The 71,464-nt window shown below is 39.0% G+C and overlaps 3 protein-coding genes and 1 pseudogene across 16 annotated transcripts; 1 reads left to right on the forward strand and 3 right to left on the reverse strand.

Moving 5' to 3' along the window:
• Positions 1-227: 227 nt before the first annotated feature.
• On the reverse strand, positions 228-10,024 carry QNG1 (Q-nucleotide N-glycosylase 1). Its single transcript, XM_090275885.1, has 4 exons — positions 9,688-10,024; positions 8,960-9,219; positions 2,901-3,096; positions 228-777 (listed from the first exon to the last, which is right to left on the reverse strand). Exons 1-4 carry the CDS (start codon positions 10,022-10,024, stop codon positions 545-547), a joined length of 1,026 nt encoding a protein of 341 aa, XP_090132011.1. The 3' UTR covers positions 228-544.
• A 7,828-nt stretch (positions 10,025-17,852) lies between these two features.
• LOC150013246 (phosphoserine aminotransferase-like) lies at positions 17,853-18,860 on the reverse strand (annotated as a pseudogene).
• Positions 18,861-26,092: 7,232 nt separating this feature from the next.
• HNRNPK (heterogeneous nuclear ribonucleoprotein K) lies at positions 26,093-38,366 on the reverse strand. Of its 12 annotated transcripts, none has more exons than XM_090274220.1 (17): positions 38,231-38,366; positions 36,186-36,261; positions 35,994-36,077; positions 35,464-35,561; positions 34,750-34,806; positions 33,243-33,286; positions 32,291-32,363; positions 31,685-31,756; positions 31,074-31,187; positions 30,605-30,733; positions 29,699-30,006; positions 29,535-29,589; positions 29,131-29,226; positions 28,856-28,871; positions 28,697-28,779; positions 28,150-28,319; positions 26,093-27,374 (listed from the first exon to the last, which is right to left on the reverse strand). In XM_090274220.1, exons 3-17 carry the CDS (start codon positions 36,049-36,051, stop codon positions 27,344-27,346), a joined length of 1,404 nt encoding a protein of 467 aa, XP_090130346.1. In that variant the 5' UTR covers positions 36,052-36,077; positions 36,186-36,261; positions 38,231-38,366; the 3' UTR covers positions 26,093-27,343. The 12 variants fall into 12 exon arrangements, with proteins under 12 accessions (XP_090130346.1, XP_090130350.1, XP_090130349.1 ...); XM_090274224.1 differs by having other exon boundaries at positions 26,093-27,434; positions 28,697-28,764; positions 29,143-29,226; positions 38,231-38,365; XM_090274223.1 differs by having other exon boundaries at positions 29,143-29,226; positions 38,231-38,365.
• A 114-nt stretch (positions 38,367-38,480) lies between these two features.
• Positions 38,481-56,638, forward strand: RMI1 (RecQ mediated genome instability 1). 3 transcript variants are annotated; one of them, XM_090275886.1, is made up of 4 exons: positions 38,481-38,586; positions 44,493-44,552; positions 53,626-53,722; positions 54,576-56,638. In XM_090275886.1, the coding sequence occupies exon 4, from the start codon at positions 54,605-54,607 to the stop codon at positions 56,486-56,488; it is 1,884 nt and encodes a 627-aa protein (XP_090132012.1). In that variant the 5' UTR covers positions 38,481-38,586; positions 44,493-44,552; positions 53,626-53,722; positions 54,576-54,604; the 3' UTR covers positions 56,489-56,638. The 3 variants fall into 3 exon arrangements, with proteins under 3 accessions (XP_090132012.1, XP_090132013.1, XP_090132014.1); XM_090275887.1 differs by lacking the exon at positions 38,481-38,586 and adding an exon at positions 38,593-38,715; XM_090275888.1 differs by lacking the exons at positions 38,481-38,586; positions 44,493-44,552 and adding an exon at positions 52,958-53,260.
• Positions 56,639-71,464: the final 14,826 nt, after the last annotated feature.

Here is a 71,464-nt window from a genome sequence, read left to right on the forward strand (position 1 = left end):
GATCCAAGGGAAAGACGGAGTCAATACAGCTTGGCTTCAGGTGCGCCGCAGGAGTTGCCGGTGTTGACTACAACATCAAACCGCCTTAGGGACTCCGGCTCCGGATTTTCTGTCGGGGTTTACTCCCTTAGCCTTTCCCCTGAAGAGGTATGCCGCAAGGCAGCGGAGGTTTTTTGGAGTCAGAGTTTTCCTTCTCTGATGTGCCCTGACTGGAAGCAATGATTAAGGTACACCTTGAGAAAAGATACCAATTGAATAGATGAAATATTGTCACTGAAGGTTAATCACATTATGACATGATTAACTTTAAGAAATCTGAGATTTAAAGAAAGCATTAAAGTTCCATCACTATTTGTCATGTGTCCACAAAAAGGAAAAACAGAGTTAAAACTAAACAAGCAGATAAAGGATAAATTTGGGAATACTCAGTGATGTATCAGGAGAAATTAACCCCACCATCTTCTCTTAATATCAGAGTGAAATTGTATCAATGATTATGTGATATAAAAATGCAAGTTTTCTTTGGATCAGTTTACATTTTGGGTCAATAATATATACAACGTGTTCGATGAAATGGAATTCCTTTCATATCCTCCCTGTGATCACGGGCATAGTCCCATAAGAAATAATCCAGAAGAATGGAATTGATCTCTCCACTAGTTTTTTCACCCTTTTTTTCAATAAGTTCCAGAAGACAATCTCGGATCAACTCAACGCACCAAAGTGAGCACCCTCTGATTTCCACCTCTTGCCTGTTCCCATTCGAGAGCATTTGTCCTGCAAGGGGAAGAAACAAAGCAAGAAGAGCTAGTAGTCAATGATACAAAATCTATTCAGAGCTTTACTGTAGAACAAAACACAACTGAACACTATAAATCTCAGACTTTATTTTTAGTAATTTAAACATTTCTAAATTCAGGCATTAATTCAAAATTGCAAGTTAAGTTCCACAAGGACAGGGTTGACATCTGGCTTGTCTCAATATTCCTGGGACCTAGCATAGCACCTTGCACTTACTAGCTTCCCAATAAATATTTACTAAGTAAATATAAGGTAACCATAAATTTAAAAATATGGCAGCAAGATTATTAAATTACTGGAAAAAAAGAAGGATTTAAAATTAGGTTTAATGCCATGGGGAAAAATACTGCAAAATTTAGAGGACTTCTAAGGGGCCAAATAAATATCACCTCCCATCTCCACTCGAGAACTGGTATATTGGTGAAGAAATGGGTTAAAGATAAAACGAACAGAAATCTATATAGGCCTTCCAAGTGCTGTCCTGGAGATATCCAGAAAAGGAGAGAGTAAGAGAATGTAAGTGTATCACATCCTCACATTTGAAAGAAGTATCATTAGAGGTTAGGGAAGGAAAGTTCTACTTCATCTAGTCAAGCCACCTGGTTTTAGATTTCACTTATGATAGTTTTTTTTTTTTTTAATCAATGTATACACCTTTACATTCATAATTTCTGTTTCTCCTCTAGTTAGCTTTAATAAAGTACTTTTTGAAAATATGTAATTTTGTTTAAATAAACTAGGGGGCAAAGAAGTTTGTTCACGCTATGTCAGACTAGTCAGGGACAGCAGAGTCTCCTTTTAAAAGCTGGACAAAGTGGAGGCAGTAACAGCTACAGATGGACATCTGGAGAAGAGTTTTGAGATGAAATGGATGGTAGAAGAAAATTCAGACAACTCTGTACAACTATGCTGGTTGGATCCCTTTTCACCAGGGTTTTTCTCACAGTAGCAGACACAATTGGGTGCTATAAAAACTCAAGAGAGGGAGAAGGACAAATTGTAAAAAGTCAGGAAAAGCTATGTAGAAGAGGTAGAATTGGAGCTAAGCCTTTGTTGATATGTAGGACTTTAATTGAAAAAAAAGAAAATGTGGTGAAGGAAACCAGGCAAGAGGATGTTTAGCAATAGGAATGAGCAGCATACACATTGGCCAAAAAAAACAAAAGATCAGCTGACTATGTCTGTATGTAAAAAGATCCCTGACTGTTAACAGTTGTCCCTTTTTAAGGTATCCAACAATTAATGACCCAGGACACAGCATTACGACATAAAATGACTTGTTATTTTTCAAATGAGGAAACAGAAAAACAAAGTGGGTTGCCCAGGACAGCATAAGAGCCTGGCAGAAGCAACTGCGGGAACAATGGTACCTTTATATTCTGTATTATTCTTATTTTGGATGATTGAAATCTATTTCACAAGAGAAAATGATGTAATCATAAAAACTACTTTTTTTAAAAATAAAGAAATTTATTTTTAACATTAACATTAAAAGAGAAATTAACATTAAAATTATACAATATAAAGAAATATTTAAAAAACAAAAAGCTAATTCTCACACAAACATAATTATTTGTACTCATATACTATAATAAGGCTTCTACTCTTGAGAATCAATAATCAAATCCAATAATGGTAAATAAATAAGCCTAAAAAAGTGAGTGACTTGTGCAAGATAACGCAGTGGAAGACCTTGGAGCCTCCTGACTCAAAATCCAGTACATACTACCTCTCAGCCCCACCTTTAATTTCATGCCATAGTGTGCTCTTTGGCTTAATTAACATTCTTCAAATACTACACCTGACATGCTTAGTGTTGCCCACCATTAAACATAAATTTCGACTTCATCTTATTGTGATGCTCTGAAATTATGATATTTAAATAGCACAATTTCCCAATTATACATATTCCACAGTATAAACAACAAAAAGCAATTTTTTTTTCCATATTTCAACTGCCCTTCTGTTTTTCTTTACATGTTTTTAACCATAAATAGTGCTTTTATCTAAGGAAAGGAAACCTTCTGTAAAAGAAACTAGATAGAGACTCAACAATAGTTCATAATATAACAAAGAATGTCTTAATTAAGTTGACAAACCTTTGAGAAGTTTCTCCAGTAGTTCATCAGAGTATCTCAGGGCTCCCAGGTGAACAAGAACCTGAGGTAATCGATAGTCAGCAAACATAGTAATACTGGAGATGTCCTTAAAGCAGCCATCTCCTTCTCCCTCTAACACACTCCACGTATCTGCCACAAGGATTTGGGCCCGTTTGTAAAAAGAAATTCTTTTTCCCTGGTGATTGAAGAGAATATAAACGTTATTTGGGTATCTGAAAGCTTTATGAAATGCTATAAAAAAAAATGACCCACACTAAAAATATTTTTCATGGGGACAGTAATCTTACTCTGTTGATAAGAATTTAGATCTCTTACACACAAAAAAAGGGGGGGTCTAATAAATATTAAATTAGCTCTATCACTCCAAATTTACTTACTATATATTTTTTAAGATTTTATTTATTTTATTTATTTATAGAGGGAAGGGAGGGAGGAAGAGAGGTAGAGACATATCAATGTGTGGTTGCCTCTCACACCTCACCAACTGGGGACCTGGCATGTGTCCTGACTAGGAATCGAACCTGCGACCCTTTGGTTCACAAGCCAGCACTCAGTCCACTGAGCCACACCAGCCAGGGCTACTTCCTGTATTTTTTAAGGAACATAAAATACAATATATGTAATCATGGTACTATTTAGTGTTCTTTTTCAATGGCATTACTTCATGTACATATTTCTGTGTCACTATAATCCACTTACTTATTAATTTTAATAGTTCGATAGTATTTCTTTACAGTTTTTTAAATTTAAATGTTTTTCTAATTGCAACATAATTTACATTAACTGTATAAAATACAGAAAAGTATAAAGAAGAAAATAATTGTCCCTAAGCTCACCTCTGAAGAGATTCACAACATTCATTTTTTTACCTGTTTCCTTTCAGATAATACGATCTACAGTCAGAATTTGTTCAGTCTACCATTTTTGGAAATAGTCAAAGTCAATAATATAACAAAAATAAACTACAAACTATGTTTATGCATGGAAGAAACAAATTTAACCAGGTATTATAAGATAGCGGGTTATAATTTAACTCAAAAATTCTCTACAAAACTACAAGAGCAGATCAGTATAGACTATGGAAAAACATGGAAAGGTAATTATGATCTACTCCTAGTCCTAATACCAAAGGTAATAATCCCAATCATCTTTTATAACTGCTTATCTGATAGACATGAATAATCAATATCACTAGCTCCCAAAATATATCCTGACCAACTTTAAGACTATTTTCATATGTAAATGATATAAATAAATAAAAAGTAAAATTCTTCAAGGAAAGGCTCCATATAAAAATTCCTTCAGATGACTATATAAATTCCTTTATTTACTAACAAAAACTCCAGTGATACTGTGTCCTAATGAGATATAACCTAATATTGCTTAAGCATAAAGTACACCTACAGCAATCAATCCAGACCAACTTTTACTAAGTTAAACTTTCTAAGGCCAACATTAAGAAATTCAGTATTTTGTTTTCCAGGGTTAATACACTTGCTCATTTTCTGACAAGCTGTAAAGTCTGCAAATTAAATTGCATGTCATGGGAAACAAATCACCATTAATAAGTATATAAACTATATCCCCAAATCTATCAAAATATGATGTCCTGGCAATTGTTCCTTTATATAAACTGGACTTATATATGGTAATTAGGTTTCTAATTCAAGTCTAGTTTATTAAACTGCAAGACACAAAACTTAATTTACAAAATAAAATTGTGTATCAAACACAATTATTATTATATCATAATGTTTACTATGATGGATAGAAACTATTCTATATTTAACAAGATTCATAGAGCAAACTGGGAAAATTATGTACCTGCCCTGGCTGGTGTGGCTCAGTGGACTGAGCTCCAGACTGCAAACCAAAGGGTCACCTGTTCAATTCCCAGTCAGGGCACGTGCCTGGGTTGCAGCCCAGGTCCCCAGTTGGGGGCACACGAGAGGCAACTGCTCTGGTTCTCTTGCACATTGATTTTTCTCTCCCTCTTTCTTCCTCCCTTTCCCTCTCTCTAAAAATAAATACAACTTTTAAAAAAAATCTACGAACCAGATTTATATAACAAAATGAGTGCTAGCACCTAACAAAACATAAATTGTCACATCAGGGCCACTGTTTGGGGTATCCAACTACTATATCATGAAGATTAGATTATAATACCCTTAAAATAAATATACCCATATGATTCAAGTGAGGACTGAAAAAATAAATTTAAGTCACCTATAAAACATTTTCTTAAAATATGATAGTTTTAGTTATCAGATGATCTTAGTAATCAAATTCTACATCTCTAAAATATTAACTGATATCACTGAAAATACCAGCAAATACCAAAATAACAGTTCCCTATATGTTCCATAATATTGCTTTGTAAATAAAATATTTTCAAAATAGTACCTTTAAAAAGTAGTTGTCAATGAAAAACGCTATGACCATGAGTTGATTTTCTTTAATAAGTTTATCACAAATTAGAAAGATCAAGAATTATAAATGTTTATGAGTAGCATATAATGTTACTTATTAAAATATAAAAAAGCTCATATTTTTCATGCATATTTAACAGTACATCAGAGTAAACATGACAGCCTAAGGAAGCCAATTTATTAATTAGGACTCTTATATAGTTATGCATACTCTAAATCATAGTCACTTTAAGAGCTTAAAAAAAAAAGCTCTTTCCATTGACTAGAATCTTTGAGGGTGGTGTACTGGAAATAAATCTGAATTTTAAAGCTTCTTAACCGATTCTAGGGCACAGCCAGCCTGAGAAATCACTGATCTAAGCTTGTCTGAATTAAAATTTTCTACTTTCATTAATCTGTTTATACCTAAATATGATAATAATCTCAGTAAATCAGTATGCATTAAAAATAATCATGACTATTTTTATGTAACTTGTTAACAATTTTAAAACATAGCAACAAATACCATAACCATGTTCTGAAGAAGGGAAGGGCACTCTCACATGCTGCTATTGATCATCTTTGTTATCATCTTTCTAAGGAACATTTAGCATTTTTATATATTACAAGCTGGAAAAAACTGGCCATGTTCTGACTCAGCATTTCCACTACTAGGAATCCATTCTAAGAAAATAATTATGGATGTTCAACTGTTATGCAATATTGCTTATTATCACATAAAACTGAAAATAATAAGACATAAAATCCAGTTTAAAAAATAAACTGTGTATCAAACACAATTATTGTGGTAAAATAGTTTGGACAAATAATTATGGGATTGTACATCCATACACCAAAATACTGTGAAGCCATTAAAATTGGTACTAAAAAAAATTGCACTGTGAAAGAATTTTTATTGATGTAGAAAGATGTTCATAATGTTAATTTTTAAAGCTTATATAGCATGATACTAACTCTTCCCTGCCTGTGCACATACACATTCACACACACACAGAGAAAAAGACCAAATTATAATCAGTGGTTACCTCTTAGTACAATAGAGACTGTTTCTCTGCTTACTTCACAAATTCTGTAATTAATACGTTTTACTTTTGCAATTAGAAAATTTTAAAATATGAATAAAAAGGTATATTTGATTTTAAAACTTCCTGAATTTCAAAGCAGTCCCAAAATTGCTCATTAGAATTCTTCCAGGGTGCAAGGGAACAAAAGGGGGAAAATTGGGACATTATGATAAATATATATTTTTTAAAAATAATTCTTCCAGATTTGGAATTACACAAAGTGCTTTAATTATGTGTATCTTTTATATGAATATACAAAGATAACTGTAAATTGACTAATGAAAGCATTAAGTCAGCACTCACTATGTGCTCAGTGTTATGTAGGAACCAGGGGTTACAGAAATACAGTGTTTTGGCTAACACTAAAAATACTTTTATTGGAAAAAATGAAAAAAGACAATATTCCTTGAAGAAAGTATTGAAATTTTGTATTTCTTATCGTTATCTGAAGACGTGCTTATTGATTTTAGAGAGAGGGCGAGGGAGGGAGAGAAAGATGAAGAGAAACATTTATCAGTGCATTCTGACTGGGGACCAAACCCACAACTCAGGTATGTGCCCTGACCAGGAATGGAACTTGTGACCTTTTGGATTATAGGATGATGTTCCAAACAACTCAGCCATCCCGGCCACGAGAAGAATTCATCCATTCAACCTGAAGTCATGTTAAATTTAATTTTAGCCTATTTCCTACTACAACTATGTGAACTCTGGAATACATGGATTCTTAGCCACGTGAATGACAGTTTGATTTCTTCTACACAGTTTAATACAGGATGGGTAAATGTAGGTTTACAGTTGTTCGCATGGAAAATAATACAATAATTAATAACTAATAATACAAGAATAAAATCTGTTTCACAGATTCACACTATAAACCTACTTTTGCCCAATCCTATATATTCAGATGGTCTGAATGATGGACTGAGGAACTGAATCCATAATTTCCTGAAAAACAAGGCTGAAATGACATACTTTGAAGACAAAGATAAATCTCAAAGTAACGTTTGCATTAGCAAAATGGTTAGTCAAAACAGAATGAAGTTCAACAGTAAATTGACCTATGGCCTCTTTTCCAGGAACTGCCGCTGCCTCATCCACAAAGCCCTGAAAGCCACACTTATTGGTCATAATCCCTGCCCAGTTCAATCAGTCCTTGCCCAGGAGTTTTATAACTAGACCTGAGAACATGTCCCTCTCACGCTCTCTCTCTGGTGCTATAAAGCAATAAGATGCAAAGTTCACGAAGCTTTTTTACTTTGTGGAGAATGCTGATCTACAGTAAGAGAAAAATGGAGCCCACAGAAGTTAAGAGAAGAGACTGAATTCTGATGGCATTGAGTCCTTGATCCTGGATGTGCCTATCACCAATAACCATCCAAATATTCTTCCATCTGATTAAGTTTTTTTCTAGTTTTGTATTATTTGCTTTTATGTTGCAATTAAAAGAATCTTAACGTACATAAACAGGCCATCTCTCACTTTATAGTAAAATTGAAAAGCTAGCTATTGACTGAATGACCTAAGATAAACTAGTTTAACTTTCTTTTTCAACTGGTTCTGGCTGCAAAGGAGACAATATGTTCCTTGTCCTAAGGCCCCAAAGAGCCATTTTATGGATCAAATGAGAGTGTATGTGCAAACACCCTATGAATCATAAAGAACGATTTAAGCAATATTACTGGCAATTTTAGTGGTTGTTGAATTGTGACTTTAAAAGGGTAGCTTTAACATTTAAATCTGACATAACATGGACTTAGTCAGTAAGTCAATATATTTATATTATGTGATTCTGCTGAAGTTACCTTCCATTCTTGTCACAGTTAAAATACACAGTGATAACAGATCTTAAAATTTTACAGAAACAAAATCCAGGTGTACACTGGGAGGGTATACAAAATGTTCACCATTTTAAATGTAAATCTGTTTTAAAAATTTTGCACCATAAAGCAAGTAGTACTGTCAAAGTATCCTGTGCATGAAAAGGAAAATGCATGGTATACATACATTAGAACTATGCAAGAAATAAAGAATTTAGTATACGTTCTGATTTTCATTCAATGAAGTAAATTTTTTAAAAAGATTTTATTTACTTATTTTTAGAGAGGGAAAGGGAGGGAGAAAGAAAGAGAGAGAAACATCCATGTGCAAAAGAAACTTCGCTTGCTTGCCTCTTGCATGCCCCAAATCAGGGACCTGGCCCGCAAAAATGTTTTGAAGTATTAAAAGAACCTCCTTATCCCTAAGTGAAAACATCATGTTGAAGGTCCAGTGTTTTTTTTTTTTTTTTAGGTTTGAAACATTTTAAAAGGACAACGAAAAAAGGCCAAAAGAATAAAGGGAATATGCTGAAAAGAAATCATAAGAGAAGTAAAATCTTCGAAATATGGCTTAATTGTTGCTCTTCCTTGTTCACAGGAACGAACTTCAAATGTTAAGTTTTTATTCTCAAAAGGAGTTCCGGAAGTAAAAGAGTTAACAACTAAAAGAGTTGACAATGAGAAGATAAACAATAATTCTAAAATGCCCAACAGAAGAAACTCACCTCAAACTCAGTCACATCTCTGTAAGAGGGAAAGCTTTCAACTACCAGATGCAATAACTTCTGTGCACTTTTTTCACTTTTTCGGATACAATTAAGAAAAGAGCCATCAAACTTCTCAAGCAGAATTTTCCCGGTTTCATTGAGAATCCGATGTCTCTCTTCTACCAAAGGCATGGGAACATCCGTGTCAGAACGGAGTATATGCTGAACCTGATCCAGGGTCACTGTGGCATAGTACGAAGCACTAGTTATTGGTATCCCTTGGGGAGAAAAGAAAAGGCAGAGAAACAAAGCCATGATTTTATATTCCACTAGACCCTTGCTTTTACAACACAGTTAATATGAAACTAAATGAGTGTTACAGGAATTAACTAAAAGTGAATGAATAAAAAGCCAGAAGCAAATCCCTCATTTTCTATTTGTTCACCTGTACTCATTCATCCATTTCTAACTATTGTAATTTTTGACAGTGTAAAATGTTATATATTTGTCCCCTTTGTTCTTCAGATTTCATCAGACCTAGCTGCAGTAATACGTATTAGAATCAGTTCCCACTGAATAAGGATTTAATGCCAGCTTCTTATCACACTTTTATTTTAAGCTGTGGGGCTGGCAAAGAAGAACTTCAAATTCGCCTTAACACTTTATTCCATGTTCCAGCCCGTTCCTTGGGACCCTCTCAGTAGCCTCAAAGGCTACAGGGTCTGACCAGCAGAAAGGGTACCAACCTTCGTCGAGAGCTCTGTTGATCGCGGCGCACAGGGACCAGTACCCACTGTACGTTCGCCCCCTGTACCCCACCAGACATTTGTGCTCATCGTGCTCCGCCCAGAAGGAGAAGTTGAGTGTGTCTGCAACGAAAACCCAGTTGACTGCGGCTTCGTCAGCAGTCCTGGGGTTCAGCTCGTGGAGGGCCTTCCAGCCCCCCAGGCATAGCTCCGGCCCCGAGACCTTGGTGAGCAGCAGCTCTGCCACTCTTCGCACGCCTCCGCCATCAATGAACACATCCCGACTGTTTTCCGCAATGAATTTTGCGGACTCCCTGGGAGTTAGGAGACCGTCCATATTGGATCTAGGGAACGAAGCCTTCACTGGCAGGCTAGCCAAACTTCCTTCCCTCCCTTCCCTCAGCGACTATTCCTACACACCACGGGATCCAAGTCTTAACTGGGTCCCGCCCTGCGCTCTCCCACCAGGGGAGGATCTGGATCCCCTCCCAACGCAGACGCTCCGCTGGGGAACTGCGAAGACAGCGTAGCCCAGCCAAGTCCTCAGCCACAGCCGCAGGCACTTCCGGCAGAGGGGCCCCGCCTACTCTCTGGCGCGTGCCCGGGGTTCGTTTCCGGTTCCCCAGGCCTGGAAACCTCCTGCATGAGTCAGGCGCGCGCTGTGTCGGAGTTACTCCCCCAAAAGTCCTGAGGCTGCACCAATTTGTCTGTGCTCCCACTCTCCCTTCGGGCAGGTGGGAATGCGTTGTGCTTCCTTGGCCGCGGTCCCGATGACTCAGCGGATGTACTGCATTACCTTCAGATGGCTCCCGCTTCTCATTTCGCGCAGGGCGAAGTCTGAGCTTGACTCCCTCAGCAGCACCCGCATCCAGATCCTTGGGCCGCGAGCAGTATTAAGTCTTTGGGTCTCGGTGCGGAGGGCCGAGCAACCCCTAGACTGCGACAGGGACCGACGGTCCCCCTCTCCCCAATCCCAGGCACACCTTTTTTTGTTAAATTTCTGGCCCATTTGGAGGCCAAATGAATGATCAGTTGGGACGTTTGGATAAATGAATAAAGAACCAAGTGTATTAAATTGTTATATTACTTGGAATTGTGCAGAAGTACTGAATCTCATTTAGTTTTGCACGTGACAAAAGCAACAACCGATCATAATGCCCATTTGCAGGAGAAGATGAGTGGTTGAGTGGTTTAGTGGTTAGTACTGTCACCAGCATCAGTTCGTGATACAGTTTCCCATAAGTCAGCCCGACAGCTGCTCAGCTAGCTGCCTGCTGAGCAGCCCAGCACCAAGGAATAGACAAGAGTCACACACAGGAACTATGCTATTCACTCAGCTTTTATTAAATGCAGGTTCACTCAGAGTAGAACATCAACATGCATTAATATCCTACTCACATTCTAACAGTCTAAGAGTTATAACCCACACACACGCGCACAGACACACACACACACACACACAGCAATCAATGGGGGAATGATGAACCTGAGTGCCAGAGTCTCAGTACGCAGGTCTGAGAGACAGCACGGTGGGCAGAGGAGTTGTCAGCATCTTGCAAGGAAGGATCTCTGGAGCCAGATGGGCAGCAGGGCAGGTGAAGTCCTCATTCCAGCAGGGCAGAGCCTCTGGCAGCCAGTGCCAAGAGAGATCAACCTGGCACGGAGCAGCACTCTGGTGTGTGTAGCTCAGCTGTCTCAGCAGTGGTCTGGAACCTGCTTCAGTTTTACCTGAAAAGTAGTGTACTCCACCCTTCTGGATCCTTTCAATAAATCTCTGGGTACCCCTGATGCCAAGTTTGGAATTTGTCCAAACACCTATGGGTGTTACAAGGCTGTTTGGCTTGACACCCATGCTAGCAAGAGTGGAAATTCCCCAGGAGACTAGCTATGTGTGGCCCCTTTCTGCAGACATGGCGATTCTGATCACATGGGCAGATATCTTAGCTGTGTCTCCTTGACAGACATGTCTGTTCTGACCACATGAGTAGATATCTTAAGTGTATCCCCTTGCTAGAAGTGTCTTAGAGTGACTTTAGCAGTTTTTCTCTTGAACCAAAGTGTCATTTTAGTTGACACGAGTGACTTCACTTTGTTTTATATACTTTATGCTATCTTAAACAGACCAATGTCTTTTTATTGGTTCTGCTCTCCACAAGTACCTAGTCACAAGAATAGTCTGAAATTTGACTCCTTGTACACTGACCCCCCCAAGTCAGGAACAGTTCTGCAAGCCAAGCTTATCAGTATGAACTGGTATTGTCAAGTAGTGACTTTATCAATGGCCCTTCTAAGGAGACAGCAGATATAGTATTACCTTACAGCTCCAAACTGTTTAAACAACATGTTCTAATAGAATGAGGAGAAAGGTATATGAGTCAATTTAGTGATGATTCAAATTTGCCTGGTGATGAAAATTTGAAGGCATTCTTTTTCTCTCCTTCAGAGACAAATCTCCATGGAAAATATAAAACGTTCACATCTTTGAAAATTAACTATTTTAAAAAATCAGTAGTTATCTTCAGTTATTGACAGTAAAGTATCTTGGAATTTCTGGATGATTTGAAACTTTAAGTTTGACAACTGTTCCCCTAGAGGAGCAGAACATCACCCCTCTGGTTTCTTCATTTTGGTTAAAAAAAAAAAAAGGAACTTTAAGGACTTCACTATGATTTACTTTTCCAGAAAAAGTCACTAGCAGATCAGTACAGTTGTTGAATAAATGGAAATCTGTGGACTTGGAATTTTTCCTGTGTACTCCAGCAGCTCTAAGTCTTGGGAGTTAAAGAAGTTGAATGCAAAGAAAGCACCCTCTTGCTGGGGACTGGATTAAGATCATGCAAGTACCTGACTTCACTTCAATGAGTTGTAAGGAGAGGGTTTTCAGAAAATCTTTTCCAGGAAAACTTCCAGAAGTGATTCACATTCCCACCAGAAATGTTGAGCTTTAATATAAGGCTTGAATTTACTACAATGCTTTTGATGGCAACCAGAGCATATGAAGTCAACACATGGGGAAGGCCAAAAGAATAGCAGACAAATGGGACTGGGGTAATGGAATCACATCAACTCTTAAGTCCATCCTATTTTTGGGTCTCCAGTTATGTGAGTTAATAAACTTCCTTATATCTTAAAAGAGTTTTGAGTTGGGTTTTCTATCATAACACAGGTAGTAAATACAGACATGGTACCTGATATGATCTAGTGGGAAAGGCAGTTAAATGTCTGGGTAGGATTGTAATTCATGCAACAGAAAACCAGACTGGAGGGGGACTCCCACCAAACCAGAATTTATTTATTTAAAAATTGTGTATTTATTCTTACATGTTTAAACTTCAGTCATCTTCAAAGTACTCTCCATTTGATGCACTACCCCTATCAAGATGTTTTTTCCACTGCTCAAAACAGTTCTTTAACTCATCAGTTTTTATGCTTTTTAGTGCTTCTGCCATTTTTTGTTTCCCCTCTTCCGCATCAGCAAAATGTTTCCCTTTGAGGACCTTTTTCATCTGGGTGAGATGGGTGAATAAGGAGGGCAGGGAATGGGGGTCATGCTATCTCTGGTTAAAAACTGCTGAACACTCAGTGTGGTATGGGCAGGTGTGCTCATAGATTACCCATCATGAAATGGGCAAATGCATTGAGTCTTCAAAAAAAAATTCACTGAAGCCAAACTCAGCCTCTCACAACAACACCTGCAGGTACACTGATACAGATGGGTTCCTAGAACAGTCACCTAGTGGGTGAGGCCTATACTACAAGGGGCTCACCCTGCAGAAGATAATTCTATTTTATTTAGGTACCACTTGTATAGTGACTAAACAAAAGCAGACTGCTTTTCTGATTTATTAGGTCTAGAGATAGGCACCCCAGGGCTAATGAAACTATTTGAGAATGTCAGCAAGGAACTAGGCTCCTCATTTTATTTATCACTATGCCTACCTAACATGTGGCTTCTGTCTTTATGGTTGTAAGATGGCTTTACCCTTACAAACATTGTGGCCACAGAAAAAAAATGAGGAAAATAAAAGCAAAGGCCAATCCTGGGCAGTGTGGCTCAGTTGGTTGGAGTCTTGTCCCCTAACTAAAAGGTTACCTGTTCGATTCCCAGTCAGGGCACATATGTATGTTGTGGGTTCAATCCCTGGTTCATGTACATACAATCCCCACAGGAGACAACCAATTGATAAGTTTTTTTCTTATAGCAATGTTTCTCTCTCTGCCTTTCTCTCTCCCTTCCCCTTTCTATAAAAGCAATGAAAAAAAAAAAAAAAAAAAAAAACAAAAACAAAAAAAACCTCAGGTAGGGGGGAAGAAAAGGCCAAAGGAACATTCCAGCTGAATTATGTTTCTTTTGAAAACCTTTGTCAGAAGCCCTACCCCATAGACATAGGCTTTTGAAGAGAAAATGAAGATGAACTCTAAACAATCCCTAAGCTTACATTTTAAAGGTTAACAAAGTAGGTAGGCATGATCAATGATGTGTCCCTATCACTTTACCCCTGCTGAACAGCATCTAGGTCATCAAAAGAGACATCATCATTCTGAATAGCCAAGTTAAATGTCAAGCATTGGAAACATTGATACACCTGTTATTATCTGTCATGACAGACTATAGCAGATAAAAAAATAGTGGGTTAAGATGTATTCCTGAGGAAAAGTTGCAAAAGTTGACTAGAGCATAAATTTTCAACTGGTTTACTGCAAAAAAATTTAAAACATGCAATATCTAACTATTTAGTCAGGGCCACTGACCTCTTTTCCCTTAGATTGACAACAGCCAACACAACAATAGCTGTCCAGTGTGAATGAATCAAAATTACACCTATATTTTTGGTGTGCCATAGACTTTTAGTAATTAGTTTATGTGTGCTATGAGATGAAAAAGGTTGAAAATTGCTGGGCTATAGCAATGGATGGACAATAGACATTGCTAGAAAGGAGGCTGTAGTTTCTCATATATGCAGGAAAAGGAAAGCAGAGAAGTGAAATGGATTTTGTGAAGGTAGGGCATCTCAATTATTTTCATTTCCCCAGACTTTCCCAAAGTAATAAATAACCTAAAGCCTCAAGAAGGCTTAGCAGAAAAGAGATATATTTCACTACTATGTAATTTTTGTCCGTTTTTTTTTCTCCTTGATTTATCCATATATATAGCATTTAAAATTGACCATGTCCTTGAAAGTCACTCTTGGTGTCTAGAGCATTATATTATCCTAGTTTTCTCAGTACCATTGGAGGCTCTTTTTCTTTCTAGTCTCTTCTTAGTGTGTGTGGAATGTTCCATCTACAGGCTATGGCCTCTGGCCCCACTAGTTTCAAATGAATCTGCATCCTGGAGCCCACTGGAAAAGGCAAACCCTCTGGCTGCAGGGGCCTCTCCACCAAGACTAAAGCAGCCCTGAGCATGGGGCTCAGCGGGATGGTGGGACAGAATGAATTCTTTCTGCTGAAAACTCTTGACTCTTAAATACTTCTATTTCTGTTTGAAAATAGTTATAATGGAATAAATATATTGTTTTCACTGTGTTATATATTATAACCATCATTAGTACAGTTCAAAACAAATTAGAATTTTTTAAACCATACTTTGCTTTTAACTAGTGAAATTAATATTTCCTACTTAGGAGAAAGAACTAAGTATTATGAAAAACAATGCAGAGGTTCCAAGTTGGTGAATACATAGGGATTCAAGGAGAATGACATGCTCAAAAAGCATGGAAGCTTTGTGCCCTTCCCCACATACTTTGCCCTATATGTCTATTCTATCTGGCTGTTCCTAAATTATAGCCTTTTATAATAAGCCATTAATCTACAGGGCTGGGCAAAAGTAGGTTTACAATTGTTCATATGGAAAATAATACAATAATTAATAAATAATAATACAAGAATAAACTCTGTGTTTTGTATACTCACAACTGCAAACCTACTTTTGCCTAACCCTGCATTTGTTTTCCTTCCTACCTAAAACACAACAAAGTTCTGTAACAAGCCACCTAATTCTTGAGTGGTTTGCTGAGTTCCAATGATGTTCCTTTACCAGATTACGCACAAGACTTAAATGTCATGGAAGAAGTGATTTGAATGATGTTAGAGAGCATTATTCCCTGACTGACAAATTCTCTTCACCACAATACAAATTGGTGTATGCATTGCTTTACAAATGAGATCTCTTTGAACAATTCTGAAATCACTTCTCATTTCAGTATATAATGTAAAAGATTGATTTGTTAATCACTTTCTTTAGTTCAAGGTTGCTACAAGCTGGAGCTGAGCTGCCAGTGGAATGGGTCCTGGAAATCATCAAGCAAGGGTTTGTTGCACTGCCCAAAGACAGGCCGAAGAAATTTCCAGAATTGAAATTCAAATACATGGAAGAGGAGCACCAGCCCTTCTAGTTATTTTATTTCTGGGGAACAGAAATGGATAGATTGTCTGGTGTATCTTCTATTAAAAAGAATCACACAAGCATGTATGAATATCCCTCGGACACTTTGATTTGGAGAATTGGTACTATTGGGCAATAGATCAGTCAGCTTAGATTGCAGTGCAAAAGGTGGAGGGTACATAATGATAATAACTGTGAAAACCTGCTTTTAAAAAAAGTACAAAAATAAACATACAAAGGAATATTTATCATGAGCACAACCTGAGGCAGGGATTAAGCGCTGATGTTTTCTCTATGAGGTATGATCTGAGGGCATGACAGGGCAGGGAGGGAAAGAGAAGGTTCAGATGTCAAGTAATACACGCAGACATAGTATTGTGCTGGTAACTGCTTTGCGGTGAGCCTCAAAGAGACAGAGTTAGTCACTGTGTGGGAGTGTTGGCACCGTCTATACTACACTGGACAAACTGTATAGAGAAACTGCTTCAGAGAATTTTGTAGGAGGGGGAAAGAAGAGGAAATCTCTCTCTCTCTCTCTCTCTCTCTCTCTCTCTCTCTCTCTCTCTCTCTCTCAGATGTTTTAGGATTTTAATGTCCTTCATGTATTCAACATCAAATACTGACAATGGATAAACAATAGGGGAAAAGACTCTTCAGTACAGATCTTTGAGAACTCACAGTATCGCTCTGCTCAAACACTATGAAGAGAACGGTCAAGTGAAAAAAAGATAGGGGGGTTTACCAGAAAAATTTAGTTCAACGGCATAACTGAAAAATAAAGAAGCAACCAATCAACCTTCTTTCCTACTCATTGAAAGGAAAGCAAAAGTGAACTAGAGAACTTGTAAATCTTTTTTATGAAGCAGCTTAAAAAGGGGGGTGGTGGTGGGAAATGTGGCTAATGTAATGCTATATTTAATGCACAAAATCATGGATTCTAACAAATTCTAAGTCTCTACATTTATTACTGAGAATTGTACTACTAGAAATTTAAATGCATAGAGATATAAAGTATTTGGTATTAAAAATAGACTTTGCTATATGTCACTTTTATCTCTTTATGAAAATAACAGTATAAAGAAAGTTCTCCAGTTGACCTTTAGCCTACAACTCCTCCCAAACTCTCACTGCATGGTCAATGTTGAACTGAGTTAATAGCTGTGGAACCCAGGAGATCCCACTGCTGTCATTTTAGAAGGCATTGAGATTCAGTGCCTAAAGGACCCCAGCTACCCTCCATGATGTGTGCTTTTGTGTCTCCAGAAACATTAACTGCAGATTGCATAATTAAGTCCACAGACAAGTTTGAGTACTGAGATCTAGTTGGAAAAACTAGCGGCAAAGACAATATAAGCTAGAATTTGTTAGGAAAGCAAGGGAAAGATTTTTTTAAATTAATTAATTTATTTTTAGAGAGAGGGGAAGGGAGGGAGAGAAACATCAATCGGTTGCCTCTCACCACCTCCAACCAGGCCCACAACCCAGGCATGTGGTTCACAGGCCTGCATTCAGTCCATGGAGCCATACCAGCCAGGGCAGAAAAGAACAGGAAAGATTTATAAAATGCTTCCAGTTCAAGTCAGAATTAAGGTGTCTGTTCAAAGTCCTACCAGTCTGCAGAGTTGTGGATGTTTTGTTGTTGTTCTTTGGAAAAAGAAGAATGTATAATAAACATGTTCATTCAAGAAAAATAACATGTTTAAGTTTTTGTAGCCATTCCCAAGTTACTTTAAATTTTGTACACTATTCAAGGGCAGAGTATGTATTGATTAGGATGTGTTCATAGCTGATGTATCTCCAAAGAATTTTTCATGAAGGTGGACAGCTGCTGAACATCTTCAGTCCTGTCTGCATTATACAGAAAACCTTGTATGCCTCCCACAGACCCACACCTTTCAAAGAGATCATATGGAGTTCAAGAGCTTTACCAAGAAATAATTTTTTCCCCAAAGCATCATCTTTTTTGGTGTTGCCAATGCATCACGAAGTATTCACCTTTATTCTGGGGTTCATTGGATATACATAGATTTCTTAAGACTTACCAATATCATGAATCTTTTGAGATTGGATGGAGCTAATCTTCTCCAAGGCCACTGCACCACCACTGTTATTAATTCACTCCAGGCCCAAACCCACACCACTGATGCTGAAACACTGGCGTGTGTTGTACAAGCAGTAGTTACCAGCATGCACTTTGTATTCCAGGACTGAAAGGTTACTCTTTGAGGGCGACGCCCAGCAGGTCATAGCAGATGATCATCACCGTGACACCAGCGGAGCCAATGTTCTTCTGGGCACCAGAAGAGCAAAGATTACACCAAAGTTGGAGATTGCCACTGGCTTAGTTAGGAAGTTTGAGGACACGTCTGTAAATCGGCTCTGCTCCGTGCATGGTCTCCTTGGCGCAGTAATAAACAGCAGGCGTTGGGGTTGAGGTTTCACGAACTCGGATCTGGATTTTTCATATAACTCCCAAGTTTAGGATAATGAACAACAGTCACAGTCCCAAGTTCCAAAGTTCTAGGCTTCCTCTGCAACTTTAGCTCACCACATAGCACATCTTTCTGCTTTCAGTCAGACCAGGTTTAAAGAAGACAGCACTGAACTGGCCTGACCCATTTCTTTGCGCAAGAAGTACCTTGTCGTTGTCTGTAACGGCTAAGAGTTCCCTCACAAGATTTTCTGTGTTATGAATCATCTTAGCGAAAGCAAATGGGCAATGGCTCATTTCAGGAACACAAATGCCAAGTACTTTGTAGTCTAATAATTCTTTTTGTATCTCTAACATCAATAGTGCGACAGCGTGGCGGCCTTCTGCCAAAAGAAATTGACCGCCTGGCACAAGCCATCCACAACGTTTCCTTGGCAGCGCAGGCAGTGGACCGATGGCTGGATGGCTGGGAGGAACGCAGCTCTCTCCTTTCTCCTATTTCCAATTGGTCACAGTTTTCCCTAGAGAGAGTTGACTCTTCCATCATTCCCGTTGCGTCATCCAGCGCCTTTGGCTGGTCAGGAAATCAAATCTCTTGCCTGTGAGGTGTGGAATTTTTTGAAGTCTGAACAGGAAGGAAAAAGCCAGAAACTTGGGCATGTTGCTGGTTGCCTTGGATGTTCAGTGGCAGCCTTGAGATAGAGCCTGGCACTCCCCTAGAAAATGATTGATTTATGCCCCACATGGCATAATGCTGAGGGCCCAATTGACTTTGGTTGACATTAGTGGCAGCTGAGATGGAGCCAGCAACTATCATCCATACTTCGTTACTCTCCTCCCTGAAATTAGCAATGCTTCCTGTTCAAGATAAGCCTCTGGGATTGAAGGACTGCATGTAATAGCAACTGACTGATTTGAGCAAAAATACATTTTTGGAAAGTTATGAAAAAGTTATCACGATGGAAGACGGAAGGCTGGAGACTTGTAAACAGATATTAGGCAGTTAGAATACTGAGGGCAGGCTGGTGTGGCTCAGTGGATTGAGTGCTGGCCTGTGAACCGAAAGGTCACTGGTTCAATTCCCAGTCAGAGCACGTGCCTTGGTTGCAGGCCACGTCCCCAGTTGGGGACGTGTGAGAAGCAATGGACCTCTGACACAAGGATGTTTCTCTCTCTCTCTCTCTACCTCTCTTCCCTTCTCTCTAAAAATAAATATTTAAAAATATTTAAAAATATATTGAGGCAGAAACTTCCCACAGTTCTCTTCTACTAGTGCTGCTAAAAAAAACTAAACATGATCATTGTAACTTGCTTGAATCATTGCTCAAGATTCAAATTTTCAGGATTGAGCAAGCCTGGGTCACAAACTTACCCTCATGGGTGACGAGTCTCTAAGGACCAGGATGTCTATCTCATCAAGCCCATGTACAACTGGGAGAGAAAAACTCCAAAAGGAAAACTAGGTACTATTAGAAAAGAGAAACCAATGCTGTGTGAACAAAAGGTCCATTATAATTTAATATCCAAACTATTTTCTTCCTATACATATACTTTAAAAAATATTTCTACCTAATGGAATGCAGTTATTTCATAAAATAAATAATTATCACTTCAGCCCTGGCCAGGTAGCTCAGCTGGAGCATCATCCTGATACACCCAGGTTGCGGGTTCGATCTCCAGTCAGGGCACATGCAAGGGGCAAGCAATGAATGTATAAATAAGTGGAATCACAAATTGATGTCTCTCTCCCCCCTTCTCCCTCCCCCACCTCCCTAAAAATCAATAAATAAAAAAAAGAAAAGAAAAAGGAAAAAAAATCATCACTCCTTTCTCAGAAGGAGATAACTCAATGTTTCCTTACTACTGATCCTAATCCAAGTCAAGGATGTCTGGGTGATGTAAATTTCTGCTCCAGCTCCAGCTCAACTGTCTTAGATTGAGTCCCTAGAAGGAGAGCCCTAGCCAGAGATTCTTGTGCAAGTTACTCACTGGGGAAATGCTTTCAGCTGAAAGGAACCAAGGGAAGCAGGATAGGGCAGGGAATTAATTAGTGAAACTATGATTTGCTGATTAGTGTCAGCCTGATCTTAGAGTTCTGGAGTGTGAACTGTACACAGAATTGGGCCAGTTTGAGACACAAGTATGAATAAATGATCTAGGTAAAAAGATTACCTGATCTACTAAGTGAAGGCCCCCAACCCAATTAGGACCACCTCTACCTAGTACTTATGGTTTGACAGTATTAGTTTTACCTCCTCAGCTTTTATGCAGATTTCCAGAGCCTCCAAATTCCCATATGCCTTCTTTCTCATAAGTTCCTATTCCCATTGATGATAGACAAAACACATAAAATTACCAAGTCAGTCAGTTTGTCTCTTCCAGTTTTAAATGGTCTAACTTAAGGGAAATATTCAGTAAGACAAGATCCCCTTATTAAGGCTGTTAGTTTTCTCTAACCAGTCTTTCTTTCACCTCCACCTTTCCAAGACCTTCCAAGATCTGGGTAGAAAGGGAGTTCTGATAATGAGAGGAAAGAGCCTTTGTCAGCAAACTGTCCTTGACCTCTAGCTGAGGTGTAGTCTGTGTGGCATCTCAATTTTGGCCCCTGCTCTTACCAAAGTTGCTACCACTGAGTGACTAAAACTAGTAAAACTGATGGTCTAGTTTCTCCGCACTAAGCCCAGTTGGTCTTCCTTGACTAACTTATCTGACTTCAGCTTTCACTGGTATTCGTCGTCGGCAGCCGTCTGTCTCGAGAGACGATGGTGTAGCTTCTTAAGAGTCTATCTGCACCGCCGAGAATGGCTGTGCAGTCCGACTCGGGAGCGACACGGTATCTGTCTCCTCCCGTGTTGAATCGACATCTTGCGATGACGCTGGAGTGTCCTCTCCAGTAAAGCTGAAGCTACAGAGCCTGGGCAGGGTGATATGGAGGGTCTGCTGTTGCCCATGCAGCAGACCCCCCTCTCTTCGCAGCTGAAGGGTCCAAGGGAAAGACGGAGTCAATACAGCTTGGCTTCAGGTGCGCCGCAGGAGTTGCCGGTGTTGACTACAACGTCAAACCGCCTTAGGGACTCCGGCTCCGGATTTTCTGTCGGGGTTTACTCCCTTAGCCTTTCCCCTGAAGAGGTATGCCGCAAGGCAGCGGAGGTTTTTTGGAGTCAGAGTTTTCCTTCTCTGATGTGCCCTGACTGGAAGATCGAACCAGCTACACTTAGCTCGCAGGCCGACGCTCAATCCACTGAGCCAAACCAGCCAGGGGCTCACTGGTATTAATAATCCTTTTTCTGCTGCATCTCTATCTTGCCCCTGGCTGGGCTGTCTACCTTACAGCTCCTGCTATAAAGTAACCGCCCCCTTCACCATGGTGACACCACAGCAAGTCCATGAGTACTCAGCTGGCATCCCCCTTATGCCATATGGGAATCAAAGGAAATTCTGTGTAATTTCAGTCTTTCTGTGCCAAAACATGATATGCCTCGATTTCTCCTGTGCATTACCAGCCCATGAGATCAGAGACACTTTGCAGGGTTCCAAATAGAAATGAGGCTTGAGCCTTGCTTCTCTGCTTTTGGCTTCCTAGTCATACCAATGTGGAGTTGCTGCTCTAATCTTCTGCCACTTGCTGTGCACCAGACTGAGCCCTAGGGAGGTTTCTGAGGGATCAAGCTGACACTTTCTACTCCAATGTTCCTGCCAAATCTCTCCTTACTATTAAAATGACTTTCTCTCATTTGGTCTGATGAGCAGCTGTCATATGCTTTCTCCTTCCTACCCTACACTTTTTATTCTAGGTGAACTGGCCCTTCCCTTCCATAAAGCCTGTCCCTGAATGGCAGATTTCAGGAAGAAAATGGGAAAGGGGGATAGAATGACCAAGACAAAAATATTTGACAGGATTTTGAAAGGTATGAGGATTTGGTGACTCTGCCTTTTTATTTCCCTTAAAATTATAGGTCTGGAGGTTACAGGCCTACTTTGGGGAAGCAGGGAGAAAGGGGTGTGTGTGCTGTTGAATTAGAGGACAGGAAATCCTTATGGGATCTGGACAAAAAAATGAGGTGGAGGCTAAAACGGTTTCAGGTCATAGGATATCTGGTATTTCAGTTTACCCCCGCTCAACTGCTAATGCCTGTTGCTCAGTGGGCAAACCGGGGAACCCAAACCCACAAAACATTTGCATTTTTGTACATTTAACCACTCAGCTCAGCAAATTAGCTCCCCATTTTAAATATAGACAAATGTATTATAACTGCCTCAACTTTAATTTTCCAGGTATTCTCTTCCTCTCCTTTTCCTCAGGTCAGATTTCTTCCCGGATTGGAAGTGCTGAGGCCTGCGCCTTCGGCAAATGGCCCATCTGTGTACACAGGCTCTGACGTCTTTTTCATCTGCTAGGAGTTTTGGGCAGAGGTTTGGATCAACACACTGATTTTCCTAGGTTTTAACTCTTCACAACGTTGTTTCAGACATTAACATTATTGTGAATGTATATACACATCTCACAATACTACCAAGTTTTTTTTTCCTTATTATCAATGTTACAATTATTGGATTATCTCTTCAAATAGACTATTTTTGCTACCGCTGCGCCCTTAGGGCCTACAAATGTGGGGTCTGGAAATACTTGTGACTCTTACTCGTTGGCAGCCGTCCGTCTCGAGAGACGATGGTGTAGCTTCTTAAGAATCTATCTGCACCGCCGAGAATGGTTGTGCAGTCCGACTCGGGAGTGACACGGTATCTCCTCCCGTGTTGAATTGACATCTTGCGATGACGCTGGAGTGTCCTCTCCAGTGGAGCTGAAGCTACAGAGCCTGGGCAGGGTGATATGGAGGGTCTGCTGTTGCCCATGCAGCAGACCCCCCCTCTCTTCGCAGCTGAAGGATCCAAGGGAAAGACGGAGTCAATACAGCTTGGCTTCAGGTGCGCCGCAGGAGTTGCCGGTGTTGACTACAACGTCAAACCGCCTTAGGGACTCCGGCTCCGGATTTTCTGTCGGGGTTTACTCCCTTAGCCTTTCCCCTGAAGAGGTATGCCGCAAGGCAGCGGAGGTTTTTTGGAATCAGAGTTTTCCTTCTCTGATGTGCCCTGACTGGAAGATCGAACCAGCGACACTTAGCTCGCAGGCCGACGCTAAATCCACTGAGCCAAACCAGCCAGGGTTGTGACTCTTACTACATATTACATAATTGCTGACAAAGGATCTTTCCTCCCATTATCAGAAAATCTAAACAAACCTTTTGCACACAGGCCTTGAAGATCTTAGAAATGTAGAGATGATAGACCTTTCCACAATTTATAAACTATTAATTCCAGAAATTTGTTATATGTGCATTCTGTATGTCTCTCTAGAGATTGATTTGATTCACTGGAACTGAGGTGTGGCCGGAAACTTTCCTATTTAACCAGCACTATTGTTGATTTTTAATTTGGTCCTAGGAACAGTTTAAGTAAACACTGTCACCATCAAAAAATTGGGACAGTTACACTTCTAAGTTGCCAGCAAGAGGCAAACCTTGATTACAAACAGATGTAAACATAGTACTGAATTTAGCCATCAAGCCCTGGTTGGTGTGGCTCAGTGAATTGAGCACTGGCCTATGCACTGAAAGGTCACCAGTTTGATTCCCAGTCAGGGCCCTGGTTGGGGGCACGAGAGGCAACCAATCACTTTTACAAATCAGTTTTTCCTCCCTCCTCATTTATAAGGAAATAAAATCTACAAAAAAATAAAAAAATTTAACAACAAAACAATAATTTAGCCATTAAGACTGAATCTCCTGCCCTGGCTGGTATGTTTCAGTTGGAGTGTTACCCTGTAAATCAGAACATTTAAAAATGTAAATTAGCTTTATGGAGATGTTTCCATTAATCTAAAAATAAATTTTAAAATACAGGCCTCGCTCTGGCTGGTGTGGCTCAGTGGACTGAGTGCTGACCTGTGAACCGAAAGGTTGCAGGTTCCATTCTCAGTCAGGGCACGTGCCTGGGTTGCAGACCAGGTCCCTGCTTGGAGGCGCATGAGAGGAAACCACATATTGATGTTTCTTTTCCCTTTCTCCCTCCCTTCCCCTCTAAAAATAGAATCTCAAAAAAAAAAAAAAAAAACAAAACCCCACAGGCCTTTTCAGCAGCAACCTTAAGCAAAACACAGCCTGTCATGCTGGTGGAACAGTAATTCCATTTTGAGTAAAATTGCTTATTTGACAATAGCTCCCCTTCATAAGATTCAGCCTGTGTCTACGAGTGATCAAAGATTTAGGCCTAACTACTGGATCATTAAATACAAGTCTTCAGCATTCCAGTCTCACTTTTATAAAGGCAGTTAAAATTCTTCCTTCTTGTAAAACCTTTGTGCAACCTGGTTTCCCACATGGCTGTTGACACTTTGGTAATAACTTGTCAAAAAGCTAAAAACATTCTTGAAAACTTGTTTAAATTTTTAAAGCCTCTGCCCTGACCAGTATGTAGCTCGCTCACTCGGTTGGGTGTTATTCCACCAGCAAAAGGGAACTGAACTTGGTCAGGAAACATGCCCCAGTTGTGGGTTCCATCCCAGGTGGGGGCACTGAGGCAACTTGCATCTTTTTCCCTTCCCCTAAATATAAAATCTTAAAAATTTAAAGCCTCAATAAACCAGTGTGCATATTCATTATAAAATTAGTTCGATGTTGCACTAAAAGTGAATTCTAAACTTGATGCCCTAACTTTCTCAACTTCATTTCCAGTTCATGTTCAAACACCATTTACCGTTAGTGGCAATGCAAAAGGCCTCTCCCCTCAGTTGTACACCCAACCTACCAATGGCAGACATTCTCCAATTCATGTATTCATTTAGTAAGTCTGATTTGTAAAAGGCAAAGCTTAAAACTTTGAAAACCCGTGCTCTCCAGGAATGCGTTCCTATACAGTAGTAGGAATAACAACTTGACTAAATGTCATCATTGCTTATTTTTCTCTGGGGAGAGCTCAATTCAACACTAGCAAGCTGTATTACCCTAATCCCAATTTTCCTATATCTTACCCTCAAGGGAGAAGCTAAGTAACAATGATGTGGCAATTCCATCTAACTTCACTTTTGGGGAAACCTTATCACTGCTAGCAGTTTTCACTAGTTTTAAGTGACGTGACATGGGTTAACTGAAGTTCTGATTGCCTTAAAATGCACATTTGCACATATTTGTGTACTCGAGAAAAACTGCCCACTTCACATTCTTCTATTATACATGTTTCTTTCCTAAACTTAAGAAAACAGAACTACACCCATGAATCCTTTTCCATGTCATTGAGGTCTCATGCCTTCTGGACAATTAGGAGGCCAACAAGTAGTATTTTAGGAATTTTATGAGTCAGGAACCACACTCTACAGTTATTTTACTTTAATATTCTCAAACATCAAACTAGAACTATTCTACAGATAGAAAACTAAGAAACCAAAGGTTTTTCGCAGTAACATGAGAACCTAACTTGTAAAACTGCATGACTTAGCTCTTATGCTAAACTCCCCCTTACTGAAATTCTGTATTTATCATCCCTACCAGATTTCATTTAGAGATGCTATAAAAACACTTCACACAAAAGGTACATAATTTAAGATTACTGTATTTCCTTACAAGAGGAACGTTTTAACAAATTTTACAGGTGTCAATCAACCCTTGTTCAAATTGGGCACACATCAAACCTAGCATTATGGGAGTTTTATTTGGAAGTGAACTTAACTATTGTTACAAATGTCAAGATACTACACAAAACATCCACAGGAACTTTTTTCATTTTTTTTTTTTTTTTGAATTGTTCACAAACATTTCCTACATAACCCAACATACAACAAAGAAATGGTACATCCTTTTCTTTCAATTTGCATACAATGGAAAAACAATATATTTTACAAAGTTTAACTAAGACACTAGGCAGGCCGACAGTTTAAGTCTATAGGTGAGACAGTACCTAATAAAAAATAATCAGTTTATTTAGCATCAGTTACTTCCATGACCAAATCTCACTCCAATTAATAAAACTTGCTGTCATCAGGCTTCTGGTATATATACCATTACTTTTTAGTACTGCTCCATCTTGGTTCTTCACAATTACTAACATAGAAAACTGTTGCAAAGTAGGGGCAAGCATTTGCAAAAAAACAAATAAACAAAATCCCCTGCTATTATAAGCATGAATGTGTATGATGGAGTTTCTTCCCAAGCAACATATGAACTTTCAAACCATCCAGAGATCACCAGAACTGAATTTGCCAAGGTATTTTTGCCTAAATTCAAGCCCAACAGAGGAGCTGAAAATCAAACTTAGTGTTCAAGTTGAGAGTAGGTTGGGGAATTCAGCCATTTGAAAAATGACCATCTTAAAAAAAAAAAAAAAAAAAAAATGACGACCAAAAATAGGTTCACTAAATTTATTTTAAAAATCATAAAACGTTTCTTACAAAAGAGCATTACATTCTGCACACTGCTCTGAATAGATGCCAGGGACATATGGACTATTGTTACTTTTCTTCCCTGTCCCACCCCCCTCAAATGTTACAGTGACCACAAAGCAAAGTGTTCACATTAATTACATAGGGGGAATTTTCCTTTTTAACCACCAACAATGAACAAAAATTAAAATTCACTCACTCTGCTGCTGTTTCAAAATTTCAATGTTAGTTTTTGCACACCCTCCCCCCCACCCTGTTTGTAAGGAACTAAAACATTACATCTGGTGAACAGCAAAGATTTCACTACACCTCAAATGCAGAACACCTATGAAGCAGAGGAATGTTGGCTTTTTAAACAGAAGCAGATTAAAAAAAAAAGATGCAGGACTCCTTCAGTTCTTCACTAGTCTTAGAAAAACTTTCCAGAATACTGCTTCACACTATAAAAAAGAAAAAATATCTTGCATTAGAATCCTTCAACATCTGCATACTGCTTCACACTATAAAAGAAAAGAAAAAAAAAGTACGAATTAGAATTTTTGTTCGTAACATCTTAATCAACATTAAGACAATTTTCAATGCTAAATTAAAACGATAAGCATGTCCAGTATAATTAGAAATAAGAATTAAAACATTAGCAATTACAAATTAGAGCAATGTAAAATTAAAAAAAAAAATTAATAGTGAACCAGACATTAGTAGAGCAGAATTAAGAAAACGAAATCAAAAGTAGTTAATAGTTGGTAGAAAAGACAGGAAATGCCAGTAAGGTGTGAAATGCTGCATTTTACAGCACCAATCATTTGTCCTGTAGAGGCATGGCCTGTGCCATATGGCAGACTGTGATTTGTTGTCGATTTAGTTATCTAAAAACAACAAAATCACTAGTCTTCCACACAGAACTAGACCAACATCCACTGAATCTTCTATATTTTCTACAGGCTCTGTATAATTTATAAGAAGTGGTTTTGGCAGCAGTTTTCACCAGAGAAATGAGAAGTTTGCTTGGTTAAGGCTTCTTCCAGCAAGATTAGTATTGAATGTCTCCATTTTTAGTAAGCAGAAGAAAAATTAAAGCAAAGCTATTAGAATGTTTAGAAGTTAGGTCCCCAAAAGGTTGAGACACCATGGCTTCTAAAAAGAAAAATCAATTGAGGAAAGGCTTTTTAAAGTTTTAGTATACGTAAGCTAACATAAAGGTAAACTTAAACTGACCTGTTCTGCAGCAAATACTGTGCATTCTGTATCTGGTCCTGTGTTCCTGTAATGGTAATGATCCGATCTTCAGACCCTTCTAAAGGCTCATCAATTTTGATCGAAGCTCCTGATTCATGACGAATTTGTTTAATCCTCTGACCACCTTTGCCAATAATAGATCCAGCCAACTGAAAAAAATTTTAAAAAACAAGTTTATGATATACTTTAAAAGAAACCTCACTACCTGTATTTTTAATGACCTTTAGGAGTTAATTTTTAAATTTATTTTTATTTTTAATGCCCTTTAAACAGTCAAGATTTGGAGCATTAACATTTACATGTCAGCATTTCTGTAATAAATGAATCAAGGGCTCCAAGCCCTCTTACTGCTTTTGATAGTACTGGACATCACTTGACAAATCTCAAACTAGAGAATGACACTTCACTAAGCCCTTAAAAAGACAATTCTAATCCTAAAATGGAGTATTTTTGTTAAACCTTTTATTCTAAGTTAGGGAACTTAAAATGATTCAAACGTTCTTTGTAATACAGTAAAGATACTTACATCTTTGGGAATAGTTACTTGTGTAGTAATAATAGGTCCACCAAGATCACCATATGAGCCACGACCCCCTGCATAGGAATAATCTGATTTAAATAATGAGTATTAAGTTCCTTTAGAAAGCATGAAATAATGTTTGATATCACAAAGGAGAAAACTTACCATATCCAGAACCACCCTAAAAATGAAAAGAAAAACAGAAAATTACTTTGACTTCAAAACTACTCTTCAGATATTTTATTATTCCTAAAACCTCTCAGTTTAGGTAACCAAAGTCCTCCCATATCTTCCTTAGTAAGTATATATTCAAAGATAACCCCTTAGGAAAAGAAACCACTCAGGTACATAGCATTTAAAGAAACAAAAGGGGGAAAAGAAGACACTGATCGGCGAGTTCACAAACATCTTAATAATTATTGATATGAATGCAAACACACATGATACTCAACCTGTGGCTCATAAGCCATCTGCCATTCTGAAGGGCTCCACGTATCTATAGCAGAGTCCCAAGTTTCATCAGCACTGAAACCAACCTGTGTAAAGAAACAGAATAATTAACACAAACATGGCACTATATTTTTGTCACAGAGCTGTTTTTATATGCCTGATTAGTATTGTTACTGAAATATATAAATCAGCAACGATCACGTATTTCAGGAAATGATGGCTTAATAAATTCCCAATAGTCTAGCAAACAACCAAATTGACATAAGCTACCTAAAAAAACCATTTTTAAGATAAGCTTTTCAATTAACAATATTTGGGAACAAAATGTTATCTACACCTGACTTTAAGATCCCTTATGCCCTCAACTGTACAGATGATAAATAAAAGTTCTTACCATGCCATCGTAACGATCTCCAGGTCTTCCTCTTCTGTCATAGGCCATTAGATCTCTGCAATAGTACAGGTTGTAATGTCACACACATCAAATAAAACCTACTTTACCAACCCCATTAAGTGCAGCCTCCTGTATGTTAATATGTAGATGAAAAAAAAACTTACCCTCCTCTAGGTGGTGGTGGTGGAGGAAGAGGAAGATTCCGTGCTCTGCTACCACCCCGGCCACCTCGTCCAGGAGGTGGTGGAGGAGGTCCTCGCCGAGGGCTCATGTCATCATAATCTCTTCTGGATGGAGGCATTGGACGCCCACCCCGACCAGGAGGCATTCTGTCAAAGCCACCTCTTCCCCTCATGGGAAATCCCACGGGACGTCCACGGCGGTCATCAAACATCATTGTAAAGCCACCATAATCATAGGTTTCATCGTAAAAATTGGGATCATAAGGCTGTGCACGTCCTTTGATGGGAGACTAAAACAAAAACATAGCAGTATTACAAACCAAAGAAAACCATTCTTTTTACAGACAAAATACTTAGTCCTTTATTTCTCCTGGCAGATACTTCAGAAAGAATGAGAAAATAGGTGAGGATATAGTACGAAGGAAAGAATTGGGGGGAAAAGAATTTAGTATGTGGGTCTAAACAAAAAATAAACTCCACTGCTTTGGGAGAAAAATTAGCATCTTACAATTTTTATCCTAAGATGTTAAGAGACTATAAACACCTTTCACAGTGGAATCCATGAAGAAGTGACCATTCTGAGGGATTAAGGGATCACTATTCTTGGGTGAACCTATAATCCATACTGGCTTTCTCAGTTGGGAACCGGTCCAACGTAGTACTGTAGAAACTTCCTTTCAAGGACTAAAGACTATAAAAATCTCACCAGCCATCAAAACAATCATTCTCTACACGCTCCCAAATTATCTTTATGTTAATGTGATAAAGACGGGTGATAGAAAATTGCTGGGAAAAAGACAAGTAAAAGACATATGTCTAAACATTCTGAAACTACTTTTGACGTGTGTTTCATGAAGTTAAATATAAAGAAAAGTATTCTGAAGGTACCTCTGATATGAGATCAAGAATGATCTTTATGCACTCTACAACTCTATCAGGTTTTCCTCCAATTAGAACGACTCTGTCAGTGGAATGAGGACAGCATTCCTGGAAAAGCTTGATTGTTGTCTGAGTGTTCTGTATTAAGTTGAAAAAAAGACATCAATTAATCAAACAAAAATAAAAAGGTGCACTAACGAGGCTAGGAAACCTGGGAAGGTTCGAATAAACTTATATTTACCTTAAGTAAATCTGCCCCCCACCTCCCCTGTCCAAACTTTTAAGTAACTACAGGACCTTTCAATGGCTTAAAAAATTTTGGCAAAATAACATGGTCAGGCCTTACTGTGGTATGATAACTAAATATAGAAGTGATGAGGAATCTCAGGGAAGAAACTCAGAAGGGTGAGAGAAGCCCACTGAACCAAGTCTATATAAAAAACTTCCAGCAATATAACAGGAGAAAAGGTGCCTTTACCTCTCGAAGTTCTTTGATTTTAGCACCTTTGACCCCAATAATTCCTCCTGCCAGACTCTGATGAATCAACAGCCTCAATTCGCAGTCAAAGTCGCTTCCTTTATAGTGTTGGTACTGCAGAAGGAGTTAGAAAATTTTAGTTCCAAATTAAAGATCCCCCTAATAAATACACTTATCTGCTATAAGCATAACATACTGTTGCAGTGAGCAACCTGAATTTTCATTTCAATAACTTTACCAGTTATGTGCTTATTATCCTCAATAGCCAGGCCCAAAAAGGACATTCTGCACCACCTTAAAAAACTATTTTATTTTCAGGTCCTGCAACACCATACCCACACTGCAGCCATTTAGCATGTCGCTGTTACCACAGTATTATTATTAACATTCAAATAACACCATAATATAAATGACTGCAAAGCACTTTGCAAATGTAGTTAATTCCCACTGCAGCATGGAGCAGGGTCAACAGTGAGTTGTAAGACCATTCATTTATCATGTTTTTAAGCCTTTTTCTATAGAGACGGGAAAAGCACACTATGTTAAAAATAAAATCGATCCCATGGGCCAGGCTCCATACTTCAGTGGGGTTCAACGGCACTATGACATACATTTAAGCATTCCACAGCATCAGATTCGAGCGGGAGCTGGCTGGTTGCAGTGGGTGATGGCAACTGCAGGCCCTGAAAGTAGAAAAATAAGAGTAATAGGTTAAGTGTCTAGTGTGATCAGGCTATTGTCGCATATATTGGTAAAGCTACTACAACATATTTCACATCTACATCATTAAATAACAAGAAACTGCTAATCTACACTAACATACAATGCATTTCTCTATCCACTAAATAATTACAGAATCAAAATATCCCCATACTTTTCAAATAGTCCTTTCCCCACATAGTCCTATAATATTTTAGCTTAAAAACAAAACAAAAACAAAAACACCCCCCCCACCAAACCTCTCTGAAACTATAAAGCCCGTAAAATATATGCTAAACATACATGACCACAAATAGTTCATATTTATGCTAGTGGTCAGACTACATTAAAAAAAAATTACTGTGATTACAGTAACCCTGTATACTATGTAGCAGATTGTATAATGCTGCTGCTACAAACTATTCTACCCACTGTCTCTCCACCTCCCCCATTATGCCCCAATAAAACAACTTTAAAACCCCCCCTCAATTGGCAAATACATAAAAAAATGAGCCTACCTCTTCCAAGGTAGGGATGATTTTCTTCAGAATTTCTCCAATTGTTTCAATATCAGCACTGATACTCAATATGCTGTCAAACATCACAAATACCAGATAGTACAAAAAAAATGGAAAAGAAAAATGAGTTTTGTGTTTATCACCAGCATTCATACAAACTTTTACAGAGAAGTAACATACAATTATTCAATACTCCCCATTTTAAGTAGCCTATGTATAGATTTAACACATGCATTTTTGTTTTATGCCCAATACAGACATGGTAACAGTATTAGGAGACTTGCAGAGAGACAGAGAGAATGGGCTCTTGGAAGGGCTCAGATTAAGTGGGCAATAAATTGACCAGAACTGAAGCAGAGTTGAATATTTATGCTCCCCGCCACCACTAAGTTAATTAAGAATACCCTTGCCCTTACATTGGTAAAACTGGCACACCTTCTTTTAGGCAAAGTGGGGGAATATGCAAGTGGTGAACATTATATTTGGAGTAAGGTTATGGATACCAGTTAGAAATTAGATCACTAATGGGCTCTGCAAGAAAACAAATACAAATGCAAGACAAAACAAAGACAATACAAATGAGAAGTGAAGGAAAGTGAACCAGAGTTAGCATTTCATCAGAAAAAATTATGAACAGGCAATGTTGGGAAGCAAGGTGGGCCACAAAGACAGAGCGAGAGACTATTTTGGTAACAATTTGATTTACAATGCAGCAAATATGCAACACTTGAAGCTGTGCTCCTTCCATCGAAATAAAATTAGTGGATCGTTTGGGTGGGCAACTCACGGTAAAAGTTCAGTGACAAAAAGACTTAATGGGGAAAATAAGACAGAAACTTGAAAAACAATACACCGTCTAAAGGGGATACTATTTAATTATATAAAAGGCAGGTAATAAAATACATTTCTCTCTTTCTAATCAGGCAGTGAGGCATAAACTGTTGGGACATACCGCTCGGGGCCACTGCTGTCTGGGACTGAAACACTGGCATTGTACTGCATTGGTCATTGGCGTTCGTGGATGTTGGCATTGGGCATGGGCATTCAATCAGAAGTTGTCAAGTATGGTACCCGTTTGGCAACGAGCACATTTTTGGGCATAGCCAACCAGGGTTTTCACATGGGCGTTCAGGGGCGGATGGGCCAACGTCATGGTGGGCAACGCAGGGGTAAGTCGATCCAGTACATGGGCAACGGAGATATATGGCCAAAAAAACAAGGAGAGGGAAAAGGGGGAAAAGCAATAAATTTTAATTTAATACAAACTATACTCATACTCTCAATTAATGAAAACAAGTTTAAGTTGTTCTGAAGACTAACACAATAATGGACTTCTCTATATCTGACTGTGGCTTAACACTTAAGGACCTTAAATGATGGTACTAGCTATTAAAAAAAAAAAAAAAGAAAAAAGAAACAAACGATGTTTCAGTAGCAGGCTGGCTCATGAGGGTAGACACAAAACCTGTCATGACTCAGTGTACTGAACTTCTTGAGGAAATGGGGAAATTAATAACCCAGATAATTATACAGAACATCTGGATTAAGAGGAGAGAGGTTTATAAAAGACAAAACAAAAATTCCCACATCACCAAAAACCCTGAAAGACTAGTTGGTTTCCTGGAGGTTTAAAACACATCCCTAGATCCTAATAGGCAAGTTTGTAAAATTTTAAACAAATTTTCAAGTTCAGTTTACAGTAATCAAGAGGAACACACAAAGATCTGCGACCAAGAGAGAAATGAAATACTACCAAATAAGTATTTAACACAAAGTTATTATTTGCCTCAATTTTAGCAAGAAAACATTAAGAGCGTGTTCACTGTGAGAAAAAATTTAAATGGAATTTAGGTGTAGCCAAGTCCTATAAATATGTGTACATCTGGTGATACCATTTAATGTGTCTAATCACAAGAGTCAACCCACTATAAAATATGAAGACTCAAACAAATCATCAGCATTGACAAAAGGTTTCCCAATCTTAAAGGGTTAAGTGCCTATTCTCTTCTTTACCCATATTTAAATCATGCAAGTTCAACATTAATTGATTTGTGTTCCATGTGCAAGCTGTTAAAGAACAGATGGACGATTAAAAAAAGGAAACAAAAAATTGAGTTTAATCAGCCACCTGCAATGGTATTCAGTAACACTGTAATTGAGTCACACATGGGAAATGGTGCAATTAAAGATTTTTACACTGTCATTGTTATTTCTAATTAAGAAGTTATCTTGCTCGAAGTGAATAATTTGGTGTAAAGTTATCAGAAGTGAAGAGATTTAATACAGACCAACCCCAACCCAAACTTTGTTAAATCAGGAACGGCAAACCTTAAAATTATCTATGCAATCAATTATTACAAATGGCTTGTATCTAAACTATTAAATGATTTCTATGATGCATTTCTTTACATTTCTACAAACTGAAGCTGCTTGTGTAGTTTAAACTCTTTAATACTTACGTCTGTACGCAGAGCCTTAATATTCTTGCCTCCTTTTCCAATCACTGCCCCAGCATTCTGGAGAAGGCAAAAAGAAATTAATTTTGCCCTTTGCTTCTTGTGCTCTTAAGTTTTAATCAGAAACCAAAAACAAACAAAAACCTCTTTTTTGGCTACAGAGCTAGAAAATATATTTGGAGTTATCAAAACCAAGTCAAAAAACCACTAAGTAACTATGTGCTTTTTGGGTTCTAAACACCAAGACAGAGCTTTGGAATATTCAGAAGATAAGAATACACTGAACATAAAATAAAACATAAGCACTTGTTGAAAGTTTTATAGTAACCATCCGTAATACAAATAAAACTTTAAGTGTTAGAGGTACTTTCATACCGTGACCCAGTATTACCAAGTAAACTGCCAATTTGCTTTCTAATAAATTTACATTATAACCAAGATCTATTTATGCTTTAAGAATCGCCCCATACCCTACTCCTGGTTTGACCTGTTAAGCGGCTCAGTGTATTAAGGGATTTCATTTTAATTCTTAGCCAAAACCAAACCAAACCAAACCAAATCCACAAAGCCACCACATAACCTCCAAGTCAGTTTATAGGCACACAAAATATTTTATATTCTTCAACCTTCAAGGCTCCCAGGGGGCCAAACCAAAACATATCTTAACTTCTACTTGAGTAAGAGCCATTTTCAAAATTTCAAGAATAAAATGATTACCTTGCTCTGAAGCAGAATGCGTAATTCAACCATCTCATCCGTGTTTCTAGATCTTTTAAAAGCTTGTTCCTCTTCCATGTCTTCTGCAGGGCGTTTACCTACAAATTAACAGTTCAAATTTCAAAGAAAGCACCAACATCTTCAAGAAAAGACACCTTCAGTTATATTTGTTTTTTAATATAATCAACAGATTAAATTAGAGAAAACTACTGTTCTGTGTGAAGAGATTTGTTGCTAATTGCCAAGTTTGTTTTAAAAAGGCCGAAGACATTGATATTCTTGGATTTTTAAATATGGACCAAAGCATGCTCCCCCTTTCAGTAATTTTCTGAACACCAGATACTCTGACAAAATACTTCAAATGATCAGAAATTAAGAAAAATTTTTTTGTTTTGATTTTGTTAGTTTACAGTTACCCATGCAAGCAAGGGTTGCTTTTAGTTCATAAATACAAGCCAAGAATTAACTCACAGGGATGTCAGACTAAACACACATCATAAATAATAAAATTAACAGAAATGTCCTCTCACCAAATTCACCATTGGTTTCGGTGTTGGGGAAGGTTTCCTCTGGCTGTTCAGTTTCCATTTTCTTGAATTATATGGAACACCAATCTGTTTAAAAAAATAGAGGCTAGTACATTTGGCTTATTGGAAAATAAGCTGTGCATGTGGCTAAATAGTTTTAAAAAGCAAAGAAACAGCTCTGCTTCTAGAACGTACCAGTTATTATATATCCTTGCAGAGAAGAACTGAAGTGTCTGGGCGGGACCAACTGACACCCTAGTGCTGCAGTAGCCTAAAAAACCAACATAAATCAGTTTTGCCTTTGGGTTGCTGATTACTGGATGCTAATAAACACTGATCTAAACACAATGAACTAAAGAATTAGTCCTAAAACTTGCTTCTTTATTTTAGGGTCTTAAAACTTCAAATGATTGCCTTAAAACAAAAAACTATCAGACCCCCCCCCCAAAGAAAAACACTAAAGCCATTGGATTTAGTCCCACCACAAAAACTAGTTGTTTTATATAATACAGATAAGACCAAAGGCACAACAGCCCATGAACCTCAATCTTCTCCCCGAAAGTTTAATTTATACAAAATATTAAACTAGTTATATATTAAATTTTAAAATCGTTTTTGGGTTTCTTTCCATTGGGACTGGAAAGGCTGTCTTCTAAAACTTAAGTTTCCAAATATAAACGCAAATTCAAGCCATGTTCAATAATCAGGTCAATCTACTGAAGGAATAAATCTCAGCCTGATTTAAGAGCAAACCCATACTGCCAGTACTACTCGACTATTCAACAGCTAATGGAGCCCTTGAACACTAGCAAGATGTTTTACACTAGGTTAAAAAGGGTACAGCCTAACAACTACACCTTTACAAGTAGACTCGTGATAGGACTGCAAACAGCCTGTGTCTAGCCTCTCAGGACTGGCAGAAGGCAGCGACATGTGGTCCCCGCTTTAAAAAAAAAAAAAAAAAAAAGAGGGCGGGGGGGGTATCTAGGTAGCCTAGCGCCTAAAAAGACATTTATGCCTCCCATGAAGTTTGTCGATAAACCACTGCTTCAACGTCTAACTGAAACACTTTTTCTTCGAGCCCATCACTCAAATACTGAGGTGTGGCAGAATATCTGGATAAAGGAGTTTCAAGACAAACAGGAGTCTATTTGTAAGTATAAAATGTTGCCCCGGTCCTTTAATCGCCATTCCTCGGATCGCAAAAATCGCTAAGTATGCGCGCGACCAGCCGAGGCAACACGCATTCCCCTTCCCGAGCGCGATACCAGAATCGACATGAGCCGAGCAACAGGAGTTGAAAAAGCCAGAGAAGAGAGCAGAAGCGCCGCTACTCTCCTCGATCCGACAGGAAATGGCGGCCCTTGTAATGGCGCCTACGTGCTACTAGGCGGAGCCGGGAGCCGACTCCCTCCCCCACCCACCACGAGGTCCCGAGATCTCATCCCCTGCACCCTCCCCCCCACCCCTAGAGAGACAAAGCAACCGAGGCAGCCTGGACCATTCGACCTCTCCCGCTCCAGCTCCAAGCCCAGCCCGGGGAGCTGAAGTGCAGCCCGACCCACACAAAAGATGGCGTTCTCTATCGTCCTGGGGTCCCGCTCACAGGCCACCTCTCATTTCCCAAAAAGAAACCTAGTATCTAACACTAAAAACTACAGCTCATCTCACAGGCACATGCCTCGCAATGCCTCAAAGCCTTTAGCCAATATGAGGGTTGCGGATATACGCTCAGGGAAATGGCGGAGGTGGGGGGGGAGGGGAACCGGGCAACGTTCCCTCTCTGAGAATCGGCCAACCACCAAGCAGCCCCCAAACGCCTCCCTCAAGTGACAAAATTGGTCTCCGACTATCACTCTCACGCGCCATTTGCCTAGCCCCACTCCTCACCGCGCGAGGCCGCCGTCCCTATTCCGCCGCGCCGCCTCAACCGGTCAGATAGAGAACGAGCCCAGGGCCCCGCCGCTCTCCCCCGCCTCCCGCGCTATGCTACCCCGCTGCCGTGCCCGATTGGCTGCTTGGGCTTCAGCGGTGGCACCAGAGAGAAGCGATTGGTCTAAGACCGCTTCAATCAAGGCGCCGACTAAGGCGACACCCCGCCTCCCACCGGCGCCTCCCTTCAGGCTGTGAGGCCGCTAAAGGCCAGAGAAAAACCGGACTTGGAAAAAGTCTACGCAGCCTTTGGAAGGCCAATCCCCTTCTTGCGTCCACAATACCGAAGTCCCAATAACCCCAATTACCTATAGGCCGTAAACAAGTGGAACGTAAGCAAGACGTCGAGGTTGGTGCAGCCGAGAAACAGAGGATAATGGCGTCCGCAGCACTTTCGCCTGAAGCGCCCTCCTCCTCCTCTTTCGTTCGCGCACTCGCTAGCTGGGGGAGGGGAAAAGCCTCTCGCGAGAACTAAAGGCTGCCTTGCTTACTGGCACAGGGAGGGGGCGGGGAAGGGGCGTTTCGGAGCCTGGAGGAATCTTTTGGGTTTGGAGGAGGGGCGTGAGCTCGCGGCAAATCGGGCGGGAAGAGGCCAAATAAGATTAGGGCGCGCGCCGTTTCGGTTCCTGTTTTCAGAGTCGCGCGGCTGGGGAACTGCTGTTAGGTGAGGGGAAGGCGGGATTCCTAGGTCGGTGGTAGGCCTAGACGAAATCCCCGTCTCCACAGTGCACACTCGGGTATCCCTCCTTCCCAGTACCCTGCTCCCGCCCGGCCGCGGGCGAGCTGCGGGTCGGTAAGTGCGGCCCAACCACCGGCTCGGCCCTCGCCGCGGAAATCCGCTGTTTGTAACAGGCCGCAGCTCCCGTCAGGCGTGGCTCTGGCTCTGGCGAGTGGCGCAGCTGGCTGTCAGCTCGGGAGGGATCCCGAGAGACGCGGACGGGTCCACGGGGTTGTGGCGGTGAGCCACGGAGACTTGGAGAATTTGTCCCTGTGGTTCCTACTTTGGGCCAGCACGCCCGGGGAAGTCCAGGCGTCTCTTATGGCGAGACCTTTCATTCTTTTCCTCTCTTTTTCTCTTTTTTTTCTTTTTGTTAATGGGGCCTACGATGCGAGTATTTTGTAGTGTAGTCGCTGCGTTCTGTTCGTTCAACTCTTTAGAGAAAGCCTACCGCGTGTCAGGGTATTCGGCAGTGATCAAAACATCAAAAACTTTGCCCTCCAGTGTTACTGTTTTAGCGTATTCGGATTTACACTACGTGCTTTGTGTTCGGTTACTTCTAAGGCCCCTGTGCTAAGCTTGGATGATGTCTTTTGTTAAGATCGCTCCGAATCCTGACAAACCCGGGAAATCGACAGGCTTAACTGTACCCAGTGTTCACATCACGACCCTTCAACCCTCCAGCCTTCCTCCACAACCCCAAACTCACGTTGAAGGTTAAAGGTGTTGTAATTTACACATAAAGCTAAATCCACTATTAGCAGAAAACATGCATATGTGTGTATACTAGTAACGATAAATTTGTGCTGATTCATTACATTTAAACTTGATTTCCCTCTTGTATAATTTGCAAAATATATGTAATCAGCATCTGTTTTTAAATGGCTATGATTTCGTCTATCCTTTATCTTTTGCTGAATTAGAACTTTTTAGGGGGAACTGAGCATTTCATGAAGCACTATTTGCTGGCTGGGAGGATAAATACTGTTAGAGCGTAGTGTCTGGGATTGTGGAGTTTATAAAAGGTCTCTTTAAGTGGTAATACAGTTTTTCTAATAGTTTCCTCCATGAAGAGTGCATTCTAAGTCTTGTTAAGAGGTAAAACAACTCACCATTTGGTTCTATGATACATGGTTAAAATTTTTATTAAGTGTTCAACCAAGAATTGATGAGTGTATGTGGGGCCTGGAAATTTGGATTGTAGAGATTTAACCTGTCAGGATTTGCAACATTTAATTGAATCTGTCATTCACAATCTGGGACATTTCGCTAATAGGCACATATCAGGATAGTGTGCTAATGATGTTTCCTTTCAAACTATTATTTCTGTTGCAGCCATCATTTTCTGTGATGTTGTGATGACAGAAATGCAAAGTAAGCCCTATCTAGGAACTAACTTCTTCCTCCTAATTTTACTGTCTTATGACTGGACCCTAACTGGTGAAAGCTATGACCTTTTCTAGATGCCATTATTGGATTTTTTTTTTTTTCTTTCCTTTTTCCACTTGTGTTCTTCATTCCCTCTTATAATGTACTTTTTAGGCTTACTCTTTAAATACAGTATTCCCTCACTTATCCCGGGTATTACATTCTAGACCCCCCGTCCCCCGGCGACAGGTGAAAATCCACGAAGTAGGAACCTTACATTTATTTTAGTACTTATATGTATTTTAAGGCTTTATAAACCCTTCCCACACACTTATAAACCGTCCCCAGTCCCTTATTAACCTTTCCACTCCTTTATTAACCTTTTCCACACTTTTATAAACACTATTATGTTCTTAAACATATTCTACACTCTTAAACCTATGTAACTTTAACAACATACGTATACAGTACTGCAAAATCCTGCGATATAGTGAAAAATCCATCATAAATAATTAAATATAATATTTTTAAAAATCCCGTGATACAGTGAGGCTGCGATAAGTGAACCGTGATATCCAGAGGGACTACTGTACAGGAAAGTCTGTCTTTTCATCATCCTTTCATCTTTTAGTGTTTTCAGTCAAACTGTAATACGTATACCTGTGCTCACTCAAGGATTTGCCAACTTGATTGATACATTCAGTCATTCCTTTTTTGTGTAATTGTATAATCATTTTGCACTCCAAGTGAATTCAGAGCTGGTACTCAGGTTTGTGATTTACTTTAGATAAGGTTATATCATTGAGATTGCACACTGTCCAGCTGGGTGATTATTTAATACATTATAGCTAACATTTCCTGAATTTCCACCCCATGCTAGATCTTGTGCTGGCAGTTTAATGCTTATTACAGTTCTGTGGGTGTGTTTGTGGTTATCTTTGTTTTAAGGATGAAGAAAGTAAAACTAAGAAGTTAAAGAACATGTCTGAGGTGACATAGCAGAGTTGGGATTTACTCTCTTTCTGTTTTTTATCTTACATATTAGGTTATGGAAGATCCACAAATAGCCCCACCGCTTAGTTCTTTCTGATTTCAGTCATTACATTATCATTTTCCCCACTAGTTTTCAGAAAGTACCTTCTCAAAATTTTGGGATTACTTTGAAGTCATCCCAAGTGAGTTAAAACATCGATTACCTTTACTTTGTAGATAGATAGTGGAAACATGGAGTGATTATGACTCAAATATTGTTATTGCTTTTAAATTTCAGTTATTGGTTAAATGCCATATACAGTGTTCAAAAGGATGATACTTCTGCCTCTTTATTTTTTCAAAATTGATAATATGTGAGGCTGACTGAAAATTAATTTATATATTAAATATGCTTAAGTCTTAGTGGTGAATGATAGAATTTTCCCACTATCCTCTTTCTGCTCAGTTCCTGCCGTCAGGATCTAGAATGTAGATTATTGTGATCAGCCAAGTTTGCTATGCACAAAATGTCAGTCAACTTGTTAAAATTTTTTTTTCGTGATTATAAAATTAGTGGGGGTTAAGGTATATGTAGTTTTATATCTGGTCTTTTTTATGAAATAAAATATGAACATGTCATTAAATAGTCCTTAAAAATGTTTTTTAAAGATGCTTTTACCATCCATTTCATAGATTGTTTCTGTTTTGTTTTTTTTCCATACTACAAAAACAATGATAAATACTCTGGCACATACATTTTTGTCTTCATTCCTGATTGTTTTCTTAAGGTTAATTTTGGAAAGTAAAAGAAGTTGATCATATAGTATGAACATTTCTCAATGTATACTTTAAAAACCATATACTTTTGAGGATTAGGGTCTTTTTTTTGTTTGTTTATGAGCAGATGGAAGTCTGTGCTTCCCTGATTAACATATCCCCTCTGAGGTGCTTCTACCTTCAGTAAATATGGTTACTCAATTTCTTGAGAAAGGGAGGAATGAAAATTTTAAGAATTCTCTGAAGGAGAAGATGCAAGTAATAGAATTTGCTAAATTATTACCGGGCTCAGCTATTGAAAGCTAGTATAAACATAATATAGATCTCACATGATAATACTTTTTCCATTTGATTAAACATTTTAATAAATCTTTGTAACCTATAGGAAAGATCATTCTATTATACATAGAATTATTTAGGAAAAATACATTTGTTATAACATGCAGTTGTGGGGAGATCAATATAGCTTCCACTTTGCTTAAATGAAGAATTCTGTGTAACAAATGTGCATTTAGCAATTTTCCCCCAAAGTTCTTGATTTTTTGGTAAAATATTTTATGTTGTATTTGAGTGCTTGCAGTGTTAACTATTTCTTAACACATTTGTTTTTTAATGGTCTTGGTTATCTTTTGGGGTTTTAGTCACTGGAAGCTTTTTTTTTTCCTAGTTATGATAATATAAAATTATAGGATGTAGTTCTAGAAGTGGAGATTCAAACCCACTATTAATAGAATGCCACACATTAATAGAACAATTTAGTTATGGTTTAGTTGAGCAGTATTTCTCAGAATTTGTCCCGACTGTCTTTTGAAAGTTTTGTCACTTGCCATGTTCAGCAGCACAAACAAGTACATGTTTGAAATAAGTAAAAAAAAAGTGCATACATAAGCCTTAAAATATATGTGTTATATTTTTGGAAATTTAAAATTGTGTTTTTGTAGAGTTATAATGAAGGAAAAGTATTACTTAACCAGAACATTGTTGTTTTGAAGTTCTCATAAAGATAAATGCAATAGGTGATATTGAGTTTTTCTTTCACTTGATTTTATAAATGAAATAATTTGGAATGCACTAGGTGAGCTTGTTATTTAAATGAGAGCTGAGAACTCTGTTTATTTTAATAGTGTGGTGCTTTTATAGGACAGCCATTTATGAGTAAGTTTTCTATGTAAGTGGGTTTTATATGGAAAAGGACTGGCTATACTACCATACGCTCTCGACTTGAGTCAACAGGGTTTAGAACAAAGCATAGGAAAGGAGATTAGCAAAATTTATGTTCTGTTTCTAGATCTGCTACTAGGTATGATCTTCATACCTTAATCTATATGCCTCAATTTCATTCTCTCAAGTAGATGACCTACCTACCATAAGTTATTATTTTGAAATTTAGGTAATAACTGCAGATGTAAAAGTATTTTGCAAAAAGTTGAAAGTTTTACAAATAAGAGATTTTAATTTTTATTTTCGGCAAGCCCTGTCTTTAATTCTGTGTTTATACAGCTATATCTGCTGGGATTATAGGATTAATATCTGAAATTTATCCTTGTTCATTTCATTTTCTGTCTAGCCTTGACCTTTTCAATTCACAATTAGTCTTTTTTTTTCCCCCAGCTTTTCTTTATTGATTATATTGTTACAATAGTTCCAATTTTCTCCCCTTTACTCCCCTCCACCCAGCATCTCCCTCCCCCAGCAATCCCCCCCCAAGTCCATACCCATGGTTCGTAAAAAATATCTATCCCTCCCTCTCAGATATTAAGACCCTTTGTCTCAAGCTCCTCTAGCTGCTTCAAGCTGGACATGGTCGTTGTCCTACCTACCCTTGGGTCCAGAAATCCCTAATAATAGTGGGGGTGTGGAGGGGAGGGTAGCCTTCCCACATGGGGAAGGATCGTGCAGACTCCAGGTCAGTTGGCTATCTCCGGACAACGGCGTGCTTGGTTTAGCAGGCTGGCATCCTTGTTGTGTTCTGGGGGCAACAGATTTGGCGAAAAGGGTTAAAAGACATCATTCAATCCATAACTACTAGATGACAAAAGGCAGGGATTAATTTTTCAATGTTCCACATTAGGAAAAAAAAAAAAGGGCTTCTTTGGAGGAAGGTGTGCTAGGCACATCTCGCCTGTCCAAAACCCTTTTGCCCATTATATTTAGTTTGGGCTTAGTCTTTCTTTCTTACTGTTTCTTCCCTGGTCCTAGAAGTATCAACAGTATTATCTCCTAGTATTTAATAGATTCAGGTAGGAAATAGCATTTGTGTTATATGGTTGCATGTAATTTAGGGATATATACCGTACCCAGAATTATTTATAGTACAAAACATTTTGCAAACAACTCAATCGTTATGGCATTTATACTTGATACTTCACTTAAACAGTTTATAATTACTCAGTACACTTTGTCCTGATTTCAGTTCACTTACTGATTGTAATCACATTACTACACCTTTGGAAATTATACTAAGTCCATTTGCCAGTTCTGTGGTGTTTACATTTTAGTAGAGGAAATAGGTAACATACTAAATGAGCACACCTAAGAGCCTTGGATCTGGTGTAATTTTTGAGGTAAAACAAAAAACAAAAACAAATCAGATAGCACTTTGGAATCTTAGGTTATACAAGTATGTATAGATATTTCACTCTGGATGTCATTAGCTGTGGCTTCACGGAATCATGCTTGGAGGTTTTAAGATGACTTTGTTTTAATTAATTTCATATTTTGATGTTTTGTTTTAGGTCTCTTTTAAGCATACAGCTGGATTTGGTTTATTCAGTTTGAGACTTATCTTTTAACAGGTGAGTAGATCTAGTTCATTATGATTGCTAACGTATTTAGACTTCTTTCTTTCTTTTTTTTTTTTCATATATTTTTAGAGAGGGGAAGGGAGGGAGAAAGAGAGCGAAACTTCAGTCGGTTGCCTCTTGCACACCCTCAAGTAGGGACCTTTCCTACAACACAGTTATGTGCCCTGATTGGGAATTGAACATGCAATCTGACCTTTTGCTTAGCAGGCCAGTGCTCAGTCCACTGAGCCACACCAGCCAGGGCTAGACTTAGTTCTGCCATTTTATTTAGTTTCTATTTATTGTGCCTTCCTGCTCCTTTTGTGCCTTCTTTTGGATTTTCTTTATTCTGTCTTATCCCCAGCAAGTTTGAAAGGTAGTTGTGATATTTCTGTTCTTTTGGTGTTTGTCTTCAGCTTTTATAGGGCATAATTTACATTCAGTAAAATTCATGGTCTTTTTGGTGTATAGTTTTGTGAGTTTTGACAAACATATGGTCACATCACATCATCCTTATATAGTCTATGTCTGGCTTTCACTTAGCATACCACATTTGACATTGTCTTGGTCTATTTGGGTTACTATAACAAAATACCATAAACTGGGTGATATAAACAACAGAGGTTTATTTCTCTGAAGGCTGGGAACTCCAAGATCAAGGCAATAGAAGATTTGGTGGGTGTATGGTAAGGACACATTTTCTGGTTCATGGATGACCATCTTTTAACTGGAAGCTCCCTTGGTGGAAAGGGCAAGGTAGTTCTGTTGAGGAGGGGTGTTCTCTTTTCTTAGACGAGTTCATGTCTCTTTCATGAGAGCTCCACCCTCATGACCTAATCATGCCCAAAAGACCCCGCCTCTTAATACCATCACATCAGGCATTAGGATTTCAACATATGAATTTTTTGGGGGGACACAACCTATAGGAACATTCATCCATGTTAATTGTGTCTATTAGCTTATTCATTTCAGTTGTGAATAGTATTTTATTGTAATGCTTTAGTACAATTTGTTTATCCATTTACCAGACGAAAGACATGGGTTATTTCTGGGTTTGGTGATTAAGAATGAAGCTGCTATAAACATTCACATACAGGTTTTCAATGAGTTTAAGTTATTTCTCGAGTAAATACCTAGTGATATGATTATTGCATTCTATGGTATAGGTGTATATTTAACTTTCTAAGAAAATGCTAATCTGTTTTTCTTTCTAAGGAACTCCTAAATTGTTTTGCTAAATTGTTTTCCAAAGTGGCTCTGTCATTTTGCATTCCCACCAGCATACTTGAGAATTCCAGTACTTGGTATTGTCAGTTACTTTTTATTTTAGCTATGGTAATAGAGATACGTAGTTCATATTATGATTTGAATTTTGCATTTCCCTAACGTGTAATCATATTGAGCATCTTTTAATGTGTTTATTTACTATCTGCATATCTTTGGTGAAATGTCTATTCAAATCTTTTGTTTATTTTAAAATTTGTTTTTTTAAATTGAATTTTAGCATTCTTTGTATATTCTGGATACAAATCTTTTGTCCGTTATGTGTTTATCCTAGCCTGGCTTGTCTTTTGTGTGTATGTCTGCTTGTCTTTATACTCTTTAAAAAAATATTTTTATGTTTCTATGATTCTTTATTATTTTATTTTATTTTATTTTTGTTCAATTACAGTTGTCCCAATTTTTTCATGTTGTTCTCTCCTGCCCCACACATGCCCCGACTCCCGTAGTCAGTCCCCACCCTTTTGTCCATGTCCATGGGTCCTTTATATTTGTTCCTTGACTAGACCTTTCCCTTTCTTTCCCTGTTATCCTCCTCCCCCATCCCATCTGGTCGCTGTCAATTTGCTCTTTGTTTCCATGTCTCTGGTTCTATTTTGCTCGTTTGTTTGTTTTTTCCATTAGGTTCTACTTATAAGTGACATCATATGGTATTTGTCTTTCATTGCCTGGCTTATTTCACTTTGCATAATACCCTCCATTTCCATCCATGCTGTCTCCAGGGTAGGAGTTCCTTCTTTCTTTCTGTCGTGTAGTATTCCATTGTGTAAATGTGCCACAGCTTTTTGATCCATTTATTTACTGATGGGCACTTAGGCTGCTTGGCTATTGTAAATAATGCTGCTGTGAATGTTGGGGTGCACAGGTTCTTTTGAATTGATGTTTCAGGTTTCTTAGGATATAATCCCCCCAATTTTTTAATTTATGGATGAGAGAGAGAGAGAGAGAGGGAGAGGAGAGGAAGAGAAAGGGAAACTGAAACATCAATTTGTTGCTTCCTGTGTGTACCCTGACCCAGGATCTGGATGGAACCTGCATCCTTGCTGCATGGGGGACAATGCTCTACTCAATTGAACCACCCAGCCAGGATCCTAAACAGTACTTTAGCACTATGCTAGGGAGCCTTTTTAAACAGTGAAATCATCAATAAAAAAAAGCACAAAAGTGCAAAAAATGTGATACTAAATAGAGCATGAAATAAACACTTGGATCTGGCTAACTCATTTATCAGGATGTAGTTTTTTTTGTAGATTCTTTGGCATTTTCTTCATAAGCATTCATGTCATCTGCAAATAGTAATTTTATTTTATTTTTCTTTCTGTTCCCCTCTTCTTCCCTTTTAATTCCCCCACCTTTTGTTATTATAGTATAAAAACCTCATAACATAAATGCACCCTCCTAGCAGTGTTTAAGTGTATGTTATGGTTTTGTACAACAGGTCTCTGGAATTTACTTATCTTGCATGAATGAAGTTCTGTATCGGTTGAACAGTAACTTCTCTTTCCTCCTTCCCTCAGCCTCTGGCAACCACAATTCTACTTTATATTTTTATGAGTTTGAGTACTTTAGATACCTCATGTAAGTGGGATCATGCAGTATCTTTTTGTGATCATCTTATTTCACTTAGCATAATGTCTTTAAGGTTCATCCATGTTGTAGCATATGACAGGATTTTTTTTTTTTTTTTAAGGCTGAATAATCTTTTGTGTATATACCACATTTTCTTTATCCATTCTTCTGTTCATGGACATTTAGGTTGCTCCCACATCTTCTTTATTGTGAATTATGCTGTAGTGAACGTGCACTGAATCTTTGAGATTCTGTTCTCAGTTCTATTGGATATATACCCAGAAGTGGAATTGCTGGGTTATATAGTAGTTCTATTTTCATTTTTTGAGGAATCTCCATAGTGGCTACACCATTTTACAATTCCTGTCAACAGTGTGCAAGAGTTTCAATTTCTTTATGCCCTTTCTTGTTATTTTCTGTGGATTTTTATTTTTTTATTAGTGACCATCCTAAGGGGTATGAGATGATAGATAGCTCATTGTGGTTTTGATTTGCATTTCTCCTTTGATTAATGATGGTGAATATCTTTTTCTATACTTTTTGGTCATTTGTATATCTTTGTTGGAGAAATGACTGTTCTAGTCTTTTGCCTATTTTTAAATTGGGTTATTTTTGTTATTGAGTTGATGAGTTCTTTACATATTCTGGATATTTACCACATATCAGATATATAGTTTGCAAATATTTCCTCCCTTTCTGTTGGTTACTTTCACTGTTTTTCCTTTGCTGAAGAGTTTTGAAGTTTGAAACAGCCCTCCTTGTCCTCCTTGTCCGTTTTGCTTTTGTTATCTATGTTTTTGTCATGTGCTTTTTTCATATGCAAGAAACCACTGACCGTCGCAATATCATGAACTTTTCTTCTATGTTTTCTTTTAGGAGTTTTATAGTTTCAGCTCTTAACATTTAGATCTTTAATCCATTTTGAGTTAAATTATGAATATGGCATAAGATAAGGGCCCATACTTGCATATGGATATCCAATTTTTACAGCACTTTTTGTTGAAGAGACTATCCTTTCCCCATTGTATAATCTTGGCACTCTTGTTGATTTGATCTTATATGTGAAGGTTTATTTCTGGACTGTATTCTGTTCCATTGGTTTATATGTCTTTCTTAATGCTATTTTTTCTATTTTAATTTGTATACTTTTTATTTCTTTTTATGCACTGATGCAGGCCTCTAGTCGTTGGCAGCCGTCCGTCTTGAGAGACGATGGTGTAGCTTCCCAAGAGTCTATCTGCACCGCCGAGAATGGCTGTGCAGTCCGACTCGGGAGTGACATGGTATCTGTCTCCTCCCGTGTTGAATCGACATCTTGTGATGACGCTGAAGCTACAGAGCCTGGGCAGGGTAATATGGAGGGTCCGCTGTTGCCCATGCAGCAGACCCCCCCTCTCTTCGCAGCTGAAGGGTCCAAGGGAAAGACGGAGTCGATACAGCTTGGGTTCAGGTGCGCCGCAGGAGTTGCCGGTGTTGACTACAACGTCAAACCGCCTCTAGTACAACGTTGAAATGCTGAGAGTGGGCATTTTTTGCCTTATTTCTGATCTTAAGGGGAAAGAATTTTGTCTTTTATACCTTTAATTTTTAAACATAAATACTCTTGTACTGTTTTTGTTCATTGATTTTAGCAGAAATGAAAAACTCAGTAGAACACATGAAAGCTAAAGTTAAGAAAATCTCCCCCCAAAATTAAACACCAGTACAAAGAAATCAGTGGAACATAGGAAAAGATCAAAGAAAATAAAAATTATATATATATCATTTAAAGTATCAAACTTTTAAGAATAGTTTTGAAAAATAGCAACCCTCTGTTCTCATTGTTTGTTCTCTTTCCCCAGAGGCAACCACTTTCAACTTTAGTAGCTGATTCTTTATTTGTATTTATTTCTGTAACTCTGGAAGCAATACAAATATTGATACTTGATATTTCATGATTAGGCATTAAGGTATTGACTTTCACTAGAGATGAAGATTAAACTCTTTTCCCCCTATCTTTCTTACCCCTCCCACCTTCACCCTCATACATATTTGTCCATTTGTTATTTTATCTCTGTTTAGCTATGTTAAAGTTTTTGTCAGATGTTTATATAATTATGACTATGTACGTGCTATTTACACTAAGCCATGCAGTATACAAATATTACTTTTTCCTGTTAAATATTTTGTTTTTTCTTACGTTGTCTTTTCTTCCTCTTAGCTTTTAGTATTTTTTCATTAGTTCAGTTCCTAACTCCTCCTGTTAGTTAAATCTCTTGCACATTGAGATACATCAGTGCTCTAACTAACAGGTATAAACCAAGAAAGAGACAGACACGAAATCCTGGCTCTTACACAATTTCATCTTCTTAAAAAATAACTTTTGGACTTCTGGCCAAGATGGAGGCATAGGTAGACATGCTTCACCTCCTCGCACAACAACCGTAAAGATCACAACTGATCTCACAACAAAAAACAACCAGAACTGCCAGAAAATTGAACTGTGTGGAAGTCCGACAACCAAGGATTTAAAGAAGAAATATTCATCCAGAAGGGTAGAGGGGAGGAGCCAGGATGGAGGGGACGCAGTGTGGCCTTGGTGAGGTGGTGGCAAGCCAGCTGCAGCCGGTGGAACAGGTGGTCCCGCATTCATATGTGGTGGATAAAAGTCAGGAGGGACACCCGGGGAGTGATCCCAGCCCCAGGCTAGACTGCGCAACCCAGGGTTCCAGTGCCAGGAAAATAAAGCCTCATAGTTTCTGGCTGTGAAAACTAGTGGGTGTAGGGATGGTGGAAGGAACTGCCCATCTCTCAGGAGAGTCTGTTTAGAGAGCCACCAGGGTCCTAGAACGAACATAAGCCCACGCACTCTGGGAACCACCACCAGGGCAGCAGCTAGAGGGGCACCGGTCGCATGCGGGAAGTGGGTGAAGTGACTGGAAAAGGAGCAACTGCCAAGCAAGCAGCATTTTCCCCTCTCTGATCCCTCCCCCAAATATAGTGCCACAAAGCGGTGAAATGGGTTGTCCTGTGCTGATGAATACCTAAGGCTCCATCCCTTACAATGAAACAGATGTGCCCAGGCAGGGAGTCAAAGCAGCTCTACCTAATACTAGAAACAAACACAAGGAGGCTGCCAAATGGAGGAGACAAAGAAATATGGCCCAAATGAAAGAACAGATCAAAACTCCAGAAAAAGAACTAAGCAAAACGGAGATAGCCAACCTATCACATGCTGACTTCAAAATCTGGTGATGAGGATGCTTAGAGAACTCATTGAGTACAGCAACAACATAAAGAAATGAAGGTTATACTAAGTGAAATAAAAATCTACAGGGAACCAAACGTGAAGGAAAGGAAGCAGGGATTCAAATCAGCAATTTGGAACATAAAGAAGAAATTAACTTTCAACCAAAATAGAATGAAGAAACAAGAATTCATAAAAACAAGGAGAATATAAGAAGACTCTAGGACATCTCCAGATGTACTTTTTGACACCTTCAATCATTATTCTTTTTTTTTAATTGATTTTTTTGAGAGAGACAGAGACAGAGACAGAAAGAGACATATTTGTTGTTCCACTTATTCATGCATTCATTGGTTGATTCTTGTATGTGCCCTGACCCAGGATCCAACCAGCAACCTTGGCTTATTGGGACAACGCGCTGTCCAACAGAGCTACATGGCCAGGGCCCAACCAATTATCTTTTAAAAACATATTTCCTTCCCCTCGTCTAGTTTTTCCTTCTGAAAGCTGTGATTATCTTCCCTACATAGCTTTTAAAAATCTTCTTAATTTCTTAAATATTTCTTTATACTTTGTTCTAGCTAATTTCCAGTGCATAGATTTTCTCTTCATTTGTTTTTATTCTGTTATTTATCCCATCTTTAAAATTTTTAATTTTCAGAGACTGTTTACCATTTCCAAGATTTCCAGTTGATTTTTTAAATAAATGCCTATTATTGTTTAATTATGTTTTTGAAGGATATTAGTCCCACTCTTAAAGTATATTTAGTATGCTCAGAGATTTTTAAAAACCATTTGTAAGATTTTTTATTAAAAATTTTTTTTCCAGGTGTAAATTCTCCTTTTTGTTGTATGTGCTGATATGGCTCATGGTAGTAATTTTCCTTGAGTATAGTATAATTTTAGTTTGAGAGCTCATGTTGGATAGGAGTTTTTTCCATATGTTTTTCTCTTTTGTGTGGTTTTGGAGTTACTTTCAGCCTGATCCTCTGGTTGGCATAGCTCTAGGTCAGCTGTTTCATTAGAGATTTGAGCTTTTACTTGATGTGACTAGCCTACTTCTGGATCACACTATACTATACATGTTATGTAGGCCCTATTTACTGACCCACAAAGATCTTATTCTTACTTACTGAGTATAGCTATGTGTTAAAAGTTTTATTTCCTGTATATCCTTCTAAAGGTCCTTTATGTATATACAAGGAAAGAAGAATATGCTTATTTTCCTTTCTTTTATACACAAAAGTTAGGACACTTTTAGTTTCCTTACTTAGGAGTAAGTTAGGAAACACTTCCATTTAAATCAGAAAGCTAGTGTAGAGATTGTCAGTTTCTTTGTTGTAGAGACATGTAGATTTGACTCTACATGGTTTATTTTCATCATAATGGCCTGGGACTTTTCCTACCTTTGAATTTTTACATTGTTTTTCATATATAATTAAAAAAATACATATCTATACTCTTAATCATTTTCTTCAGTATAAATAAGATTCACCAGCTCAGTAATTATAATGACATTCTTCACTCCTTTAAAATGTTACTCATGCAGTTCTCACAACAACTATACTATAAATTTTAACCATGAGTTAAATTAATGTGACCACTTGTTTATAGTGACAGAGTGTGTAAGTGGAAAATAATTGATACCACAGTTGTACTCTGAACCACTAGATTATTTTCTGGCTCTCCTAGCTCTTAATTTTTTTTTTTTTTACATGATAAAGAATTTTCACTTTTAACTAATAACATGTAACAAGTTCTTAAGTTGTCATCTAGTAATTTTGCATAAGGGAAACTAAAAGCTGCCCAAACAATTATACTACTATTCATTCTTAGCCAGAAAGTATTACTTTAAGGCTTCCTGCTGCTTAATACAGTTTACAAGTAACTATTTGCTACTTATTTGTAGATAAAACCCCTGATCTTCAAGAAAGCTTTAGGGGAAAACAGATTTTAACCTCCTTTCTTCAAAAATTGCTTTTTGTTTTTTTTGTTTTTTTTTTTACTACATTTAAGAAAGGAAAAAGTCAGTGCTAAATATATATGTTGCTTGAGCTAGAAGACCTAGGAAACCAGACAATGTATATACCAATTACATTTCTAAGAAATGCGAGGTAAAATTTGAAATCCTTGGATTAGGTTTTAAGTTTCTACAAAGAAGCAACATTTGCTATTCTTCATAAAGTGAAGGGACCTACCATATACCATATACATAACTAATTTAATGTCTGTTCACAAGAAATAACTTGACCTTTGGTAATGATTCATATTCAGTGAAGGCATCTAAAATGCCAATCCATGGAACAAGTGCTTCTTTCTTCTCTTACCTATTTATGTGGTAGTTTTCATGGATTTCTGGCTGAAGTCGCAGGCAAGACCAAAGGTAGGTGTGGAGGATTGTCTTCTGTTTATCTTCCTCCACCTGAGTGCTACTACCACTGCAGTAAGATCTCAGCTTCCTTGGCTTTGACTTCTCTCTCCCTCTGCAGGCGGTACTGTTTAATTTCAGCCTGAGCTGCTTTGGCCTGCTTTAGCCTCTGGTCTCTTGTGGGCCTTGGATGCCTTCTGGGCAGCTGCTTCTCTGCCTATAGCAGCTGCTGGATTCCTTGTGACTGGCAACAGAGCTGGTGATTCTGAGGCCAAGGTGAGCGGCCTAAATGGGCTGGATTTACTCCTTGGGTCATCTGACTTAGCTGCCTAATATCTGTGTCTGGGCTGGTACCCTGCACTCTGTCTTTTCCAATCTCCTTTAATTTTCATACTAGCTCATGAAGTAAGTACTTATATAGACAAGGAAATACGCTTAGTGTGTGTAAGTTTCTCCTGGTTACTTACTTTTGTTCATATCACTCCAAACCTCATTTAAAAAATTTTGCGTTACCTATACTCTACCCTGATTGATAACAAGAGCCTGAAAAACCGTACCATTTAACTCTTGCACTGATGAAAATTGGTCAGTGATTCTTTTTTGTAGCTTTGTCTCATAACCCTTACTGCTTCTTGTCTTAGCTCCCAGGGCTGTTTCTGAGCAGTAGATGTTCCAAGTGCTCCCTTGAACAACCAGTTCCAAGTCCTGTCATCAAATCCTATGCTCCTCTTCCAAATGGTAAGTTTCTTATGGGTGTACTGTATTACAACTTTTGTAAATTCTAACTCTTAGATATCTTTATCTGTAGAAGGAAAAAATATACTTTTGTGGACACAGGGTAAATTAGTCTTTACTGTTTTGCTTCTGTTTTATCATACTGAGAAAATCAGAATTATATTTACCTGGTAGGACTGTGGAAATTACTTAGTTAAACAAATAAGATGCTTTATATCAGCTCAGAATTAATTGTTATTTGTTATAACTTTATTCTTAGACCACATATTTAAGTGCCGTATGCTCAAGTACAATGCTGTTTTAATAGTATGAATTATAGCTATGAAAATAACCTTAGTGAATATTGTTTCTTTTTTTTTGTATTACCTGAATAATTAGGAGGCTGCTTTAATTAGAGTTTAGCATATTCTTAAGACCCAAACTCAGATATTATTTCTTAACCAAATTTTAAATTATTAAAATATGGTTATTAATGTAATACTACTTATCATGTGTCTTTCATAGGTCTGACATTATGCTTTACAAATGTTAATCATGTAATCCTCACAACACCCCTGTAATATAGTTGGTGGTATTGAAATTTTATAGGTGAAAAAACTGGGTTAGAAAAGTTAGATTTGTATTAGGTCAGAGAACATACAATTTGGATGAACTAGCTTTCAAACCTTTTGCTTTTCTCATTATACCATCTGATTATTTGTGGTATTTGAAATTTGGATATGTAAAAAGTGAAAAACTTAAGATGCTGAAGCGAGAAAAATCAAAAGGATGTGATTATACTTGTTTTGTGCATTTTACAGAATTATGGAGACTTTTAAGTTTGCTGAATTATAATTCTTTTGTTTTTTGTTTTTAGGTACCATTTATAATTTTTATTTAAAAGAAATGAGTGTAACCAGTATTGCATTAAGAGTTGAAACCTGGCTTTTAGCTACGTGGCATGTAAAAGTACCTCTATTGTGGCTGGAAGCTTGTATTAACTGGATCCAAGAAGAAAATGATAACGTTAATTTGAGTCAGGCACAAATAAATAAACAAGTTTTTGAGCAATGGCTCCTTACCGATCTGAAAGATTTGGAGCATCCTCTTTTACCTGATGGCATTTTAGATGTTCCAAAAGGAGAACTGAATGGATTTTTTGCTCTGCAGATTAATTCATTGATTGATGTAAGTCAACCTGCATATTCCCAGATACAAAAGTTGAGAGGAAAGAATACCATGAATGAGCTAATTACAGCTGAAACACAAGTAACCCAAAGGCCTTGGGAAGCAAAGCCTTCACGAATGTTGATGCTACAGATAACTGATGGAATTGTACAAATGCAGGGAATGGAATATCGACCTATTCCAGCTCTTCATAGTAATCTTCCTCCAGGTACAAAAATTTTGATTTATGGAATCATTTCTTTCCGCCTTGGTGTTCTCTTACTGAAACCAGAAAATGTGAAGGTGTTGGGAGGAGAAGTAGATGCTCTTTTAGAGGAATATGCCCAAGAAAAAGTACTTGGAAGATTAATTGGGGATCCTGATCCTGTAGTTTCAGTCATACCAAATAATTCTAACCAAAGTAACCCCAGAAATATAGATGACCTAGATCTTGTGTTAGGACCTTCTGATGAAGAACTCTTGGCAAGTCTGGATGAAAATGATGAGCTTGCAGCAAATAATGCCACCTCCTTGGAAAGAAGATGTTTTAGCACAGGGAGTTCCTCAAATACTATTTCCACAAGACACTCAAGTTTTGAACCAGGACTTGTTATTTCTCCAAGACCAAAGGAGAAACCGGCAAATGAATCTGTGCGTTTTACTGATGGGGAATTAGATGACTTTTCATTGGCAGAGGCCTTGCTTTTAGAAGAAGCTGTCCAGAAAGAACAAATGGAGACTAAAGAATTGCAGCCATTGACTTTGAACAGAATCACAGATGAAAATATAGTAAGATCTTTACATGAGCCTAATACTCCAAATAGTTCTTTGATTTGCAAAAATGGAAACGATAATTGGAATGAAAACAATCTATCTGAACAAATGACTAATGAAGACAAATCTTATAGTTGTTTATCTCCTAGAGACCACAGTAGTACTGTTTTTTCAGTTTGTCATAATGAACCCCTGTACCATGATTTTACAAATAAAGATAAGAACTCAGAGACAGATAATAAAGTAAAACAAACAATCAGCAGTTCAAATATACATTCCTTAAATAATAAAATTTTAAATGAAGAACTGGTCAGTTATGTACCAAAACGGAGTTCACAAATTTTCGATAAAAATAATCACCACTTACAGAATTGTTCTTTAAGAGCATCAGAGGACAGCACTAATCTTTCTACTATCACCATGGATTTATATTCTCCCCCCTTTATCTATTTGTCTGTTCTAATGGCCAGCAAACCAAGGGAAGTTATAACAGTGAAAGTCAAAGCATTTATCGTAACCTTAACTGGAAATCTCTCAAGTTCTGGTGGCCTTTGGAGTATAACAGCGAAGATTTCTGATGGTACTGCATATCTAGAGGTAGACTTTGTAGATGAAATACTTACTAGTCTGATTGGGTTTTCTGTACCAGAGATGAAAAAGTTAAAAAAAGATCCTCTTCAGTACCAAAAGTTCCTGGAAGGTTTGCAGAAATGTCAGCGAGATCTAATAGATTTGTGCTGTCTAATGACTATTTCATTTAATCCTTCCTTGTCTAAAGCAATGGTACTGGCATTAGAAGATGTTAATGTGGAACACCTTGAGAACCTAAAGAAGCGATTGAACAAATAATTTACTAAAATAGTATTAGAAAACTGAAATATTTAGAATTAAATTTGTCTTTTATTTTTGAAACTTTTTGTAAAAGATAATTTAAGACTATCTAATCATATTTGTGTGTTTAGGTATTTTTAATAAAAATTTTTTATAGCACCTATTAAATGAGGGAGCCTGGTGACTCACTTATTGAGAAATTTGTTTTCCACTTCTTTTTTGTGATTTTAATTTTTTTGTTTTTAATTATATTTTATTGCTTATGCTATTACAGTTGTCCCAATATTTCTTCCTTTGCTCCCCTTCACCCAGCACCCCTCATTCCCTCGGGCAGTCCTCACACCATTGTTCATGTCCATGGGTCATGTGTATAAGTTCTTTGGCTACTCCATTTCCTATGCTGTACTTTACATCCCTGTGGCTATTCTGTAACTAACTATTTGTACTTCTTAATCCCCTCACTTCTTCCGATTTAACAACCACGAAACTGACCTTTTTAGAATAAATTTATTCTGTTTTTCTTTGTTTACTTTTATTTAAATATTTTATTTATTTTTAGAGTGGGGAAGGGAGGGAGAAAGAGAGGGAGAGAGACATCCATGTGTGGTTGCCTCTTGCCCGCCCCCAGCTGGGGACCTGACCCACAATCCAGGCGTGCACCCTGACTGAGAATTAACCAGAGACCCTTTGGTTCACCGGCCAGCACTTAGTCCACTGAGCCACACCAGCTATGGCACTTTGCTAACCTTTAACATCAATCTTCTCTTGCCTCTTGATTTGACAAGTGTGAAGTTCAGACTCTTCATACTATGTAAGGTATTTTGTGATCTGGCCTTTGCCTTTCTTTTCAGCCTCATCTTGCCCCATTATTCTCCTACTTAGACTGCCTCTAAATTTTATTCAGACCAAATTATTTGTACTCCCCCAAACCTGCAGGGAAATACACATACTCAAGCTCATAGTGTTCATCTTCCTTTATCCCTTTACCTCCCAAGTTCTTTCATATTTCAAACTTGGCTTAAGATTTAGGTACCCACTGCAGTGTTTCATGAATTCCCTTGCTAATATGCATGCCCACTGATAATACCAATTTTAGCTGCAATTTGATTCTCCCAGGCTGCTAATTTTTGTCAAATTTTGGTATCCGTAGCTGAACTAGGGTTGCAACTCAACTATGACTTGACAGTATTTGTACTATTTATATGTACTCTGTTCCTTATGTTAGGATGCTTTCACATGCTGTTTCCTCTGGAAAATTTCCTCCTCTCCCATTAAAAAAAATTAGATAATTTCTAATCATGCTTCAGATTTAAATTTAAAAGTCATTTCCTCAGAGAAACTTATCTGCCTCATTGCATTAGGTTAAATCCTCACTGTTAATGTATTTTCTTAATTTTCCATAGTTTTTCATGTATCACAATTATAATTATAAAACTTTAATGGAAAATTTCAAACTCGGAAAAAAGTAGAGAGAATAGTATACTAAATCCCTACATTTCTCTCACTCTGTTTTAACAACTATTAACTCCAGGTCAGTTTTGTTTGAACTACAGTATGTACCATCCTTTAATTATCTTGAAGGAAGTCTCAGACATGTATTTAATCACTAATATTTTGGTGTCATGATTGTCATTTAATACATAATTGTGATCTCTTATTGTTCAATGACTGTCTCTATTACCAGAATGTAAGTTCCATGAACTCAAGGATTTCACTCTCATATTCATTGCTGCATTCCCTGGGCCTGGCTGAGTGCTGTGAATATAATGATAGATGTGTTGAATGAATGAATGAAATTTACTAGATTACTAAGAAAACAATATGTATTTGGTGTGTTTAGAGGTCTGCAAGGCATTTGTCAGGTTTTCCCATAGGATCTTTGTTAACAATATGAGCTAGAATTAAGAACAAGTGGACCCACTTGTTGACTGATTGTATTCAGATAGATTAATGAGATTGTGGTTTTTAGTGTGTCAGAGGGCCATTTTCACAGTCTGGACTTGATCTACATTTTTTTTCCCCCCAAGTACAGGGGTCATTTTCAAATACTGGAGGCAGAATTGGAATTCTAGAAATTACTTTGACAGCCTAGGGTGATAACAACCAATGTGATAACATTTTTCAGGATTTTTCGGGTATAATCCTAGCAATGGAATCACTGGATCAAAAGGCAGTTTCATTTTTAATTTTTTGAGGAAATTCTGTACTGCTTTCCCTAGTGGCTGCACCAGTCTGCATTCTCACCAGAAATATCCTGAAACACCAATTCAAAAGAACCTATGCACCCTTATGTTCATAGCAGCGTTATTTATAATAGCCAAGTGCTAGGAACAACCTAAGTGCCCGTGGATCAAAAAACTGTGGTACATTCACACAATGGAATACTATGCAACAGAAAGAAAGAAGGAACTCCTACCTTTTGCAACAATGTGGCTTAGTGAAATAAGCCAGGCAGTGAAAGACAAATACCATGTGATCTCACCTGATCAGGAAACTAATGAATAAGACAAGCAAATGAAATAGAACCAGAGGCATGTAAACAAGGAACAGACTGACAGTGACCAGAGGGGATGGGGAAGAGGAAAGGGGAAAGTAGGGGAAGGTTCTAGTCAAGGAACATGTATATACGACCCATGGACATGGACAACAGGGTGAAGATTGTGGCGGGTTGCGGGGGCGGGGTAGGGGAGAGCAATGCGGGGAAAATGGGACAACTATAATAGAAGAGTAAAGTTACACATTCAAAAAAATGATAAAAGTTTAAAAATATTAAAAATTTTAATTTTTCAATTTACATTTGTATTAGTTTCAGGTGTACTGCATAGTGGTCAGACGATTATACACTTCACAAAGTGATCCCCCAGGGTTTTCCTGGTACCCATCTGGCACCATACCTAGTTATTACAATATTTTTGACTATATTCCCTATGCTGTATTTTATATTCCTGTGACTATTTTGTAATTACCAATTTGTACTTAATCCTTTAATCTTTTTCACCCAGTCCCTTGACCCTCCCCTCTTGACAACCATCAGTCTGTTCCCTGTATGAGTCTATTTTCTGTGTTGATTTATTTTGCTCTTTAGATTTCACATATAAGTGAAATCATATGGTATTTGTCTTTCTCTGACTGAGTTATTTCACCTAGCATAATATTCTAGGTTTACCTCTGCTGTTGCCAGTGGTAAGATTCCATTCTTTTTTATGGCTGAGTAATATTCCATTATATCTAGCAGCTCTTTTATCCATACATCTATTGATGGAAACTTGGGATGCTTCCATATCTTGGCTATTGTAAATAATGTTGCAATGAACATAGGGGTGCATATATTCTTCTGAATTAGTGTTTTGGGCTTCTTTGGATACATGTACCCAGAAGTGGAATTGCTGGGTCAAATGGCAATCCCATTTTTAACTTTTTTGAGGGCCCTCATACTGCTTTCTGTAGTGGATGCACCAATCTGCATTCCCACCAACAGTGCAGAAGGGTTCTTTTCCACATCCTCAGCAGCACTTCTTGTTTGTGGATTTATTTATGCTTGCTGCTCTGACAGGTGTGAGGTGATATTGTGGTTTTAATTTGCATTTCTCATTATTAGTGATGAGCATCTTTTCATATGTCTACTGGCCATCTGTATGTCCTCTTTGGAGAAGGGTATTCAGGTCCTCTGCCCATTTTCTAATTGAGAATTTTTTTGGTGTTAATTTGTATGAGTTCTTTATAAATTTTGGATATTAACTCCTTATCAGGTGTATCATTGGTGAATATCTTCTCCCAGTCAGTTGATGGTCTTCATTTTGTTGGTTTCTTTCGCTGTGCAAAAAACTTTTTTATTAGGTATAGTTCTATTTTTAAATTTTTTCTTTTATTTTCCTTGTCCAAGGAGATATATCTGAAAAAATATTGCTAAGAGAAATGTCAGATTTTACTGCCTATGTTTTCTTATAGGATTTTTATGGTTTTGAGTCTTACATTTAAGTCTTTAAACCATTTTGAGTTTATTCTTGTATATGGTGTAAGGTGTTCTAGTTTCATCTTTTTGCATGTACATTAAAGATTTTATTTATTTTTAGAGAAAGGGGAAAGGAGGGTGTAAGAGGAGGAGAGGAACATTGATGTGTGAGAGAAACATAGATCAGTTGCCTCTCACATGGCCCCAACCAGGAACCTGGCCCACAAACCAGGCCTGTGCCCTGACCAGAAATTGAACTGGCGTTCTTTCTGTTCTCAGTCTGGTACTCAGTCCACTGAGCCATACCAGCCAAGGCTCCCAACACATTTTGAATAGACTGTATTTTTACCCCATTGCATGTTTTTGCCTCCTTTGTCAAATATTAATTGATCATACAAGTGTGGGTGTATTTCTGGGCTCTATTCCATTCCATTGATGTATGTCTGTTTTTGTGCCAGTACCATGTTGTTTTGATTACTGTGGCCTTGTAGTATAGTTTGTTATCAGGTGGCGTGATACCTTCAACTTTGTTCTTTCTCAAGATTGTTGTGGCTATTTGGGGTAGGAGTGTGGTGTTTTGTTAAAGGCTGAAGAGACCTGACACTGTTAGGGAGGAAGTGTTATTTATCCTGTGGGAGGTAGGTCTGACCAGTGTTTAATTTTTTCAAATTATTATTATTAATGGTCAATACTTAAAAATTGGGAGACATCACAGTTTTGATAAATTGGAGGATCTGGCAACTGTGGGCATGAGCTGTTTGGAGACAATTAACTGGAGCTGAGTCACCTTTCCTTTAGTTTTGGCTCCTTCCTGCATTCTCTCCGTCCCTGCTGTGTGACATTGCTGGTTTCACTGCTGTAGGTATCTTCCTTGGCCATGTAGATATTTGCATTTGCAACCTGTGGATAGGCTGGTTCTGTAAGGCCTGTAAGGGAGGAACCAGAATGCCTATGAATTAGGACTGCTCAAATGAGCTGCCTTGAGATTTTTTTGAAGTTTTATAAAGTTACAGTCCCCTCTCCTCCCCTTCCCTTTTCCCTTATCCTCTTCTTTGCTTCCTTTCTTCCTTCTTCATCCCTTAAAATAATCACTCCCATAAGGAAATAGATTTCTTGAAATATGTACTTATATAACTTATAAGTACATGTTTTTAATTATTTTCGTTTACTTTTCTTTCTATAGCTGTCCCTTCTGTATCTGGATGGACATAGTCCTGAACTGCAACAAAGCATACAGTTTTCACCTGAGGGTGCACTTAAGACGTGTAAAAAATAGAGATACACAGTTCTCCCCCCCCCTTGCCATGGGAGATTCTGATTCACCAGGTCCCTGGAATGGAACCTGGCATCTATAGGTTTAACAAGCCTGGATGGGGATTTGGAATCACCTTGGAACCACTGCCACAGGAATTATAATTATGTCTGTACAGTACCTGAATCATGAGTTTCTTTATTTTGTAGTTACTGGGTGTGTCTATGTGGAGAACCTCAAATAAAGCAAAACAAAACGTCACAGAGGAAGGTAGCATTTTGCCTCTTGTGGAACCTGTAGCCTAATTAATAAAACAATTAGAAGACAAAAAAGATTTTGACAAAGTGAAACCCCTCTGGATTTGGATTGGTTCAGGAAGGCTTCAGAGGGAGATCATCCAAGTGGGAGCCTGAAAGAAGTCTTTGCTATTAGGGTAGTATTTGGATGAGTAGCAGAAATGAGAGGATGTTTTGCAGCAGAGGAGTAGCATAAGGAAAGGCATGGACACCCTGAGCCTGACTCTTTCAGGAGATATTAAGGAGACTTGCCTGCCTCACTGGAGAGGATGGTTCATTGGGAAATTGCCTGGACAAGGGAAGTCCTGTGATGAAGATTGCTGGGTGCCAGGTGAGAAGTTATAACATGAGTCAGAGATTCCTGGACTTGAATCCTGCCTCCAATACTTGCTGTAACTGATTATAGAGATTTTTAGATGTTTATTTTCCCCGAACCTGTTTTATTCTATAGAATGGAGTTAAACTTGCTACCCCTGAGGGGTGTTGAGGGGCTGAATGAGACAGTAGTGCTTGGCACAGAGTAGCACTCAGTATATGGAGTTATGGCCATTATTGACCCAGCATGCTAAAGGTAACTGCTGAGGGTCCTGGAGCAAGGTGGTTGCAGACTGGCAGTGAGTGATAAGCTGTTAAGGTGAACACAGATGTAGAGAAGGACATTCATTCATTTGGTGAGAAGATAATTCAAACTGGATTTTTGTTATCTCCTTTGTCAGGTAGTTATTCACATTCAATTCAGCCTTCCCACTTCCATTGAGTGTTGTGCTGACTCTGTGTGGGACCTCATAAAGCTACCGAGTACCCGCCATGTTCAGCAAATCAATGCTCTTGCTACTCTTGCTTGAGTTTTCTAAAACCCTCATAGGACAAGCTAGTAGTGAGTTGGAGGCTCATAAAAATAGATCCCATTTATTGAGTACAGTGCTGTTTTAACTTGCATTCTATGTGATTATGAAAATGAAAACTAAGATTTTCAGACTAATGAAAATACCTATTATGTTTGTTTTCATTAAATAATAGCTTAACTGCATTTGTAAGACACATATAAGTTTGTCTTAAAGAATGATGGTACAACAAATATTGGTGTTCCTGCTCACAGCTTAAGAACTAGAATATTTCCAGTACTTTAGAATCCCCTAGAGTGCTCCTGCCTACTTTCCTTCTTCAGAAGGAACCATTATACTGAATTTTGTGTTTAACATTTTCTTGCTTTTCTATTTAATTTTATCACTGTATGTATTCTTAAATAATAGGTTGTTCAAAGTTGAATATTTTATAACTATGAAAATAGAATAATATATACCTTTCCATTTCTTGTTCCCAACATTGTATTCCTGAGTTTCATCCATGTAGATACATGTAGCTATAGTTTACTAATTTTGCTGCATAATATTTCACTGAGGCAAAAGGCTACATTTTATGCATTCATGTATCCATGTATCTGTGGACATTCAGTTTTCCATTATTTTGCTTTTACAAATGTTGCTATGAACATCCTTATATATGTCTTGGTGCACACAAGCACTCTTTTTTTTTTTTTTTGGAGGGGTATGTGTTTATGTGTCAGTTAGGATTAGGTTGCGCTGTACTTCCTCTCTGTTACAATATAAAAGGTACATACAGAAAAGATAACTGTTTTGAGCATACTGACTTTGCAATGTCAGGAGCACAGGCAGATGTCCAACAGGTAATTGGAAATGTGGTCTGCAGTACTAGTCAATACAAAAGATTGGTAGAAAAGATTGAGTAAAATTCTCGAAGGAGAGAATGTAGAGAGAAGAGAAATTGACCATGGACATAACCTAAGTAGGTACTTACATTTGGAAGTAGAAGGATAAAGAGGAGCCTGAATGAGAAGTAGATCCGAGAGCGGACAGTATTATAAAAAATCATGGGAGAAGATGATATGAAGAGTTATTGACAGTGGCTTACTGTAGAGTCTGGAGGATGAGAGCTGAGAAAGCTATTGGATTTAATTGTTTAGTGATAATCAAGAGAATTTTTTGCACATGATTAGATGGCAGGGAAATGGAGGCCATGGAAAGAAACTTGGTAGTGAAGGGAAGGGGGAGGAATGTAGTTCAAAGAGTAGCCTGGTAAGGGAAGGTGATGTGTGTGTGTTTTAAGATGGGAAGCATTTCCAAACATTACATGGCAGGAAGAAGCTGAGGGGGCTTTTACCACGAAATAGAGAAGGGTCACTTACTTAAATAATTTTTTATATCGTCGTCGGCAGCCGTCCGTCTCGAGAGACGATGGCGTAGCTTCTTGAGAGTCTATCTGCACCGCCGAGAATGGCTGTGCAGTCCGACTCGGGAGTGACAATCCCTGCCGCACTTGTTACAGGTGAAGGCAGATGGCTGTTGTTGCTGCTGTTGACGCTGCTTCCGCCTCGATCTTTTCTGGACCGCCTCCTCGTTGCGCGCAGCCTCTGCGCGGGACGTACCTTGCCTGACCGCGAGCCTCCAGGCTAGGCGGTCGTCTGCTTGAACTTCCCATGTGTTGAGATTGATGGAGCATTGTGTCATGTCCTTTTTGCAGATGTCTTTGAACTGCAGTTTTGGGCGCCCTGTCATCCTCTTGCCTTCTGCTAGCTCGCCGTAGAGGAGGTCTTTGGGGATACGGCCTGCATCCATTCTTTTGACATGGCCGAGCCACCTGAGGCGTCTCTCGCTAAGAACTGCATGCAAACTGCTCATATTGGCTCGCTTCAGCACCTCGGTGTTGGGGACCTTATCCTGCCAGGCGACATGCAGGACGCGTCGCAGGCACCTCATGTGGAAGCTGTTGAGTTTCCTTTCGTGCCTTGTGTAGGTGGTCCACGTCTCGCTGCCATAGAGGAGAGTGCTGAGTACGCAGGCTTGGTAGATGCGCAGTCTGGTTTTCTCAGTGAGGCTGGAATTGTTCCACGCTCGCCGGTTCAGTCTGGCCATAACTGTGGCTGCCCTGGCGATTCTCCGGTTGACCTCCAAGTCGACTGACAGAGAGCTCGAGATGGTGGACCCGAGGTAAGTGAAGTCGTTGACAACCTCCAGGGTGTATCCGTCGATGGTGATGCATGGGGGAGTCCCCGTGCCTTGAGCCATAACATTCGTCTTCGTCAGGCTGATGGCTAGTCCGAATTCCTTGCATGCGTGGGAAAGGCAAGTGACTAGCTGCTGGAGTCCCTCTTCGGAGTGTGATGTCAAAGCTGCGTCGTCGGCGAAGAGCATCTCACGGATGAGCACCTCTTTGGCTTTGGTCTTGGCTCGTAGACGGGCCAGGTTGTAGAGCTTGCCATCGGATCTGGTGTGAATGAAGACACCCTCGCTGCAGTCCTTAAAGGCGTATTGGAGGAGCATGGAGAAGATTCCGAACAGCGTAGGCGCGAGGACGCAGCCCTGCTTTACTCCGCTGCTGACTGGGAAGGCCTCAGAGGTTGCGCCGTTGTAGGACACCGTGCTGTGCATGTTGTCGTGAAAGGACATGACCACAGCAAGCAGATGTGGTGGACAGCCAATCTTCCGTAGCAAGCTGAAGAGTCCGCTTCGACTGACCAGATCAAACGCCTTCGTGAGGTCAATAAAGGCGAGGTAGAGTGGTTTATGCTGCTCGTGACACTTCTCCTGCAGCTGGCGTAGGGAGAAGATCATGTCCACTGTTGATCGGCCAGCTCTGAAGCCACACTGGGACTCTGGGTAGATGCGGGAAGCAAGGGTCTGCAGGCGGGCGAGAGCGACCCGGGCGAACACTTTGCCGACGACGCTGAGGAGAGAGATGCCCCGGTAGTTGTTGCAGTCGCTGCGGTCTCCTTTGTTCTTGTACATGGTGATAATGTTGGCATCTCTCATATCCTGGGGGATGTAACCCTCCTTCCAGCAGCGACAGAGTAGATGGTGGAGCGGCTGTAGCAGGACTGGTTTCTCGCTCTTTAGGATTTCTGGAGGGATTCTGTCGCTTCCTGGTGCTTTCCCGCAAGCGAGGCGGTCGATGGCTTTGCTGAGCTCTGCCGCAGTAGGTGGGGTGTCTAGCTCCTCCATGACTGGTAGGTCTGGGATGGCGTTAAGAGCAGTGTCTGTTACGGTGTTCTTCGTTGCGTACAGCTCGAGGTAGTGCTCGGTCCACCGCCGCATTTGCTGTTCCTGGTCAGTGATGACCTCACCTGTCTTGGACTTAAGAGGGGCGATCTTGGAGGGGATTGGGCCTGTTGCCTTCTTGATACCCTCATACATTCCTCGTGCGTTGCCTATATCGGCGGCTTCCTGAATGCTTCTGCACAGGTTTAGCCAATAGGTGTTGGCACAGTGGCGGGCGGTCTTCTGGACTTTGTTCCTGGCAGCCCGTAGAGCTTGAAGTGTACTGGGAGTGGGCGTGACCTTGTAAGCCAGTAGGGCCTTCCTCTTAGCCTCGATCACGGGTTCCATTTCTTCCCAGTGAGCCTCGTACCAGTCAGCGTTCTTCCGCTCTTTCTTCCCGTAAGCAATAATGGCGGAGTTGTATATGGCGTCGCGGAGACGTCACTGTCCTGCTGCAGATGTTACAAAGATACATATTTAGAATACCATCCAGCTATATTCTCTCTTGAAGCTATATTCAAGTTGACAAGAAGTGCCTTAACTTCCATAGACAGCTGTTATCAAAAGGATCTGTGATTTTAGCAAAGAGATACAGTCCAAATTTTATTTTTTATGACTACTGACATGATTTAATTACATCACTTTGGGACATGGTATTATTTCCCCTACAGCAAGTTGTAGTTTTTTCGAGGCTTTTGTCTCAACTTTTCTGGAAATAAAGTTTATCATTTATTTCAAACATTCACAGTAAAATGTTACCTTCATATATACATGTACATGTCCTTTCCAGTTTCAAGCTAAGATATACATACATTTGGAGCTGTATTAATATATTAAAGCAAAAGATAACCCAACTTAATACTATGATAAATTGTTATATTCCATTTAGTGTTCCAAAACTTTGATCTTGATACATTTTAATCAAGATAGTAGCCTGTCCACACATGGTCCAAGAACACTCAAAGAATAAACCAAATATAATCGGACATTAAATATAGTTTTTAAACATTATAGCAAATGATGCCATGCTTGCCTATGATCTCACCAGCATAAAACCACATCCACACCTCACAGGCCACCAAACCATTCAGCACAGCTTTCTTAACAGCTGTTCAAAGCTACTAGTTCTAGCACTATTTACAGCTCTGCTGTGGGGATCTCAGCAGGGGTTGGAGGAATCAGCTCAACTGACAATAGTGCCAACTGTGGCCAGTTGAGGCTTCAAGGAAGTCACCGCAGCCACTGCGAGATTATGGAAAAATTGGTCTGAGGTTCTAGGGTGGGAAAATTTTTCACCTGGAACTTGAGGGTCACCCCTTTCTTAGTGACAGTGAAGGAAAGGATGAGGAAGAGGCAAAGTGGTGTTGATGTAGAAGCATCTCCACATTTTGATTAAAGGAATGAATGAGATCACCTGCAGAGAATAAGGAGACAGGACTAGAAGAGGGGTTTTACAAATATAAAATAGTCTTGTAAATTTTTTTAATTAGAAAAAATGGAAGGGTGTTTCTTCATTTAGCAAAGCAGATGGTTTGCAGCAGTATGACTTAATGGAAAGAACCTTAACTTTGGAGCCAGAAAGACCTGACTTGAGTCTTGGCTTTATTCTTTTTTAACAAGTTACCAAACTGATCTTTTTCAGTTTCTTCCTAATAAAATGGGAACAACAGTATTTACTTTGTCAGGTAGTTATACATATTCAGTGATAGGACATGTCAATTAATTTCAGTTCCAACAAACAATTATTAATATATTGTGTCAGGTACTCCAGTAGGTTTGTATTCCTAAGGAGTTGGAAGTCTAGGTAGGAATTTACTTCTCTTTCATTCTCTTGGGACAAAAAAAAAAAATCAACTTTTGCAGAATTATGAGTAGATTGGCTAGCTTATCTGTGTTCTTTTAAATTCTAGATCAGATCCTACCTGCAGGTGTTAGTCTGGTTGGCCTAGATTTAGCTTAGCCACTAATGTCGAGTGAGGAACTTCTCCAAGGCAGTGTGCAGCTATTTTGGCCCCTTGCCCTTTTTGCTCATGGGCTCGGAAGAGGGAACCCTTTGCAGCTGCCAATCGTGAGGCATGAGTGATCTTAGACTACTGATCCCTTCATTGTGATTCTGCCTGTCTCATTCTTATCTCTAATAAGATTGATGTGTACTTTTTGTCTTCTTTTTGTTATTGTTGTTAGCAGCTAAATGTAGGGTTGTTTAGCTTTCAAATAACCTCCTGGAGGGAAATGGTTCCAGACTGAGGACCAGAGAACAACTGACCACAATCATGAACAGTAATGAAATCCATCCATTTATAATCTTCATTACTTTTCAGGAGACTAAGTAAAGACTTGCATACTTGATTAAGGAGATTGGAGTTAATTGTAATGATTGGACTTAGAGTGTGAGATTAGTGAAATATTAAACTAAATTCTAACAGAAGTGCTTTGGCAAAAAGATTATAAATTAAAACATTAATATGTGTACTCTAGTTGCTTAAATGATTGTAACATCGTTTAAGCATTTAATGACAGTGAAATTGTTCCGATGTTATTTGTGCTTCATGGTGGAGATCACACATCCAGGTCAGAAGTGGGTTAATTGAAGTTCATCACCAGGGAAAGGACAAAACATTCTGCCCAATACTTGAATTGTGTAATAGACATCTTCCCCTTCCAGTGCAGCAGAGCATTTATAATCTTATGTTGGATCAGTAAGAATTAGGTTGTCTCCAATTTCTAGGACCAATGTAAATACCAGCCTTTCAAAGTTAGTGATAGGAAGTTCATAGATGCACCTTTTTCACATGTGACCTCTCAGTTCTCCCAGGCTGGCCAATCTGTTTTCCACAACACTGTTGTCCTTGCATGAGAATTGTTGCAGTGTCACGGGTAGAATGTTCCAACTGACCTTTGTTAGGGCTTTGAGAAAAGATGGAAAACAGAAACAAAACAAAAATTGGCGCATGTAAATATGCCTACAGTGATTAACATCAATTTTCTTTAGATCCTTCGTGACTTTGTTAAAATATAAGCAGACCAGAAATTGACTTGCTTTGAGTGAGATTATGTGTGAAAGTATTAAAAGGCAGTCAGCACAGGGCCAGTGCTCAATAAATGCATGGTCTTATTACCATTATTATTATTTTTTTAAATATGCATTGGATTTTTAAAACTATTTATTTATTTATTAGAGAGAGGGGAAGGGAGGGAGAATGAGAGGGAGAGAAACTGATGTGTGAGAGGGACATCGATTGGTTCCCTCTCGCATGCCCCAAGGGGACCATGGCCTACAACCCAGGTGTGTGCCCTGACTGGGAATCAAACCTGCAACCTTTTTTTTTTTTTTTTTTTTTTTCAGATTTAATGTGTTTTATTGATTAAAATATTACATTTGTGCCCCTTTCCCTTCCCTCTGCTCCCCTCCACCCGGTGGCCCCCTCCCTCCAGTTGTCCCCCCCTTTTAGATTATGTCCATTAGTTGTGCTTACAGTTCCTCCCAACCTCTCTCCGTCTATTCCATTCCCTCCTACCATGATCCCCAATTCCTATATCATCTCCCTCCCTCTCCCCACTCCCCCTCCCTGTTGGCCTCCCCCCACTATGTTTCCCTTACCCACAGTTCCTTTTCCATTCTCGTTGCCTGTTTCGTTTGCCTTTGTTTCATCTCCCTAGCTTCTGTTTTTTAAACCAGTCCCTTTAACTTCTCATATAACAGTGGTTTGGATCTAATGAACTCTTTCAGTTTTATTTTGTCCTGGAAACACTTTCTCTGTCCTTCTATTCTGAATGACAATTTCGCTGGATAGAGTATTCGTGGTTGTAGGTTTTGGATTTTCATTACTTTGAATATTTCTTGCCAGTCCCTTCTTGTCTGTAGGGTTTCCCTTGAGAAGTCAGCTGATAGTCTAATTGGGACCCCTTTGTACATAATTCTTTTCTTCTCTCTTGCTGCTTTTAAGATTCTCTCTTTATCTTTAATTTTTGACATTTTGATTATAATGTGTCTTGGAGTGGTTCTCCCTGGGTCCAGTCTCTTGGGAACTCTCCTTGCTTCCTGGACCTGCATGTCTATTCCCTTCCCCAAGTCTGGGAAGTTCTCCTTTATTATATTTTCACTCAATTTTTCAAGTTCTAGTTCATCTTCCTCATTCTCTGGCAAACCAATGATTCTTATGTTGGGCCTTTTATAGCTGTCCCAGAGGTTTCTGATCCTCTCATTGTTGCTTGCCATTTCCTCTCGCTGCATTGGTTGACTGCTTGTTCCTTCTCCATATTCCAGTTTGTTGAAATGGACTCTGGATTCCTCACCATCTGTCTCGTATGTGGTTTTGTTCCTTTCGTTATGAAAGTTTTTCGCTTCTTTCATATCTTTTTCCTGCTCTTTTGTGAATTCTGTAAGCCACCTGATGACAATGGCCCAGAACTGAGCCTCTGACAGGTTTCTTATCTGTTCATCTGTCAGGTTCTCTATCTGCTGCCTGGTGAGTTGTGTCACCGGGATTTCTATAGTTGTCTGCCTCATTTTGACAGATGCGTTTTGTTTTCCTGGGCCGGCTGTCGGGGGCAGGGGGCAGTGCCTGCGTACGCGTCACAAATCAGCGACCGCCGGCGCCTGCCTGTCCGCGACCTATTTCGCAGCTCTGTGGTGCTTTCTGTGGGGGCGGGGGTCCAAGATGGATTCACACAGTTATTCAGCTAGGAGACCGGGATCCGTCCTCCCGCCCCCCTGGGCCTCACTGTTCAAGGCGATGCTGCGGCTGCTCCCCAGCGCCCGGAGTCGCGCAAGCCAGGGGCTTGATTGGAGTCGCGCACGCCAGGGGCTTGATTGCCTCCAGGATTTTTCGCCGCCCCGCCCCGCCGCTCCGCAAACAGCTTTGCCTTCTTTAACTCTTACCTGCCCAAGTGGCACCGCTGGTTTATAACTTCATATGTTGGGCTTCCGTGTAGCTTTATTTTCTGGAATTTCTAGTTATCCTTTGTTTTAAAGTAGTTGTATTCCACTATAGTTGTAGAGGGAGACCTAGCGTGTCCGTCTAAGCCTCCATCTTGGCCGGAAGTCTAAACCTGCAACCTTTTGATTTGCAGGCCAGTGCTCAATCCACCAAGCCACGCCAGCCAGGATTACATTATTTTTGTTCTTTGGAATGAATGTCACCTATTTCTGCCTCCTCTCTCTGTAGTCTTCATGAACATCTTTTACTCTGAACTGTAGTGGTATGAAGGTAAGCATTCTTTTTTCTGATGATGGGCTGCCCTGATATTGAAGGTGATAGGACACAGTCAGCAGCCCTGGAAGCCTTACCCCAGATTCCGGGTAATTTTGCTGGGTCAGTACAGCCTTGCAAACTGGCAGCTGCCTGCGAGATTGAGGTCATGTTCTGCATTGGCCTACACTGGGGAATTGCTATGCAGAGCCAACAATCTTCCCTGGCAGTAAGGAAGGAAGAGCAT

This window comes from Furipterus horrens, unplaced genomic scaffold (assembly GCF_987537825.1).
Source record: "Furipterus horrens unplaced genomic scaffold, mFurHor1.1.pri manual_scaffold_4, whole genome shotgun sequence".
In the NCBI taxonomy this organism is placed as follows: domain Eukaryota; kingdom Metazoa; phylum Chordata; class Mammalia; order Chiroptera; family Furipteridae; genus Furipterus; species Furipterus horrens.

What these genes read in the sequence shown, in the direction of transcription:
- HNRNPK (XM_090274219.1), bottom strand. Translation starts at nt 36,051, where the DNA reads ATGGAAACTGAACAGCCAGAGGAAACCTTCCCCAACACCGAAACCAAT. An exon ending in GCATTCTGCTTCAGAGCAAG is followed by an intron (nt 34,807 to 35,463) that starts GTAATCATTTTA and finishes TGCCTTCTCCAG; the next exon opens with AATGCTGGGGCAGTGATTGG. An exon ending in TCATCCCTACCTTGGAAGAG is followed by an intron (nt 31,757 to 32,290) that starts GTAGGCTCATTT and finishes TTCTACTTTCAG; the next exon opens with GGCCTGCAGTTGCCATCACC.
- RMI1 (XM_090275886.1), top strand. Translation starts at nt 54,605, where the DNA reads ATGAGTGTAACCAGTATTGCATTAAGAGTTGAAACCTGGCTTTTAGCT.
- QNG1 (XM_090275885.1), bottom strand. Translation starts at nt 10,024, where the DNA reads ATGGACGGTCTCCTAACTCCCAGGGAGTCCGCAAAATTCATTGCGGAA. An exon ending in GAGATGTGACTGAGTTTGAG is followed by an intron (nt 3,097 to 8,959) that starts GTGAGTTTCTTC and finishes TTCAATCACCAG; the next exon opens with GGAAAAAGAATTTCTTTTTA. An exon ending in ACTGGAGAAACTTCTCAAAG is followed by an intron (nt 778 to 2,900) that starts GTTTGTCAACTT and finishes TTCCCCTTGCAG; the next exon opens with GACAAATGCTCTCGAATGGG.